Raw genomic sequence first — 71,719 nt, forward strand, 5'->3', positions numbered from 1 at the left:
AAAAGTTGTTTATACAATGGAGTCTCCTAGAGGAAGGTCATTCTGAAAGACCAATTTTATTCTAAATGGAATAACCTAGAGTATATAACCTGACCTTAACAGAAACCACTCTACATGTTATCTCTGACTTTCCCAGAGCCTACCTTCCAATGGGCTATTTATTGTAGTAAATAAGGGAATGGATTCTTGTCACTCGGGGACAGATCTGAGTACTTAGTACTAGTGCTCTGGGAAGCGCAGATAGAAGGGACAAGAATCCTGCCTTCTTACACAATTCATAGAATTAGCTGTGACCTGTATCCCTCCAGCAAAGCCGAATCACAGCCTTGTTCCCCAGCAGTGACTGGCACCTCAGTCCCTGGACCTGCCTCTGCAGCTCCTCCAAGGTCCTCCTTGAAGTGGGGCTGCCCAGTGCCTTGCAGCGCCTGTCTGCCAGGAACTCTCGCCTGGTCTGCTTTCTCCTTGGTGTCCCCAGTCTGCAGACACTGCATGCCGCAGGGACAAATTTGTATTCAGTGTTTTGGAAGCAGGCAATTTACTTCTGCAACCTCAGTTTACTGAGGTACAGTTAATAATACTTGATTACTAAAGACTTACAATGGTTACAAAAGTAATTACTTATTAAAAATAAAAATACAGTTAGGCATGGCACATGCCTTTAATCTCAGGACTTGCAAGTGAGTTCAAGGCCAGCCTAATCTGCACACAGAGTTCCAGGACAGCCAGGACTCAGGACTATGTAGAGACTTTGCCTCAAAAAACAAGACAAAAACAACAACAAAAAATCCATAGCTTTCTTGTATATTTAAAAAAAAAAAAGCCTCCAGAAATCTGCCATGAATTAGAAAAGCCTTGAGGAACCTGCCTTTGGTTTCTATGGTTTCCCAAATATTTGCTTAATATATTTAAATATATGTTACTGAGGAAAAAAAAGAACACACAGGTACCCAGCACGGTTGGTAAAGGGTTTATTAAGTGGCTGGGGAGGTCTTCCCACTCTGACAACTGAAAAGCGCTTTCCACACCTTACCCTCCCCAGTTTTTGCCACTCTGCCTCATGGCTGCAATCTCATACTGTAAACACCTTCCTTTCAGAGTTCAGTACAGGGGCATCTCTTCCCCTAGAAATAAAACTTTCAGTCTCAACTCAAAAGGGAACAGAGGCATATATCTCGGTTTCTGCAACATTTGGTACAAGTTTGCAACAAAAACCATATATAGCAGCATGCTGCCTACCGGAGAGGAGAAGGGGCTAGCCTGGGCAAGCCTTGCGGGAATGCTTTAGCATCTGTGTTATCACTGCAGTTTTCACATATGGCAGGTGGAGCTGCACCACAGCGCAGGAGTCTCATTGCTCCAGTTCCAGACACTGGACTCTCCAGCACAGGAAATGTCTCTTGGAAGTTAGTAAATATACAAGTACAAAAAAAATTGCCTTAAGAAAATTTTCACAAATGACTAACCATCTGAAATGTTTTTTTTAAATCACAGCTTTTATATATTATAAAGCTCCTCCCACCCCCATGGAGTCTTTGATGAAATAAACCTAGTCGCTATCATCTGATCCATGTTCTGAGCCTCGGTCTGAGGCCTCATTGTTTGAGCCCTCTGGTTCTGATTCATTTCCAGAGCCCTGGCCAGAACCCTCGTTGTCAGAGCCCTGCTCTGATTCATGGTCCGACTCTGCACTTGGAGACACCGGGCGAGAATCATTCTCATTCTCGGAACCTGCAGAGGGGCTCCTCCCAGACTGCACAGACTCATTGTCCGACTGCTCAGAGCCGGAGCGCCTTCTCTTTCTGGACGGCTGGTCACTGTCAGAGTCCTCATCCGACTCCTGTCTACCGGACCTCTGAGGGCTGCCCGCCTCGCTGCCAGACTTGTTCTGGTTGTCATCTGAGTCGCTCTCCGATGAGGCACGTCTGTTAGGCCTCTCGTCATCGTCAGAATCACTGTTGCTATTCCTGGGGTGTCTGGAGGAGAAAGGTGTGGGTGAGACTCTAGGACAGCCAACAGCACTTTCTGGTCTGGGTCATGCTTTTGAGCACCTGCGATACTTGTTTTGTGTCCTATTCTGTAATGTGGACCCTTCACTGTAAACTGAGATCAACAATGAGGGAGCACTCAGTGAGCACAGCGAACAGAAGGATGACTCATACCTACCATGTTAGGTTCTGTTTAACAGGCATCTTTCAATTTTAAACTCAAAAGGGCAAAGAGTGGAAAATTTTCAGTTGACATTATAACAAATCCTAGGCACAAAGGTAAAATGTGGACCCTCTGATGGTGGCTGAGACTCAGAAGTCTTAAGACTGACAGTAGGAAACTTCCTGTCCTAAAACACCCATGTCAACTGACACCTGAAGAGTAACCTCAGTGTTGTTCTGAGGTTTGCGGAGGCACCAGGACTTCACAAGGATGAGGTCATCAACAGGATGACAGGGCTAAGCAAGGGGCCTTCAGCTTATTAACGTTTCTTCCCAGGATCCATCACTGTTGCTGACATATGTCAGGGAAAGGGAGGCGGCAGCAGCCAGGGGTAATGGCCTCCGCTTCAATAGGTTAGAACCACACCTTAACCACAGAGAGGCTACCTCAGCTCCGCAGCTTTGGTTTCCATGATACATTCCTACAGAACTCAGCCTGGGAAGGATCCGGGAAAAGGGAAAGCAGCCCTACATACTAAAGAAAGGCACCTTGTGTCTAGGTCTGGAAGAAGGTACCATACAAGCATTACCTAGCACAGGCCATTAAGAACATGGAGATGTGACCAAGGGGACGATGACAGGAACATGAGCTGTGCTGACCCATTCAAAATCAGTACCACTTCATTCTATTGCTCAGACATATCATGGTGACTGGGACAAAGTTTAATTGATACAAATGGTACACATAATCTTGGCTGTGGCTATAGGCCGCAGCTCAGTCTCGCAGATGCGTTCTTTGAAGAACTGCATCTCTTCCCCTAGCCCTGCAGACTGCTACCAACAGCCTGAGGGGCACTGTGAGGACAAGGGCAAAGCAGCCCTTCAGCGAAAGCAATCCAGATTTGTATCAGGCAGTATCTTCAGAGCAAAAGAAAATGACACCTCCCCAGATGGTTCTGTTGGGCTAGGCAAGGGCTTCACCAGAGCCACAGCTATTGTGAGCAGCCCGGAATCTCCCTCCTACTGCACTTAAGAACCCCTTCTCTTACCAAAAACAGAGCTACCATCACCAATTCTAGGGTGCTGCTCACTAGAGCAGCAAATGGGAAAGTGAAGTAGACATGTTCAGCCCACTGCAGGGTGGTTTGGGTCTGAGGTATCCACATCACCTGCCAGTCTCTCAGGAGGAACATAAATGTTGGCTGACTGAAGAATGGTCACGGGAAGGCGTGTGGTACAGAAAGCTATGTTCCAGGAGTCTAGGGGTGGGCGGGCATGTGACCACCAGAGGCAAGCACAGTCAGGAGTCACTGCATCAAGGCTATGAGCTCAGGGTGGGTGAGCTAAGTCCACCAGGAAGGCAGAGGTGTGCCTCCAGCCCAGCAGAGGAAGAGTGGACACTAAATCCCTCATCTCCACAAGGCCAGGGCCAGGCCACTCCTAGTACCTGCTGGCCAGTCAGCGTTGGGCAGCAGAATGACACTCGCTTAGGGATGACTAGGACATCAGCTAAGCTTCTCAAGGGCATGTCTGTTGTGGTTTCTTCTAGTTATAAGACACAGAGTCTTATAACTAGGCATGGAGTACAAGTCTGAGGCAGGAGGGTCACCGAGAGTACAAGACCAGCCTGGAGCTGGTGAGAGGACGGCACACTGACCACTCCCAGCTATCTCGTCTCCAATTTTGTTTTCCCTCTAAGGACAAAGATGCACAAGATGTCTAGATGGCTGGCCAGCTGCCACTGTGGCTTCCCACAGTTAGAATATACCCTGGGATTCCTGCCTCCTATCAAACTGGGACTTACCAACCATCAGAATTTACCAAGGGGAGTTCTTACCCTTCATCAGCAATTTTCAGTTTATCCTCATCTGAAGAATCATCACTTGATGATATAATGGCTTTGGATTTTATTTTTCCCTTCATTGAAGGAGGCAGGCGTTCTGGCTTGGGCTAGAGAATGTCAAGCAGAACCCGTTAGTTGGGGATATCATATTGTTGACATCTTATTAGACTAGGTTTTATTATAGTAACAATCAACAGCCACCAATGAAAGCAAGCATTCGTGCTGGAAGAAGCTACAGAAGAGTGGACTGTGGCACTCTGCCAAACAGGTAGGCAGGCAGGCAGGCAGACACAGACACACAGACACAGACAGACAGACAGACAGACAGACAGACAGACACACACACACACACACACACACACACACGGCAGGAAGACAGCTCTAGAACTCACAGCCTTCTTCTTCTCTGCTCTTGGACGGCGCTTCTTTGGTTTGGGGCCATTTTCTGTTTCATCATCATCAGATCCTTCTTCTCCCTTTGGAGGTCTTGAATAGTGAACACCAAGAGGTTGTCAGGAGGTTTGTAGCTGCCAGGCCTAAGGCTACACTGCCATCACAGTGGTACCATTCTGTATGGATACTGACTCAGCTCTACTGTGCACTCAAGGGCACAGGGTCTACAGTCTTCGGGTCTGCAGGACAGTGGCCATCACCCCGTCACCTATCACCATCACGTGTGGCTCCTCCTTCATCTACACTGCCATCTGCATATGGAGCAGTGCCTGAGCGAGGAGCCAATGGTTTGGATCTCCCAATCTTTCCCTGTTTTCCCTCCTCTCAGCTGTTACAAAGATCCTCCCTGCAGCCACACAGTGACGGTCTGATGGCTCAGCAGGCTCGTTCTCAAGGACAGGAAGCACAGGAAGGATGAGTCTCAGAAAACAGCTGAAAGGAGAGTCCCAGGCAGGAAAGCGTGGGGCATCCTGGGTCTTAGGACAGACAGCACTGGGTGGTTAAAGAGAAGTTTCACAACCATTCATTCACATTCCAGAGAGGAATAGCTCACTGCCAGCCAGTACTGCACATGCACAGTCAACAAAGCTGCCACCCTGGCTGCTTACTTCACATCTGTGTCCACAATACGCTACAAGAAAAGAAAACTGGGAATGGTGGTGCTCATCAATGACCTTAGTGCTCTGGAGGCAGAGACAAGCAGATCTCTGAGAGTTTAAGGTCAACCTGGGATACGCAGAAAATTCAAGGCTAGTATGGAATACATAAACCCTATTTCAAGAAACAAATGGACAACGGTGAATGTCAGTTGTTCCATGGAATAAGCTAGAGAGACATGCAAATCAAACGCTCGAGATTCTGAGACTAGCTAAAGCAGGGCGGCGGCAGTTTGGGAAGACGAAATGTTTATAACAAGGAAAGGTCTCTCGCCTTTAGACTCTCAAACAGTAATGAGGACACTACCTTCTCCTCCTCTTCTTCTTCCTCTCTCCACCTTCCTCTTCTTCACCTTCCTGCTCACTGCCACTGCCCTTCCTTCTCTTCTTCTTCTTGGATATAGGGAGGTCGTCATCAGTGTCATCGTTGACGAACTCATCAAACTCGCCTCCTTTCTTGGCACGCTATGATCCAAGAAGACCACGATCAGTCACTTCCAGGCACTGAGAGCACAGCTCGGCGCAGGAGGCCAGAGCGCCCTTGTGGGCCTCTGACAAGTGAAGAGCTAGTGTTTACTAAGTCACGCGGGAGAGGGGCTTGGCTGGGTCCACACTTTCTACACTCGTCATGAGATGGCATCGACTTCCTGAGAAGTCAACACAAGGCAAGCACACCTTCAATTAAAAAGGCATCTACCCCACCTTAGCTCTGAGAAGGCTGGAAGGCGTTGGTTGTTAACCCCATGGCCATGTAGCTGACTGGGAGGTACGGTCTCTGCAGCTACCCAGCATCACCTACCAAACGTCATACCAGATCCTTCAGCTTGGGAGAAGACCAAGATTCAAAGTACAGTTCTTCCGAATGCTCATTTTAGACCCTTGAGTCAGACTCCCACGGGAGCAGGGACTACGGGCCTGGCTGAGGTCGGCGGCCACTGCCCACAGCAGACACTGCAATCTGGGTCGGACTATGCCTTCGTAGAGGATGTCAAGGCTAAGAAGTGAGGACAGAGCCAACTAAACTAAGCTCTTTGTTTTTTTTTTAGAAAGCCCCAAGGTGCTAGGTGGTGGTGGCGCACGCACTTAGGAGGCAGAGGCAGGTGGATTTCTGAGTTCAAGGCCAGCCTGGACTACAGAGTGAGTTCCAGGACAGCCAGGGCTACACAGAGAAACCCTGTCTCAAAAAAAAAAAAAAAAAAAAAAAACCAACAGAAAAAACCAACCCAAATCAAAAAAAATAAAAAATAAAAAAAAGAAAGAAAGCCCCAAGGCAGCCTCTGAGGTGGCTGCAGACTGCAGGCCGGATCTTACCCGCCCTCCACCTCCACCTCTTTTCTTCTCCTTTGTAGCTTCAGTCTCGCCAGTGAACATGAGGATATTTTTGGTTTTTTCCACATACTGGGCTCGCTGTTCCAAAAGTTTCTTTTGCTCTTCCTTTTCTCTGAGACGTTTCTCTTCCTAGTGGAGGGAGGGGGTATATAGGAATTGATCAAAATGTTCTTATAATGAACAAAACCATCGTGGAGTAGGCAGAGGACTAGCTCCTAACACACAGCGTGTACACGCCACTCCTCAGCTCTAGTGTACACGCACCTGCTCTTTGAGAAGCTTCTGCCGTAAGAGCTCCTTCTCCTGCTCCTGCTTGGCCCGCAACTCCCGTTCCTCCTCATCCTGCTTGCGTGCTCGGGCCACGTGGTACTGGGCCTGGCTCAATAAGTCGGAGCACTGCCTAATATTTCAGATGCAAAGACACATCACAGTTAAGAGCACCTGTTTTCCTTAAACTCGTTGTGCTAAGTTTCCCAACTCCGAATCCCTGTCTTGCTTCACTGACATAATGTGAGAAAAGCAGACAAGTATTTCTTAGCTGGGAGTGGTGGTCCAGGCCTGTACTTCTAGCATGAGAAGAGGATCCTGAGTTCTAGCCTAGCTTCACAGCAAGACCATGCCTCGCAAAGACAACAGAAAGAGGGCTTTCCAACAACCTAAGTATACTACATCAATTTCCTGAAAGTACGAAAAGGTGTTGTGGGTGAGGGACTCTAAGGAGAAGGAAGAAGTGGCCCTGAGAAGCCAGGAACCACTTTGTTATGGTGCCATGCTCCTAATTTACACTGATGCTCCTACTCCCCCCAAAAGGCATTACCTCGCTTCAGAAGCAGCAAGAGCCAAATCAAATCTCATTTTATCTCCAACTTTACTCAAGTAACTGAAGTATCTAAATGGAAGGAGAAGATAAAAGATATTTCACTCAATCCTCATATTAAGGCCCTGTTTAATAAGAAAGGCAAAATATAGTTAATAATGTCAGTAAACTAAAAAATAACCATGACAACAGGTAGTAAACATTAAATTTACTAACTAACCGTGTCAGCATGGTGGGTGGGGTAGAAGTCATGAGCACTTACACGTCATGAGATGAGGCAAGAAACATTAACAGAGATGAACATAAGCACAGTGGATCACCAGAGATGGGAGCTGTCATCTTACCACACTGAACTGCTAAGTCCTATAAGGTTAAACACAGCTGAACTGAGCTGAACAAATCTGTTGAACAGTAAGTGATAAGATCTTTAATCCTAGCTTGATGAAAATCAACATCCCATAAAGACACACTGGAACAGAACACGAAACCGACACAGTGGAGACAAAACAGCTCACAAGAGTGAACCACTGGCTCAGACTGCTGAGCCCACAGCCAGCCAGCCAGCCAGCCAGCCAGCCCGCCTGCAGGATCAGGCTCCGAGAGCCCAGGACTCTGCCTGGAGTATGGCGCCACCACATGGCAACTGTGTGCTTTGACCTTACACTAAACTGCTGGACCTCTAATGCTTTCTTTCCCCTGAGGATTATTAGTATTATTATTTTTTTGAGGTAAGTAAAAAAATTTTTTTTTAATCTTCTGAGACAGTTTTAAGGAAACAAGCCATTGTAAAGCCCTTTTCTTCAAAGTTCATACCTGTGTGCAAGTTCCAGCTCCTTCACAGCATTAAGGACTTCCTTCAGATTACTTTTCTCATCTTTCAGGACAGAGGTAGCTAATCTTTGCAAGACCAAGGCCACATTAAACATCAGAACAGTGTCACTGGGTGCCACGTGTCTGGCCTGTAAACAGAAAGCAATGCACGTAGCTTATGACTGAATGCCACCAAAGGCTTTTAACAGGTAAACGCCAGGTAAACGCCAGGCAGCCGCTGAGGAGTGGTGGGCGGACGAAGTCCTGTTACCTTCAGTAGCGTCTGCTTGCACTCCTGCAACTTGCCACACTTGAAGAGGGCACGGGCCAGGTAGAGCACAACTTCAGTGTTTTGGTGCTTATAGAACTTTCGGAGGCAGTTCTCATACTACAAAAAGGAAATGCTAGTTAGAAACACAGCAGAGCTGGGAAGTGGTGGGCTTCCCTTAATCCCAGCCTGCTCTCCAGACCGAGTTCTAGGACAGCCAGAGGAGTTACACAGAGAAACTCTGTCTCAAAAATAAACAACACAACATAGCAGGGAGATATTCTCATGCTGTGTCAGGATCTCAAACAAATTTTAAAGCTCTGAAAAGACACTCCATTCTCGCTAATTCCAGAGACTAATCTGGAGTTGACTTCTGACATTAGTGAGTTTACATATTTACAATATAAAAATCTGATCACAGAAAAACTAGGCTAAAATATTTTTTCACTTGGAATTTGGCCCAGTGCTGACTGGAAGGTAAAGAGAGTTAGGTCTGCCAGCCTGCCTGGCTGCCTCAACCTTAGCTTGGAAAGCCCTTTCTCCTATCTTTAGGACACTATCCAGAATCAATTCACCATGGCCACCATGACAAGTCACACTCTTGGATCCTAAGGGTGACACACTCTTAACATGTTCCCCTGGGTTCTGTGGAGACTATTGTCAATGAACATACAAGTCTCACACTTTAGCTAATGTGTTAGTCAGACTAACTGATCTGAGGTAATTTTACTCTAGTGTGTGTGATGTGTATCTTACGTGTGTGTGTGAAGGGAGAGGTGGATACAGGGGCCAGAAGATGATGTCAGGTTTCTTGGTGTCTTGATCTGTCCTTTGCTGTCTTATCCCATGGACAGGATTTCTCAGCCAGAGCTTGCCACCCCTCTACCCTCACCCTTTTAGCTATCCCAGTGAAACTCCTGTCTCCATTGACAGTACTGAGAAAATACATACATTTTTCATGGGTACTAGGAATCTGAACTTAGTTCTCATGACTATGCAGCAAGCACTTCTACACAGAGTCATCTCCCTAGCCCCCCCAGAGTTAATTTTTATACAAACATTTTTTGACAAGCATATACACATCCTGTTAAAGGTAACTGACAAGGTGGTTTCCTGGACTAGCTCTCATGGCTAATTTGCATTTCTCGAAGGCAGTGCATCTGTTCTGCAGATTGGGATGGCTCATCTACAAGAACACAACCTCTGGGTTGTGCACTCAACCTGAGTTCTGTAAATCCCTCTGATCACTTTAGCTCCCGAAGCCTGGACTAACTACTCTTACCTCTTTGTTCAGAAGCCTCTTTTTTTCTGACCATACTCTACCCACAGACACTAAGAGCTTTGTTATTTTAGTGTCCTGAAAACAGTGAGTTTCCTTACACTAAAGCACTCAGCAAAAATGAGAAACTAACAAAATCTATAGGTACAAGCCTTGTTTCCATTTTTGTCTCCCCACCTCATTTTGTATTTCTTTTGTCTTAAAAGATAAACAGTGGGACAGGATAGATAGCTCAGTGATGAAGAATACTTCCTGCTCTTAAAGGCCTTAAGCTTGGCTCCCAGCACCCGTGGTCAGGTGACTCACAACTGCCTGAACTCTAGCTCCAGGAGAGTCAAGCCTTCTTTGGCCTCCTGAGGCAGCCTAATCCACAAGGCATGCTTTCACACAACACAGACACACATGTAAGGAAACATACAACTTTAAGATATGCATTTAAAGTAAGGGCTGCCATGTGACTGCAATCCCAGCTACTTGGGAGGCGGATGTGGGAGGACATGATAACACAGGGCAACACAGAGAGACGCAACATGTACAACTTCATCACCTAACATTACTGACACATGTTTCACTTCAGACACTAAACCTTCCATTTAGTGGATACTTGTCCTACAGGTTAGTGTCCAGTTCTTTTCATACTGGATCCTCTCAAAATTCTGTGAGATTAAGAGACCTCCACTCTTTATAGACAGCGAAATAAGTCAGAGGATCTCTGCATGTGGCATGAATTTGTGGAACTGGGACTCATATCTACCTGGCCTTTTCATTACAGAGATGACATGAAAGTCTATTATGGGAGCAATGGCTCCACACGACATGCAAATATCTGGAGAAGCAAAGATGTTACCATCTGAACGGCACTGATATACTGCTTCTGCTCCACGTAGATGTGTGCTAGGTTCAGCCACACATCACTGATATCTGCTGTTGCTTCTCTCACTTGGGCGAATACATCTCGAGCTTCACGGAAGTATCCTTTGTGGGCCAAGACAGCTCCTAAAGTTATACAAAGGCTGACAGTAAGAAAGGTCTGACTGTTGCTCTAACAACCGAAAGTCCAATGCTAAACGTGGCACTGTACAGGAAACCACATCCACTAACATCCCCAAAAGTCTTAACTTCACTAACTGTTAGGGACCCAAGGCTTCTAGTCACCTATGCCATTGGCAGCATACAGGTTCTTGGCATCATTTCTGAGGACTTGTTTGTAGATGGCCAGGGCACGGTCTTGATGGCGCTTTTCCTATAGGAAAGAAGAATTACTGAAAAATTCAGCAAGGATACGGACACCGATCTTGCTGAAGGAGACAGGAGATTACCTTTTCTCGGTCTCGGGTTGGCTGATGCAAAGTCTGGAGCCACACATTGCCAAGGGCCAGCATAGAGTAGGTGTCACTCTGTGTGGCTGGCTGTTTCAGTATCCTCTCAAACTTCTTCTGACCTGGGCCCCATTCTTGTTTGGCCAGATGGAGGTTACCAATCAAAGACCAGGCATCCGGATGATCCTATGTGCATATGAAGAAGTAAATTTTGCACTCTGGGATCTGAGAAAATCAGTCCTCTTCCCCAAAATGGCTAATAGCTGAAGAGGTTTACAGCTCCAACACTATGGTGGTTTTCAGACCGAGAGCTGAGACCTGCTAGTGAGCTGCAATCAATGCGGTGTCTGTGTCAGCATACACAGTGCAAAAGAAGGGAACGGACTAATAGCGGTGTACTGCCCACCAGAAGAGTAACTAACGACTTGTGAACCCATCTTTCCATGTGCAGTCTTCTCTCTGTGAGCCACAATCAGAAGCTCAGATGACCTACAGATGCTAAGACACTGACTCTGGAAGCTGTTCTCGGCAGGCTACAGAGCTGGGTATAGGGGATGGGAGGCAAACAAGGAAGAGGAAAATAGAAAGGAAACAGTTTTATATATTTAAAACAATTCTGATTATGAGAATGACTAGTCAAACAAACTATTATACTCTTTAAAGTCTCTAACAAGTGAGCTAAAGATAAAACAAGGCACTAAACTCAGAGGTGCCACGGTTACGGGAGACATCACAGCCATTAAACCGACAGACTGATTTTGAAAGGAAAAAGGAGATTTCCAAAACTAAGTCAGTAACACTAACCTGATTGATCTGAAGGGCTTCCTTAAACCAATCTGAAGCTTCATAGAAGTTTCCTTTATCTCTGGCCATGGCTCCTAGGCGCAGATAGCCTGAAAGTGCACATTGAATTCATCTTCACAATCTCACGTCTAAAGGGTCCTAACGGTTAAGTCTGACATTTGGACCAGCTGTGTTTTGTTAATACTTTCATATAGAAGAGAAAAGCCTCACACATAGAGACGCATCACTCTAGCTAGGAAAAAGAGAAACTGAATCACTAGGTCTTTTTTTTTTCCTTTTTCTGTTTTGAGACTGGGTCTCACTATGTTTGAGCTTTGGCTGGAGTGTAATTCATTACATAGACCAGGATGGCCTAGAACTCAGAACCCCCCCCCCCCTTTTGCCTCTGGGGTGCTGGGATTACAGATCCATGGCTGTAAAATACAGTAAGGGTCACTGCACACAAATACTGATAGCCTATAGTTAAGCTGCTCTCTGAAATGACTGCTCAGTCACGGACAGTCCTGGGAGAACCCACGTCCTGGGTTGGGGGAGTAGGGAAGCATGAGGACTCATCACCACACACGGGACGGTTCACAATTTGAACTTTAGGAATTACGTATAGAATTTTTCATATAATATTTTGAGAGTGGAGATGAGTGTAGGCAAACGAAACTACGGAGAGTAAAACCCTGGAAGAGAAGTAATTGCTACAGAGCATATAGGTTAATTTTAAAATGCCAATTATTTACAATGCCTTGGTTGTAAAAACGCAAACTAGGTCATTTTAGTAATAATTGTTTCAAGAAAAAACCCCTAGTCAGGGAAGAGCACTTCCAGACTACACCACTAGCACGGCTTGCCAGGGAGCGGCTCAGCAGCTGGCTCTGCTGCCGAGCATGACTCGTGTGACTTGTGCTGATCCTTGTATTTTCCAGCATAAGTAAATAAAACTGCGATGCTAGTTTTATTTACTTTCTTTAAATGTGTATTGGTGTTTTGCCTACATGTATGTATGTCCGTGTGCGTGTGTCAGGTAGGTCCCTTGGAACTGGAGTTACAGACAGTTGTGAGCCACTATGTGGGTGCTGGGAATTGAACCTGGATCTTCTGGAAGAACAGCTGGCCTTGAATTCCTGACCCGTTCTGCCTCTACCTCTCTAGTACTGGGATTACAGAAGCGTGCTACCACTCCAGGCTGCATCTTTAAGAAAAACTTTCTTTCCTAAATAAGTTTTTGCTGTTATTATGGAAATTAGGATCTCTCTCTCTCTCTCTCTCACACGCCCAAAATTCTTACAATCTACGTAGTTAGGGTGCTCTCGTAAGATGTTTTTGTACAGTTTTTCTGCTTCGTGAAATTCGCACATGGCCTCATAGAGCCTGGCTAAGTTGTAGGATGTGGTGACAGAGATGGCATTGTAATAGTGCTCATCGTGCTCTGCCTCTGCCTTTGCGCGGTCCAGGGAGGCCAGGAAGTATTTCTGTGAGGAAGAGAAGGCACTGTTATTGAATTCAGCTGAGCATGTGCCTGCCGCTTGGTGGAGCATACAGAAAAGGAAGGTTTGTTTCCTCACCTTTGCTTCACCTAGGTTTCCAAGTCTAAAATGGAGGGCCCCAACATTATTCAAAATCTCAGGAGGGACATCGGCCTGCACCTTCTCCTGCAGGATGCGTGTGGCTGTTCCATAGGCTGAAAGGGCACCCTGCATTTTCACAGTGGACACAGTAAGACTTACAGACCACAGAGAGATGCAGTACACCTGCTTGTTAACACACGCCGTCTAGGACATAGGAGCAGATATTCGTACCTGTATGTCCGTCTGTTCTAAGATCTGAGCCAGCTCAATCCAAGCTTCCACGTCATCAGGATACTGTTCTGTGACCTTCTTCAAATGGCCCTGGAATAAATGAGATCATTAAAATATCACTGTCAAAGTAGACAATGACAATGATAAACATGGCCACCATAACCTGCTTAAGAAGCCAAAGATCTGGCACTCAGCTAAGCATCCACAGCAGGAGTATCAGGGTCCCTAGGATTTAGAACACACCTTGGCTATGTCCCGTTTCTCCTGATCTTCTGAAGCGGCATACAGAGAGCCAAGGATTTTCATAGTTTCATAATTGTTCGGATAAGCTTTCAAAACTTTCTCGAAGCACTGAGATGCATTCTCTTTGTCACCTCGATAAATATACATTTGCCCCAAACCAAAAAATGGTAGGACAAAGGAAGATGAAGCAAACTGTGTGGCTTGATAGTAGTACTGAAAGGCTTGGTCATAATCTTCCTGGGAAACGAGAACAAAACAAGACCAACGATACGTCAGAGTGGTCAGAAGCCTGAAGGCAAGCCTCTAAGCCAAAGGACGACTCAGGACGTGATAATGGCCTCACCTGAACATGGAAGGACCGAGCCAGCTGGTAGCAGCTTTCTGCTTGCATTGCTTCCACCTCTGTGTTGTGGAATGCGTGGAGAGCCAGGTGCTGCACTTTACTATAATCCTGAATTCCATACCAGAGAAAAGTTGAGTGATGTCAGAAGGTTGCTTGAATAGTAACTCACTTTAATTGGTAACATTTCATTTAGCTGTAAGGTGTATTTTCATCTTCTCCCTAAATAGCTGAACTTCAGCATTGTAACAGTTATAACCTTAAATGAATAATCACTATGTAATAATCATAACTGCAACAAGTAAAGCAGCAATCAAGAATGATGCAGCATCAAGCTCTAAGCCAGTAACTCTGCCTCAATTTACTCATCAAGAAAATGGGCACTCAGCAAGAAAAAGGCTGGAAAGACAGCTCCGTTGGAAAGAGCTATGCAGTCATGAGGACTTGTGTGCAGATCTGCAGCACTGACACAGAGTGGCCATGCCTCTGTAAGCTTAGCGCTGGGAGGTGGAGAGAGGGAGAGCTCAGGGCCACCCAGTTTAACTGGATCAATAAGCTCTAGAGTCTGTGAGATGCCAGCTCAAAAAATCAGGTGAGAGGGATTAAAGAGGTGACACAGCAGTCAAGAGCTGCTGCTTCTGCAGAAGACCCAGGTTCGGTTCTCAGCACCTACACGGTGACTCACAATCTTCTCTAACTCCAGTTCCTGGGGATCCAATGCCCTCTTCAGATCTCCTGGGGCACAGACACCATCTGGTGCACATTCAGGCAACACGCATAAACACAAAAAAAATAAAAGTAAAGCCTTCTTTCAAAAAAGGTAAAGGGTGGCTGAGGAAGATACCTGACACCGACCTCTTGCCTCACACAACTGTGTATTCATATGCGCGCGCGCGCGCACACACACACACACACACACACACACACACACACACACACGAAAGGAAAGAAGGAACAGCCTCCTTACCTCCCAGGTTAGATATGAGCATAACGAGGGGAGCCCTGCGCATGCCCTTTTAACAGTGCTTAGGACTTAGCACTGAGCACACGAGCAGCTCATGTCCTTTTAACAGTGCTTAGGACTTAGCACTGAGCACACGAGCAGCTCATGCCCTTTTAACAGTGCTTAGGACTTAGCACTGAGCACACGAGCAGCTCATGTCCTTTTAACAGTGCTTAGGACTTAGCACTGAGCACACGAGCAGCTCATGTCCTTTTAACAGTGCTTAGGACTTAGCACTGAGCACACGAGCAGCTCATGTCCTTTTAACAGTGCTTAGGACTTAGCACTGAGCACACGAGCAGCTCATATTAGTAAGGCTGTCCACCCTGTCAACTTTTACCTAAACTGTTACTCAGGTATTTTAAAGTTTATAGTACCATTTAGTCCCTGGCTCCAAGACAGCAAGTTGAACTTTCCTGCTTACTGTATAAAGACTGCTATTGGTGGTAAGCCGCCCATAAGCTCATACACAACCCCACACTCAGGATGCCGCAAGCACTCCAAATTAGACCCATTGGGTCACCAAATAAGATAAAAAGCACCTTCTCTCCCACCGAGGCCTGACCAGCAGTTCAGGTAGGGGAAGGGAATCCAATGGCAGGTAACAGAGTCAGAGATAGATTGGGATGTAAAGTGTATAAACAAATAAACTAGTGAAAAAAGACAAAAAAGCAGAGGGACTAATTGGAAATAGGAAAGGATCAGCAGGAGGGTGGGGTGAGAGGAAAATGGAGGGATATGATCAATCAAGGTATACAACAGGGTTTCTCTGTGTAGCCTTGGCTGTCCTGGAACTTACTCTGTAGACCAGGCTGGCCTCAAACTCAGAAATCCACCTGCCTCTGCCTCCCAAGTGCTGGGATTAAAGGCGTGCGCCACCACTGCCTGGCAGTATACAATATTTTTATTAAAATGTCACAGTGAAGCCGGGCAGTGGTGGCGCACGCCTGTCATCTCAGCACTCTGGGAGGCAGAGGCAGGCGGATTTCTGAGTTCAAGGCCAGCCAGTTCCAAGGTCTACAGAGTGAGTTCCAGGACAGCCAGGGCTACACAGAGAAACCCTGTCTCGAAAAAAAAAAAAATGTCATAGTGAAACTCATTATATATGACTAATATATGCTAGTAAAAACTTTAAAAATGAAAAACTTTATCAATGGTACCTTGGATTTGGTATGTTAAGAAATCTAAAATATGGTTCCACAAAAATGGTGGAATTAACGGGGAAGATCAACGTGTGAGAATAAAGAGAAGCACCACTGACTGATACCTGTACCTACAGTCAAATTCTATGAAGCAAGTGCTTCCCACCTGGGCCTAACACAGCCTGCTGAAGTCTACTGCATGCTATGTCCTGACTTCTCCAAAGGCAGGGCTTCCTCCAGCCAGGCCTGGCCTCTTCCAACTACCTAGTGACACCGAGTTTAACACAGGTTTAACGGCTTCTGCACTGTGCTGACATCCCCTCACCACTCGTCACTTGCTCATTTCTCTGCGTGCACAAAGGCCTTGGCTTGAGTGCAGACAGCAGTCTTACTCAGCTTCCATCGCAGGCTGCACACAGTGCCAATGCATATCAAGTTAGTGAATGAATGAATGTGCTCATTCTCAGGCAACTAATACAAGCTCTGATTTGGGAATAAAACAAAAACATGACATTTTCAAACTTCTTCCCAAGTTAAACAAAAATCACGTACTGATTATATTCAGAAAAAAACAAATTTCAAAATAAATAAATAAAAACATTTTTTTACCTTTTTGAAGAAAAAGTGGTTTGCCAGATGGTTCAGTACCATAGGGTTGCTAGGATCAATGGTATAGGCTCTGGAAAGAAGCTGCACACCATTTTTGATGGAATCAGCCTAAAAGAAAACAATGTAACACAATGGAGTGAAAAACACCTTCTAATTAGCACTGTCCAGAAGGTCCTTTATCTATAGTTCAACACCATAAGACAGGATGCTATTCTTCATAAACGATGCAAAGTACCAAATAAGGAAATACCAAATTGTTACAATGTAACTTTCTTTTTTTCTTTCTTTCTTTTTTTTCTTTCTTTCTTTTTTTTTTTTCTTTCGACTTTTTGGTTTTTTCGAGACAGGGTTTCTCTATATAGCCCTGGCTGTCCTGGAACTCACTCCGTAGACCAGGCTGGCCTCGAACTCAGATATCCACCTGCTTCTGCCTCCCAGAGTGCTGGGATTATAGGTGTGCGCCACCACCGCCCGGCACAATATAGCTTTCTTAACAAAAGTATACTTGGTACCAGTCTTAATAACTTATGCTGACTCTGAGAACAGACTAAAGAACATTTCTAAGACTTATCTGTATTGATATGTATGAGCATTTTGCCTGTACACATGTATACCATGTGTGTACAGTGACCGTGGAGACCAGAAGAAAGCATCAGATTCTATGGAGCTGCAGTTACAGACAGCTGTGAGATACAATGTGGGTGTGATTTTTTAATATTAATTTGTAATGAAATCCCAGTTTTTGATTTTGTGTGTGTCATGGTTTGAATATGCTTAGCCCAGGGAGTGGCACTATTTGGAGGTGTGGCCTTGTTGGAGTAGGTGTGTTACTGTGGGTGTGGGCTTTAATACCCTCATCCTAGCAGCAAGGAAGTTAAGTATTCTGCTAGCAGCCTTCAGATGAAGATATAGAATTCTTAGCTCCAGCAGTACCATGCCTGCCTGGATGTCACCATGTTCCTGCCTTGATGATACTGGACTGAACCTCTGAACCTATCAGCCAGCCCCAATTAAATATTGTTCTTTTAAGAGTCGCCTTGCTGTTCACAGCAGTAAAACCCTACTAGTCCTGCCTCAGCTGCCTTCTTGGTGTGGAAGCCATTTTACCTTGCTAAAGGATCACAGCTTCCTTCCTTTTGTTCTTTTTTTTTTTGATTTTGGTTTTGTCGAGACAGGGTTTCTCTGTGTAGCCCTGGCTGTCCTGGAACTCACTCTGTAGACCAGGCTGGCCTCGAACTCAGATATCCACCTGCCTCTGCCTCCCAGAGTGCTGGGATTACAGGCGTGCGCCACCACCACCCGGCCTTTTGTTCTTTCTTTATAACACATGGTCTTACCATGTGTACTGGCCTGGAGCCCTCTATGTAGACCAAAACTGGCCTCAGACTCACAGATCTGCCTACATTTGTCTCCTGCGTGGGAAGAGACAACCATGCTCCATGCCTGGCCTCAGATCAGATTTTTATAGTCTATGAGACATTTCGATTTCTGCAAGTTCTCTTCCTTTTCTCCAATCCCAAGTGACAAATCATGATTGAGTAACTAGTCAAGATAATCTATTCTCTTCCTCTAGAGATTGGCCTAAGGAAGAAATTCTCACTGGGGACAATGTCAGGTTTTGTCATTACTACTATGGTGATGGTACTGGCATTTAATGGTAAAGGCCAGAGAGGCTGGAAAACACTCAGTAAAGAGAACAGTTACTCAAAAGACTCAACTGTCAACAATGTTGACAGAGAAACCCTGGCAACCTTTTGGATAATTAAATATAGAAGCAGAACAGGAACTACCTTTACATTATTAGCTGGAACTTCTGAGGGAAATCCCTACAGAAAGCCTCTTGCTTCCTTCCTTTCTGTAAGACTAATGGAACAAGCAGTAACCATCTAATGGCTGTAGATACAGGGGAAAGTCACGCATTAAGGAGAGGTTAACATAAAGTTATTGCAAATCACTGTATCTGATAACATTGTGGTGTCATGTGTAAGATCTGAGATACTTTGTTTAGTGAATTATAAAAATGTTATTGTTTAAGTCAGTGGAGCATGGATTTGTTACTTTGTCAGATACCTGTTAGATAGATCTATGGGCCTACAATCTCTCATCTGAGATTCTAAACTTCAGAAAGTTTTAAAGCCATTTTTGAGGGGTGTGTGTAGTATGTGCTAGTCTTAAAACAGATGGAAGGGACATCTTACCTAAGCTGTGAGGCTATCTTCATATGGCTATACTACAGAAATGTTTACTTTTGGGATGGTGCCAGCAGCCCAGGCACCACATTTCCTATCTATAGTCTAGAATCTAGATCTCTAATGCATAACTTATTCTAGGAGCCCTAGATAAGGGACAGCAGGCCTGACAAACCTGAAGCTAGAGGTCGTCTTTCTTCTCATACCTCTTTATTGTTGAGTTCTAGAACAGCCAGTCCAACCAGTGCTCCCACACACTTAGAATTGAGTTCCAGGGCTCTGCTGAATGCTAGTCGAGCTTTTTCCAGTTTGTTAAGTTTGACAAAGCAATGGCCCATTCCTAAACGAACTTCAGCTAAAAAATAAATAAAATTAAGTCATTTGTCCTGCCAATCTAAGATACTTTAAGAGTCCAATTTCCAGTGTCTGGACTCTTTTAAGACCTGTTGGCCTACCACAAACTTGATTTCATTAGTAGTTAAACCATATCATTCTAATTCTTCCCCTTCTTATGGGCACCTCTCTCACTATACAAAAGAATATCTATAATAATGGCATTTTTCTTATTCTATAGCACCCACTGCAGTAAACTACCACCACTGGCTCCATTTCTACTTAAAAATTATTATGTATATGTGTGTGTACATATATGAATGTGAGTGCATACACTCTGCTACATGCATGAATAACCTTACTATTTAAAATAGAGAATAAACCCCTCATCAAGACCTTCAGTCCATGTCTGAGTATACAAAGCTGGTGTCATTCATCTCTGAGCTATGCTCATACAATCTACCTCATTTCAAGGTCATAGCAGAACACAAGCATGCCCTTCCTAAGGCTATGCTCCAGTGGTCATAGGATCCTCTCTCATCTATTTGAAGACACCATGACAGTACTGTTTCTCATTTTTCCTGCACTGTAATATTTTCTTCTCTGGACCATTCTCAGCCATATTCAAACATTCTACCATCTTACAGAAAAGTCTCTTGATTCCATTTCCTTTCTGGCTGCCAGTCCATTGCTGTTCTTCTAGACAACTGATAAAACAAGTGCTGCCTCTAATTCCTTTCTTCTGTTTCCTCTAGTGAGATGTCATGCTTACTACTCCAATAAAATTATCTAATCAAGGTCACTAGTGATCTGCATTCTGCTCATCAATCCTGCCCATTTCACTGGCTTAACCACACAATGAGACAGTCTATAACCCTTGCAAAATGTTTCACGTTTGGCTTCAAGGACATTACTTTGAGGTTTTTTGCTTTCCCCCCTTATCTTTGGCCACTCCTTAGGCTGTTTTTTCCGAATCTTCCATTTCCCTAACCTTTATACTTTAGAGCAGCTGTTCTCAACCTGTGGGCTCTGACCCCAAAGGGGTTAGACAACCTTTCATAGGGGTCACTGAAGACTATCAGAAAACACAAATATTTATATTACAATTCATAACAGTAGCAAAATTAGTTACGAAGTAGCAACAAAAATAGCATTATGGTTGGGGTCATCACAGCATGAGGAGCTGTATTAAAGGGCAGCAGTGTCAGGCAGGCTGAGGGCCACTGCTCTGGAGTGTCCCCGGGAATTTCCCTGGCTGCACTTCCTTCCCTCCTGGCTTCACACACTCCTGGCTTTTGTACTATCAATACATTGGTTTTCAAGTTAATCTGTTCATCACAGACTTCTTTCATGAACTCTTGCTAGTGCCTTTTGTTAGACAGGTATTCAATCTTTTCATGTCTAACCAAGTTTCTCTTGGACTGTTTTCCAAATGTAGTAAAATGTAGCTCCACTCTTAAAACCTGTTTGGCTTTTGATTCTTGCTCTTTTTGCTTCACATGTCACATCGGCTCTCCTTCTAAAATGGGAGACTGTGACCACACGTACCACCCACCGTTATCTCCTCGGTTGTGAACTTTAATCGGCTGTGACCTGCACGCTTGCAAGAACCTTCTCCAGGGTTCACGTGCCTGTGCCCTGACCTCCTATTCTAGACTCATGGTACTTTTTTCTTAAAACATTATGTGCACTAATGTTTTTTCTGCATGTATGTCTGTGTGAGGAAGTCAGGCCCCCTGAACTGGACTTACAGACAGTTTTCAGCTGCCATTTGGGTGTAGGGAATTTAGTTCTCTGCAAGAGCAGTCAGTGTTCCTAACCTCTGAACCCTTTTCCAGCCCCTCAATAGTACTCCTAAGCACAAGTCGGATGCCACATTCTTCTGCCCAAAGCCCTCCAAGGGTTCCCATTTTTGTCAAAAGCTTGAAGTATCTAATATATAAACTCAGATATGCAACATGAAAAGCATTGGGCAGTATCTTCAATCTCATTTCTTATGACTTTCCATCCATTTCCATTCTGGACACACTGGCCTCCATGGTATTTCGCAATTTGCCAAGCAGTTTTCTGAGGACCTTTGTACCTGCTGTGCTTTTTCCAGGATGATACTCTCCCATATGTCTGCATGACCCTTGGCTATTCTAGCACTTTATATCCCTGGGAAATTTCCCTGGCCACCCTTTGTATAGACCTACTTTGTTTCATGTTCTCACCCTTTCATGGTCTATGTTTTTCTTATTTAACTCACTGGAAGGTGAATTACATGAGCAGGCAGGAACTTTTATCTTTTGGTTCATTGCTGCAGTCTCAGAACAGTGCCTAGCACATAGTTGATACACCAAAAAATATACTAAATGAAAAATATTTGGGAAGAAAAGTAGCACAGGTCAAAATATAATATGATCTGCCATTCAGTTTTAAATAAAATAAACACCAAGAAAAAATAATCTTGGGGGTGGGGGGCAAGGATGATATTGGGTGTCTTCCTCCTCCTTTCTCCACCTTATTTATCTAAGCAGAGTCTCTCAACCAAACCAGAGCTCATTAGTTCTGGTGAGTGTGTAGCTAGCTGGCTTCTGCCAGCATCCCAGCTCTGCCTTCTGAGTGTTGGGATTTCAGATGGTCACCACACTTGCCTGACTCTGCAGCAAGAGCAGGGGATCCAATCCAAATCCCAGGCCTTACTCTGGGCAGCAAGCACTTTACACTGAACCATTTCCCCAACCCCAGAACAAAATAACTTTGATCCTTTCATTTCATTACTCCTAAAGTATCTTTTTATAATCAATTTTCAATCAAGTTGATCATAAACAGCTTAGAATTAAAAGTCCTCCTACCTGGACATCCTGGGTTAGTGCGCAATGCTTTTTTATAGTAAGCAAGAGCTCCTCTGTAATCCTTCTTGTTGAATGAAATACAAGCTTTCCCTGTCATTATTTAAAGAAACAATATTGTTGATTAAAGAACATAAATTTATTATGTTTTACACTAATTTATATCTCAGTAAGAAATACTTGAAAATAGTGAATTATCATATTAAAAATGTGTTTTCCATAGGTAGTGCAATATTTTAGTCCTAAAAGTCTTTATGTAAAATAACATTAAAACTACCTCATAGTTATTCTATGAAGAGATTATTTGTTGACTCTTCAGAAGCAAACAATAACTTAGTCTACTTTGCTTCTGATTGCTGTGATAAATACCAGGACAATAACAACTTAGCGAGTAAAGGACATATTTTAACTTACAGTTCAGTCTGTCACGAAGGCAAGTCAGGGCAAGAACTCAAGCAGAGACTGAAGCAGAGGCCACGGAGGAGTGCTGCTTCCTGGCTCGCTCCTTCTCCCTTGCTCAGCCTGCTTTTTTTTATACCACCCAAAACTAGCTTATTATATTTATATATATTCTAATATATACTTATGCACTACACACATATACACAAAAGATATTCTCTCTCTCTCTTCCTCTCTCTCTGTCTTCCTCCCCCCTCCCTCTCTCTTACATATAGAAGCTCCCAGGCAATGCTGATCAACTAGAACCTAAGGTCCTGCTGAAGACCACTCACCAAGAAGGGCTGGAATATTGTTTGGAGACTGGTTAAGTACAAAATGAAACTGTGCGTCAGCTTGATCCATTTTGTCACCCTCGAGCAGGCAGAAGCAGGCTCTTCCCAACAAATGGTTCTGTAATGGACAGACTTTATTAAGACTAGAGACCATTTACCAACCACAGAGGGTAGAAGCTTGGCATTCCTCTGTAAGTGACCAGAGTAGCTGGCTACCAGTAAGAATCTCTAAGTATGAATGATCAGCTTACCCTGAAATGCAAATCTAGGCCTAAGACAGCAACAAGACAAAGGTCACAATCCTAAAACCTGCTTGAAATTCACTGGGAATATGGACTCAACATGTACATATACACTAAATTTGCCAAAATAACAGTTTAAGGACTAATGCAATTCTAATTTCAATAAGTTATTCTTTTTTGACTGTATCAACAATTATTTTAGTAAAAACTTTCACAAAGAATATACTATACACATATTTTGCTTTCATGTGGTATTCTATACTCTCGTGAATTGAAACAAATTTGATTTACCTGATCATACATAATAATTTTATCAGCCATTGTATACAACAAAGTTGCCTGTGTAATAAGGTCCTTCTTATTGTCTTTGTTCTTTTCTTTCCGAGCCTGCTGTACATAGTAGGCAGCCAGTGTATCCAGGCAAGTCATCTGGTCTTTCTCGTGGTCTCGATAGTCCAAATTGCCATCTATCCGCGCTGCCTCCAGCAGCTTCACAAACTCTTCTGTTTTTCCTTGTTTGTAGTACTCCAGCTTTAGGCAAAGGGTGAAATTAAAATCACTAAACATGTGTCCACACACAAAACTACGCAAATGTTTATAGAACCTTTATTTGTAATAGAAAAATGAGAAGCCAATTAAACAAGTAAATCAATAGAACAGCTGTGGTATATTTCTGTGAAGCAAAGATTTGAACTATTGACAGCAATTACAAAATAAATAAATCTCAAATTAATTATGCTAAAAGAAGCCTGTCTACCAACAGAATACATACCGTGTGACTCCACTTTTCTAAGACTTAGAAAATACTTAACAGCAAAAATGCAAGTAGTGCAGATCAGTGCTGGTTGGAAACAGAAGGGCTGAGAAAGAACATGGAAGGAACTTTGGGGCATTGGATAATCACTGACCACATGTGACTGTGGTGGCAGCTCCACAGGAACACCCAAACTCAATACCAAATGGTACAATTCACACATAAGCAGTTTATCAAAGTCAATTAAACTTGGATACAGCTATTAAAACTAGAATCACCACTTGGGAGACAGAGGCAGGCAGATTTCTGAGCCAAGGTCAGCCTGGTCTACAGAGTGAGTTCCAGGACAGCCAGGGTTATACAGAGAAACCCTGGGGGTTGGGGGCGGAAGGGTTCACAAAAGATATGTGTATTTCTCATCTAGTAATAGTTTAACCCCAGTACTGACTGAGGAAATGAGAGAGAGGGAGAGAGAGAGAGAGAGAGAGAGAGAGCGAGAGCGAGCGCATGCACGAGCGAGCATGAACCTGGGTGCTTGCTGGCCAGACACTCTAATAAGGGGACAGATGGATCTCTATGAGTTTGAGGCTAGCCTGGTCTACATACTAAGTTCCAGGCCAGACAGAGCTACACCCTGTCTCCAAGAAAAATAATAATATTGGTCTTTTGCCTCCACATGTATACACAAGGGCAACATACAAACAGATGCCTATATACTAACCCCCACCCCCAGTAAACACTAAGCAGAAGAGACTCTGTCTCAAAAACAACAAAACTCACTCAGGCTTTGGTTTTGCCTCTTCCAAAAATTATCAGTGACTTTGGGACAGATTATTAACTTCTCTAGGCATATGCTACATAGATACTATGTATCTATTTTATATCAACTACTGTCTATAGGTCACACAGCATGCCAGGAGCTACACACATTTCCTTCAATCCTTACAACTACCTAATAAAGTGAGTACTAACATCGTCAAAGTTTTGAGCAAAGAGCCTCAGAAATTAGAATATTGTTTAAGGACAAACAGCAGTCATGCTGGAATTTGAACAAAGTCTTCTTTAAACCCAAGACTACAGTTTCCCCAAAGGAACCCAATCTACAAAGCTTTATCAGTTTATTCTACCACTAATACCAAGTCTACAATAACAGGATCCACGACTTGATCTCCAGGGAATAGGAGAAGTTGATTGTTCTAGCAAAAATGGCAAAGTCTGTTAGAAGAAATACTTTTTGTATATACATATGTTGATGGAAGACATTTTGTTGTTATTGCTTTGGTTTGTTTTTGGCAACAGTTTCAATATGGAACCTAGACTAGCTTCAAACTTGCAATCCCCTTGACTCAGACTCTAAAATGCTGGCTTTTAGAAGTATGCCACTTTACCCAGCTGGGAAGATTCTCTTAGAATAGACATTTTAGAAAACAGAAGCAAAAATAGACACACAGAACTACAATGAACTAAGTGCAGAGCAAACGAACAACAGAATGAAGGAGATGGCTTACAGAGGGGGGAAATCTTCACCTATTCATCTAACAGAGAATCTGTCTAGAATACATGAAGAACTCAGAAACTAGCCATCCAAAATTCAAACAATAAAACAAGTAAGCCGATCAACAAACAGGCCAATGACATGACAGATGCTTCCCAAAAGGCTAAGTACAAACTACTAAGTCCATGAAAAATGTTCAGCATCTTTAGTCATTAGGCAAGTATGTATGCAAAGTACACTGTGTGCTCGGCATGGAGGCAAAAATCTTCCAGCACTTGGGAGGTGAAGGCAGGAAGATCAAGAGTTCAAGGCCAGCCTCAGACAAATAGCTGGTTTGAGGCCAGCCTGGGCTGCATGAAATTCTGCTGTAAACAACAACAACAATATCACCCCAAACAACAATAAATAAAACAGATAGCAAGATGGCTCAGCAGTTAAGAGCAGCAAGGATGGGGGTTTGGTTCCCAGCACCTGAATGGCATCAGACAACTAGGGGTCCAATACTCTCTTTGGTCTCTGAAGGCATCAGACATACACGTGATATACAAGAATATACACAGGCAAAGCACTCATGTAAAATATGAATAAATCTTTAAGAACAAAACAGAAACTCCAAAAAATAAAACAAAATTTAAAAAAGCTGAGATTCTACCTTGTCCCAGTAAAAATGGCTATTACCAATAATAACAACAATAACAAATGTTGACAAGGATGAGGAAATCAGTAGGGAAGTTCCTCATGGTCTAAAAGTAGGCCAACTATATGACCCTCCTCTACCACTCCCAGTCTTATATCCAAAGGAAAGAGTCAGCACATATAAACACTACCGGCACGTCCACATTTAGTGTGTCTGTTCACAAAAGCCAGGCTATGGAATCAGTGTAGGTGCCCATTAGGTGACTAGTAAATATACTATACATGTAAGAGAGTTTTAGCTAGCCATACAGAATGATCCATGTCAGTTTCAGGAAAATGGATGGAACTAGAGGACATACACAAAACTCTAAGCATGGTCTAGATTTTTTTAAATATGTGCGCTGGAATTGACAAACAAAAAAAGAACAAAGCCTCAAAGTAGATGGATTACAGCAGGGTATGGGGGTGAGGGGGGTTACGAGGATGAATATGACCAACACACAATATATGCATATAGAGAAATGTCTCAGAGAAATCCATTAATATGTACAATGTGCAATAACAATTACATATATTTTTAAGATGAATACCTGGGAGGCTGAGCAGGAAGACTAACGGTCAAGGCCAGCCTGGGGAACGTAGTGAGACTCTGCTCATAATAAAAGGTAAAAACAAGGCTGGGGACACAGGTTAGTAGATGAGTGATTGCCCAGTATCTTCAAGGACCTAGATTCAATCCATAGCATAATTGAGCAGAAAATGTGCCCAATTCCAAACCTACTTTTCTGACCATCAAGGTAATATTAGGAACTTCTTATGTATCTTTATATGAACACCACTTGTAGCATACCAGTTTAGGAAGAGTGAGTATAGTTTATTTTACTATTTCTCATAAGAGGAAACATGACACCAGGGAGTAGAGTATCTAAAGTTATAGGCTCCCAGACTGGATTTGCTGAGAGTTCCTAGTAGTATTCATATCATGGAGGCAGGAACAAATATGACAAAACGTGATGCAGAGATAAATTTCACCGCAAAAGAGCCTCTTTATACATTAGCTTGGAGCCTAATCACCTTCCAGAATCTTTTAAAAGAAATGTTATTGAAAGCAATGTTTATTCCATCTATCTATACATAAGCTAAGCTTCATTGAATTACCAATAAGTAATTAAAACCTCAATATAGAGAACTATTTACCTCAAATGAATCTTGCACCTTTATCAACAGACATTAATTTACCAGTAGAGTTGTAGTTAGGAAACTGCCCTTATTGTTCCATAAATTATAATATAACCATTGTTCATGCGTGCGTGCACAGCCCTCACTATCCTGGAAGTAGACCAGGCTGACCTCAGAGATCAACCTGCCTCTGCTGCTACCGTGTCTGGCACAACTAATTTTCAAACAGATGATTTAATCATGTACAACTGATTTAATCATGTGGGCTATTACTGTACTTTGAAATCAAAATCACATGCTTTTTCCAGTCAACAGAAAAAAAAATCTGCTATAGAAATACTGACCGCCAAAGCAATCCATATGTGCAGTTGTGTGTGCTCCTGCTTCAGAATACTGATAACTTCATCTCCCTCCGGCAACTGATCGAAGTCAAGTTCAATGACCTAAAACACAGAATAAACGTTTCCTTTTTAAATTTACAATTTCTCTCGTCTTCGTGTTTTGAATACTCATCAATGGGCATACACAAAGGCTATGTACTCAATAGGTTATAGTCTCGTTTGGTCAAAGCATAGCAAAGCAGATGACTCCTTTTAGCGATGTGAACATCGCTAAAACTATAAAATTCCCAACGACTTGCTTACTCAAAACCAAAATGAAACCTTGTATAACCTATAAGCCAATGAAACACTGATAGGTTTGAGATCTTGAGAAACACGATCCCAGAGGACAGGCAAAATTGAATACCAACGTACACTTAAATCACGGAGGTAGTATAGTGTGTCACCTACATGCTTAAAATGTGGGCACCAAAAATTAGAAGAAAAATATTCTGGAATATACCCAAGACCACCATATTTTAGAAATGAATTCTACCTCTATCAAAAATAAAAGTGGGAAAAATGCAGTCAGACGGAAGCAAAGCTGTTATTCAGGCAAACCGCACGCCATGGATGAAAGTGGGTCGTTGCTACCAGCACACAGGAGCGGCTAAATCTCGGGCCCCTTATCTCCGCCGAGAGAGCTGTGTTAACAGTGTGCCTTGACAGACTTTTCTTCCAAGGCATTAAGAACCATCTCTCAGATTCCCAGGGAGATTAAAAAAAAAAAGTCGCAAATCGGAGCTGCAGGTAGCCCGGGGGCATTGAGTCCCCTCTGTAATCGGTGAGGCTTACTCGGCGCTCACACCCCTGCGCCCCGGAAGACAGCCGACTGTCAACAAGGAGCAGGCTGCAGGCGAACTTTCCCGAAGTCCTTGCAACCAGAAAGGTGACCAGCAGAGTGGTGCCTGGGCCGAGAAGCTGGACTGCGGCTCTCCCCTCAAAAAACCTAGGGGAGCAAAGTCGGCGCTGGGATCGGCCAAGTTCACAGCCCTCCCCCGCTCCACACTCGGCACCTACCTCGTCAGTATCCCGGAGGGGAATCTCGATGGAACCCCGCGACATGGTGAGCTCTGAAAGCAGGCGCTTCTCACCCCGCCGCTCGGCAGCTCGAAGTCCCGGCTTCCAGCCTTGCAGAGGTTACCACACCTCACACCCAGCGGAGCTGCCTGAGTACCAGCTTCTCCTTCCCTGTCGGCCGCTGAAACAACGAGCTTCAGACCCCGACCGGCCACTTCCGGAGGCCCCGCCCCCTGTCCCGGAAGCACTACCAGGAGGGCGTGTCCCACGCTAGCTCCACCCGGCGGCTCTGGTGCATCTTTCTTTGGAAAGGCTGATAGTTTCAAGGTTGTCGTTGTGTCAGCCGTCAGCCGTAGGTAACCAAGCGTCTTCGGGAACGCGGCATCTGCCGCAAAGTAGTCCAAACTGAGTTCCTCAAAGTTCTGCGCCGGGGCGAGGAGTGGTGTTGGCGAGGCGAAACCACGCCTCTGTGGGTGGGACCTCTGGTGACGAAGTCTATGGGAGGTGCCTCTTTGGCCACCAAAGCTTCGGGGATAACTCGCTGTTTTATCGGCTTTGCAGTCGTTTTGTATTCTCCCAGCCAGTTTGTGCAAGTCACATTGATGATATCTTTGTGACTAGTTTAGATAGACATAATCAGTGAATTCTGAAGTTATGGTAGTAATGCACGGACTTATTTTATTTGTTGCATTATCTATTTGTAGATGGATACACGCGAGCGATGGTATGGCGAATGGAGGTTAGGGGACATCTTGTGGGAATCAGTTTTCTCCTACTCTGAAGGTCATAGGGATCGAACTCAGATAGTCAGCGTTGGAGCCAGGCAACTTTACCTGCTGAATCTTCTTGGCGGCCCTATTTCATTTTTTGAGATATTCTGTGCCCAAGGTTGACCTGAAACTCTCGACCTCAGCCTTCTGACTGTTGTGGTTATGGGCATAAGCTTGGGCACCTGGCTTTTATATATTTCTTTATGTACTTATATTTCTTTGGGAGCACAATGAAAAGGAACCGCTAAATTTGATTTAAATAAAGTCAGAAGAATTAGATTAAATCTAAATAATGAAATTATAGAATTTAAAAACATTTTCGCTGATGATTTCATTATAGAAGAGTATTAAATCGTTTTTTTTTTTGTGTTCGGAATAAAAAAGGGAAGGATCTTAATAAATAAGAAAATAAAAAGAACGAGTTTAGCTGAGCATGGTAGTACATGCCGTTTTAAATCTCAACTCTCAGGAGGAGAAGCAGGTGGATCTCTCTGGATTTTAGGCCACCCTGCTCTATACATGGACCTCCAGGCTAATTTGGGGTTGCAGAATAGAGAGATCCTGTCTCAAAACAGAGCCCCCCTCGACCCCTACTAGCAAGTGTTTTTGGAGATATTCCCTGCTCTTGCTCCCCATTTCTTCTGCTGAGGCAAAGCTACTATTATCCCTTTGCCATCTTTACTTGATTCTTCATCTTCTCAGTTCCAGGCTCCACCCTAGTTTCAGATATATTACACACTGAGGCACAAAAAAGTACCAGTTCATTTATGTTTTTCCTCTTAACTCCCTTAAAACTCTTAAGGAGAAACTGAATTAAATTTATGTTTTGACTCAATGGTTGTATAACTATTTAAATGTTTGGATCAATGCTTGCCAATATAAACAGAGTGATAACTACATATGTAATCTTAAAAACCATTGTTTTAGACAAGGGCTCACTATGTAGATTAGGTTGGTCTTGAACTCAGAGATCTGCCTGGCAATGCTGGGTGGGCCACCATACCTGTTATAACTTAAAAAATGTCAGCAGCCACATTAAAATATAAAAGCCAGATTAAGTTAATTTTAGTAATATATTTTATTTAACTTACTAAATCCAGGATACTATAATTTCAACTAATGGTCAATGTTAAAGTTGAGTTATAAGTTACATTTTTCATATTAGGTCTTAGAAATCCAGCATGTATTCTAAATATATATACTTAATTTGGTTAATTAACTTTATTCGAGTCAATATTTAGATTTTCTAATATTTACAGTTGGAAAATTAGTCACATACCTCAGTTTTTCCATAATTTCAATTAATTACAATTAAAGTCTACCTTTCACTTGGATAAACCATATTTCAAATGTCCTCACATGCAGTTAGTGAATATTGTTCTGGGAAGTACACTGTGCTCTACTTAAAGCATGACAGACTTAGAAAGAATCACATACATACACATGCTGTGGTAGTTGGCGGTGCTTATTCTACATGCCCCAAAGCCTCCCTGGTATGAAAGTCCTTGTCAGACATTTGGTCTTTTGTTTACTGGTAACCAAAGATAATCCTGATAATGTAGAACTCGATGTTCGGTTAATAGGGAAACGATTTAGATTGGGATTTGGAAGAAGTGAGAATTAATGGGATATTTAGTGTGATTTGGGTGGGTGTGAACTAGAAAGAGGAGCTTCATGGATCCCGAAGGAAGGCATGAGACTGGAAGGGAAAGCATGCCTGCAGAGAGTGGGGGACTTGAAGATTCCAACTTCAAGCATGCTGACATCAACCTTGTAGAACGAAAGCTCATGGTGTCGGTCAGCGCTGGTGTCCCAAGGCGCAGCAGGAAACTCAGAGTACTTTGTGCTTTGAATAAACCAGTATAGGACAATGTTTAACTACCTACAGTCTCTGAAGAGGAAAATACTTAACATTTCTCAAATGACACTGATTCTCTGACAGAACGATTTAATTGCAGACTTATTTTTTTGGTTTTTCGAGACAGGGTTTCTCTGTGCAGCCCTGGCTGTCCTGGAACTCACTCTGTAGACCAGGCTGGCCTTGAACTCAGAAATTCACCTGCCTCTGCCTCCCAAGTGCTGGGATTAAAGGCTTGTGCCACCACTGCCCAACTTAATTGCAGACTTTAAATGTGAAAGTTTGGAGATATGAGATCATTTGGAATCATGTGAGAAAATAGCCCCCTTTTCACCATTAACTGGCCAATTATAAAACTGGAAACTCTGGTGTGTTTCTGCATTTGATGAACTAGTCCTTTTAAGTATGAACTCACTTAAAAACTCTTCCAAGTGTTTTATTTTTAACTTAAAAATTGTATTTATTATTTGCTATTGTGTGTGTGTAGGACAGAAGACACCATTGGGGTGTCTCTTCTTGTTTCCATCAAGGGTTCCAGTGATCCACCTCAGATGTCAGGCAGGCACATCAAGGGCTTTTACCCATGGAGCCATCTCTCTAGTCCACAGATGTTACTGTAAGTGAGTGATTGCTCTAACAACAGCTCTGCTTTGGTGCCCCTCCCCCTCCCCTTCCTCCTTCAGAATTAGTTTTACTTAAGCGTGTGTGTGTGTGTGTGTGTGTGTGTGTGTGTGTGTGTGTATGTGGTGTGTGTGGTGTGTGTGTGTGTGTGGTGTGTGGTGTGTGTGTGTGTATGTGGTGTGTGTGGTGTGTGTGTGTGTGTGTCTGTGGTGTGTGTGTGTGTGTTTTGTGTCACATGTCTTCAGGTGCCTGTGGAGACTAGAGGAAGGTGTTGGATACCCTGGACAAGGAGTTACAGACAGTTGCAATTGTGAGTTGTTCAATGTGTGTGCTGGGAGCCAAACTTGGTTGTCTGGAAGCTCAGAACACACTTGTAACCACTGAACCATCTCTAGCCCTCCCAAGCCCACTCCCTGGGTTTGGGTTTTTGTTTTAGGTGCATTACAGCTGAAAAGTTTTAAAAGATATGTATGGTGAGATTGGGAATGAGAAAACGTTCTCTGTAGCTTTAGAAGATTGTCCTGTGTGCTTGCAAATGGACTGGAAGGTGAAAAAATGTGGTTAGACTGCTTTGGAGACTCCTGTCCCAGTGTCATGCTGCATCCCGGAGGTAGTGGAGGAGGAGTGAGTGGTTTAATGTCTGTCTGTCTAGCCACTGATCCATCAGCTGATATGTCTGAGACAGCCAAAGACAGTCATCAGGTAAGCAGCTGGATATGAAGACCTGAAGGACGACGGCTCCAGGCTTGGAGAAGTAAGCCTGAGAGCTACTGGCATATAGATAAAGTTTAAAACAATATATGGGACTGAGGGTGGGGGCAGGAGTTAGAGAGTGGCGGCTGTGGCAGCAGATCTGAGTTTGAGGCCATCCTGGAGTATAGAGTGAGTTCCCGGACAGTCCAGGCTAAACAGAGCAACCCTGTCTTAAAAAGGCGGAAACAAAACAAAATGAAAACAGACAAAACAAAACAAACAATAGGATTGGCTGAGATACTCTTAAGAGAGAAATTAGAACAGGAGAAGAGAAGGGTCCAGGCCCTGAGGCACTTGGGCACAGGAGGCACAAAGACAGGTAGTCAGCAGGGGATCTCAGAGAGGAATGGTAGGCAGAGGACCTCCTGCTGCAGTCCTGGCCTGGTGCAGCCAGCCTTTTGTTTTTCCCTGACTGTAGCAGACACTGATTAGATCAGATACTTTGAAGCTGTGGCTCCAGTTTCAGAGTGCTTTCAGTTCAGTTAGCATGATTGCGCAATGTCTGGTCACACAATGCTGAGCTCCCCGGGCAAGGTGGCGCATGCCTTGAATTCTGGAGGCAGAGGCAAGTGGATCTCTGTGAGTTTGGCAACTAGCCTGGTCTACATAGTTCCAGATCAGCCATGGCTAGTGAGACCTCATTCAAAACAACAAATAAACAACAGAGACAATTCTGAGCTTCATGCTGCGTCTCTGGACTCCTGGTTAGGGTGAAGCCCTTGGAACATGCAAAGCGCACCCTAGAACAGCTGTGAGGCTGTTGTTCTCTGTTGTTGACATTGTAGTCGGTGGCCGTGTTAGACACACAGTGAGCCAACTTGGAAAGCAGGCCACTTCGTATGTTGATACAATAAATCACCGTTAAAAATCCCAAAGGAATATTTCATCTTAACAAAGAGTATGCTAGTTCTTCAGTTAGATATCTTTTGAGAAGCAGTACACAAAAGGAAATATTTTAGGCAGTTTGTACACATTGTCAAGAAGGTTTGAGAAACTGTACATAGTTTGCTATGGCTTAGGTAATAAATACCTCAGTCTGGATGACTTAACAGAAATTCATTTTCTCTCAGCTCTGAAGCTGAGAGTTAGAGATCAGGATGTTGGCTCAACTGTTTATTTTTTCTTGCTTGAGGCGTCTTTTCTTGGCTTGTGAGGGCTTGTTTTCTCCCTGTTTGAGAGTCACTCCCTCTGTGTGTCTTAGTTCTTCCTGCCTCTGCTTATAAGGACATCACTTGTGTTGATGAGGAGCACCTTAAAGACCCCATTTTAATGTAATTGTGTTGTCAGTGCTTCTGTGTTTAAATACTTTCTAAGTACTGGAACTCAAGACTTTAACATGGGAAGTTTGTTTCAGGAGATTACAATAACCTGACATCTTCCCTGCTAAAAATGCCTAGAATTGCTGAATTAAGAAAAGAATGTCCATCCTCCAAAAAGCACTTGACTGAGCCACCTGAGGATTTGGTGTTTAAGACTTCAGCAGGGCTCCCATAGCCTGTGTGAGCGGCAGTGTGAGCAAGGCGTTGGCCCTATATTCCGGCGTCTTGTGTTTTGGTATTGTAAGGACACAGGCTTGGAGCCTCGGACGTTCCTTAAAAGAAAAAGAAAAGGGAAAGGCTGAAAAAAAAAATCCCACCAATACAGGCGACGGTTTAGCTTGAAGGCATAAAAGTTAGGTATAGGGGCTGGAGATAGGCTCCAAGGTAAAAGCATTCGCTGCTGTTGCAGAGGACCTGAGCACTCCAGCTCCAGGGGATCACCACACAGTGGGTGATGGGAGAGATAGATAGATAGATAGATAGATAGATAGATAGATAGATAGATAGAGTGGGTTTTTTTTTTTTTTTTGGGTTTTTTTGGATTTGTTTTTTTTTTTTTTTTTTTTTGGTTTTTTTGGATTTGTTTTTTTTTTTTTTCGAGATAGGGTTTCTCTGTATAACCCCGGCTGTCCTGGAACTCACTCTGTAGACCAGGATGGCCTCAAACTCAGAAATCCACCTGCCTCTGCCTCCCAGAGTGCTGGGATTACAGGCGTGCGCCACCATTGTCCGGCGAGATTGAGATTTTAAAAATGAAAAAAATCTTTTAAAAAAGCTATAGTGTCGTGTTTGCACAGGTCTGTGCCTCAGGTTCACTTGCATGGTCTGAGACTCCTCAGGCCAAGGGGTAAATGTAGAAATGGTCCTAAGTGTGTGTGTGCTATCCTCTGAATGCCTGGGAAGGTTACTTAAGCTCTTCAGTTAATCCTTATTTCTTCTGGCAATAATTGAATAATAGTAACTAGCAGGCTATGAATGTTACCAGAACATTCATTCTGAAGGTCATTTATTTTTTCAGCACAAGCCCTGGCATGTGCTGTGGTCAGTGGTCCAGGCAGTGGGAGGTAGGTAGCATCACATCTGTCTCCCGCAGTTGATGGGAAAATGAGATGAAAGGGACTGTGTTTGGTTGAAATTGTTTGTCTATTGCCCACCATCCATCTCTGGGCCCCTTGTGTTTTCTCTCACTTGAAGTGGGAAAGGTTTCTTAGTTCCTCTCTCCCTGTTTTCCAGACCCTCAAAAAGCCACCAGATACCCCTCTTCTCCTTTTAAAGACTTTACTACTGATAGTTTTAGAAGTAATTAAGTTAAATTATGCTTTAATAGATTTCAAGCAGATTAGAATCTTGATAACAATCTGCTTTCTGGCTATGACATGTGAGACCATGACCCTACTAAAACGGAAAGGCTTTGGCATCTGCTCTGTTCTATGTGTTCTTGGCAGCCTTCTGTTAAAGTTCTGCTAAAATGGCTCAAAAGTGTGGTTTTTAGTGTAGTGGGCACAGCACGGCTGCTCCACAACCATTTGTAATTCCAGATTCAGGGTCTCTGATGCCCTCTTCTGGTCTCTGATGCCCTCTTCTGGTCTCTGTGGGCACCAGGCATGCATGCAGTGTATATATAGCAAACTCCCAAACACAAACACAAACACAAAAACAAAAACAAAAGACAGACCACTGAGTTCTGGAACAGAGAGAAACAGCAAAATAAGACAAAACAAAACAAACCAACTTGTTCTTTAGGGGAGACTCTTTTGCTTATCTCTCACGTGATTTTTATGCCGAAAGAATGATATAATGATTGAAGAAATTCTTTCCCAACTATTATACCTGTTTATCCCCTCAATTATATGGAAAGTCAACTTGACTATGGCGTTGTGGCTAGTGAAATCAATGGCTCCAGCAGAGTAGTAAATGTTGCCAAGTTTGTCAGTGAGTTTTGGCCAAAGAGAGTTCAAGTCCAGGTCATACTGACATGCCTTTGCCACAGGGCAGGCTGCTCTTGTGTAGCAGACCTGTTTACAGAGATAATTGAAAAAGGCATTGGAATTAAAATGTCAGCACTATTTTTATTTCAAGTCTTTTTTGCTTTTTTGTTTGGAAAGATTCTCTTCCAACATTAATAGCATTTTAAAATAGCTTTCTGTAATGATGAGATGGAAGGAGAGCTCTTAGCTTTTTGAAACGGGCTTTTTCTATGTAGCCCTGGCTATCCTGGTACTTACTGTGTAGACCAGGCTGGCCTTGAAATCACAGAGATCCACCTGCCTTTGTTTCCCCAGTGCTGGGATTAAAGGCATACACCACTGGCTGGTCTAGAAAGAGAGCTTTTTAAGGTTTGGAGAGATTTTTTCTGTATTTCAGATACAAGCCTGCCCAAGAGCTCTGCTGCCCAAGCTTGTCAGTGAAACAGAGTTACACTCAGACTTCTGATTCTGAGGAATGGATAGCATTCACTTTTACTGAGTCTCCAGCTGATACTGGTGCTGCTGGTTGACCATACTTTGAGAACCCAGGGCTGGAGGGTTGTTGAGACAGACAGTAGAAAGATGAGTTATCAGTTCCTGAACTCTGGTGGTGTGGCAGGCCCTCCACGCACAGTGCAAGAACCCCACAAGTGCAAGTGTGCCCTGCTTCAGGCGAAGGGCCCGGAGCTTACGAAGCTCACTGAATTGTCCAAGAGCACACAGTAACAGAGAGGATTTTTCTGTTTTCAGATCCAAGCTCTATCCATTAAAATAACTTTATTTATCTAGCTGAAACTTTCTTTAGTTCTCCCTGCATTCAGAGATACTCGTTTGTTTGTTTTAGTTTTTCTTTTATTTCTTTTGTCTGCCCACCTCCAGACAAGGTTTCTCTGCATAGCCTTGGCTGTCCTGAAACTCACAGAGATCTGCCTCTGCTTCCAGAGTGCTGGAATTAAAGGTGTGAACCACAATATCCAGTTGTTTTTGTTTCTTGAGGGAAAGTTTTTCACAGATTAGACTGGTCTCAGCTTTGCTATGTAGCCCAGGCTGCCTCCAAGTTCAGCTCCTCCCCTCTCAGCCTCCTAAGAGTTGGATTACAGACATGATCGGCCACAGCTGCACAGCTGAAGATGACCTTAAATTTCAGATCCTTCCTCCTCCAAAAGGTGCTGGGGTCACTGCTGCGTACTGTGTCTTTATCTTTTCCTATTTACAACTCAACACAGACACTTCCGGTTGCTAACATGTATATGAGGTGTTTTCCGTGTGTTAGTGAATTCTCCAGAAGTCCCAAACTGGAGGTCCTGTAATTCGACTCAGTTTGCCCACTGTCTACTGGGGATAGAGTCACAGCCCGAAGATTAAGTAAGGCTGATTACCTAGAGACTGTCACCTCTTTCTGTGGCAGATCTCAAGCTCTAAGTTGTAAACTAGCACTTCCGACTTCAGCTATGAACTGGGGTCCAGTGATGCAGTCCTCCAGGTTTATTAACTTGAGAGAGAAGCTCGAAGACTAAGAGCAGCACTGGATGACAGGCTGATTGTAGTTGAAAAGCAATTGAAAAGGATGGACAGCCAGAAAAGGAACCACAGGACAGGTTTGGTAGAGAAGGGGTGTTGGGCCTCTCACCCCTCCCAAGGCACCCTACCCTCCTGTTTCCAGGCATCGCAGAGGTATCTGAATGGTCAGTCCAGGGACTTTTATGGAGTATCACCATGAAGGTAGGACCAGTTACCAACTCAGTGGCCAGCTTTTCTCTTTCAGCTAGCCTGGCACCCAGAGCACCTCCACAATTCTCCTGCCTCTGCCTGACTCGGTGCTGGCATCACTGGCATTGGCAGGGCCACACCTGGTTGTTGTGTGGATGCTGGGATCTAAGCTGTGGTCCTCACAGCTGTCAGGCAAGTGCACTTACCAGCTGAGCCAGTCTTTCAGGCCCTAATTTGTGTCCTTTGGATTTTGCTCTCATAAAAATTCTGTCAAGAAGAAGAATTCTCTGCGTACACAAGGGTAATATCTACATATATCTACATGAATATGTAAGTATAATAAAACGTACTGAAACTATTTGCTAGACGAATGGGCATAAACCTTTTAAATTTTGATATAGATTCTAAAATGAAACTGCACTTTGATGTATCCAGGCTACGGATGGAGCTCAGTGGTGGAGCATGCCACTTGGCATGCACAGGTCCCTGGGTTCAATCCCCAGGAAGGAGAAAAAGAACGCATGCCCTTACTCTGCCTGTGCCCTTCAGTGAGAGCGGGCACTTCCTATCCATACCACAGAGGCTTTTGGTCTTTTGTTTTCCCAGTTTGCTAACTGGAAACACACCATGTTAATTCCTTCAGCTATACCATAGGAGAACATCTTCCCATATGTTCAGGGTCTTGTCCATCTATCTCTCTATAAATATTTCTATACTTGGCATGGCTTTCTATTGGCTTCTTTTTTTTTTTTTTAAATACGCATTTATACCAGTTCTGTTTATTTAAGGAAAGAACTCTTTGACAAGTGTGTCCTAAGATATATTTTCTCTGGTTTGGAAGTTAGTCTTTTGAGTGAACTTCTCTTTTTAGACCCAAATAATATTGCTATTTGTGCAGATTTATTGGCTTCTCTCTTTAAGGCCTCTGGGTTTTATAGTCATCTCAGAAGAGCCTTTGTTTTTCTTGGATTAGCAATAAAATAATTTGCATTTTAAGCGACTTTATGAGTTAGTGTTTACATCTGAACATTCTTTTATCTGGAGTGACTGTGGGGCTAACGAGTGAGACAAGAACACATGTAGCCTCAAAAGTGGCAGGCAGCGGCCTCATCTCTTGGTTCTGAACAGCAGAGGTTGCTCAGGGCTGGGCTGGGCTTTGGCACTAGCACCTCAACCCTCCTTAGCTCTGTTTGACATGTTCCCTGTACAGGGCAATACATCACCTGCTATTTGAGTTGATTTCTGATTTTTCTTTGGCTTCAGTACTTTTTTCCTGTAAATTGCTTATTGGTTGGAACTTCAAAATCCATCTTGATGTGGGAAGACAGTTGGTATATGGGAGACAGAGGCGGTCTTGTTAACCAGATGAATAAGATGCAATCAGCTTCATAAAGAGCAGACAGGAATGTCCTGGGTAAAGGATGTGGCATGTCTTGAGAGAAGGCAGGAAACAGTTCCAGTTTCTGTTTGAAGGAACTATAAAAGACCTGTGTCGTGAGCATGGTAAACAGGGAATAAAGGATGAGATGGTTTGGAAAGATGGCTGTATTAAAACACATTTTTAGGCTTATTTATTTTATTTTATGTTCTTTGCATGTATGTTTTTGCATTCCTTGAAACTGGATGATTGTGAGTTGTGTGGATGCTGCGATCCAAACCCAGGTCCTTAAAAGGAGCTACAGTGCTCTTAGTAGCTGAGCTTTCTTGCAAGGTGGGCTAGACTTGGTAAAACCTCTAGATTTGAAGTTCGGTGGCTGGGAGTGTGTGATAAGATCCAGCTTCCCAGAGATTGGGAATGACCTTCTGGCTGTCATGTGGAGGGCGGTAGAAGGACCCAGCTGCACCAGGAGACCGGTTCAGAGAAAGGGGCTGGGATCCTGCTGGGCTGGGTTTATATTTAAAGAGCTCAGCATACCATAGAGACATTTGCACATCCAGACTTATTCTGCTATAGCTAGGGAATGAAGCCAGCCTAGACGCCATGAACAGATTCACGGAAAAGGAAATGTACAAAATAAAATTATGACATTTTCAGGAAAGTAGATGGAACTAGAGACCATTATGTTAAGCAAAATTAGCCAGAGAAAGACAAGTACTATATATTTTCACTTGATACAAAATCTAGATAAAATTTTTTTTGGTGTGTGTATGTATGGTGTGTGTGTGTGTGTGTGTGTGTGTGTGTGTGTGTGACATGAAAGGAGAAATGAGACCAAGAGGGGAGAGGATGGGGGGTGGAAGAGGATCATGGAATATAGTGTCATGCAAACAGAATGGGGACCGTGTGGGAAGGAAAGGGACCAGGGAATGGGGCTTTGTGCGTGGGGAGGGGCCGTGTATGTGAGGCAGAGAAACAAGGAATGATGGCGTGTGTATGAACGCATCACAGTGCTGTTCTTCTCTGTGTACTAACCAAAACGTTAAAATAAAGAGGGTGGGAGTAGAGGGGAGGAGATCAACATTAAAGTCAGAGGGCAGGGTGGAGATGTTAAGGGCGGGTGACACCCACATGCAGGCAGAAAAGTGTTTATTTCATCTGCAATCTGCAGAGAGGTCTATACAGAGACACCAGCCCACATACAGATGTTTAGAGTCACAGCAATGGGGCAAGAGAGCGTAGACAGAAAAGAGCAGGAAACAGATCCTGAAGGATGCAGGTTCCCAGAGTCTGGAGGCGGCCACCAGGGGCGGGGGCAGAAAGAGGGCCGGGCACCTTCTCCCAGTCTGGCTTTGCCACCCTCAGTGTCTGGCCCTGTGTGCTTCTGGCTTCATCTCTCCCGACTCCTTGCTTCTCCCTGTCCAGTGCCCCCTTACCCTCCCATTCCACATTGTTTGTTTTTTAATTTTCAGCCTGACTCACTGCTGTGTTGATTCTGGGCAAGAAGCGCCAGGAATTGTTACTTTTTTGTTTCTTTCCTTTCCTTAGTTCTGACATAGTATCTAGCAAATAGCAGGCACACAGTAAGTTTGATTCAGAAATGAATACTCTCTTTTAACCCGGCTGTGATTCTGTAACAGTAACCTTAACCTCTTTCCACCTTTTTGTTTTTTAAGAAACAAATCGAGGACAGGATCCTTGGAATGAGAAGGTTTTTACAGGTCTCAGCATAGTGAGTAGTGATGGGTGGGGGTGAGGCATTGTCCAGCCTGTTTTAGGGTGGATGAATGGGCAGTTGCTGGCATCCAGAGGCTGTGTAGTCCAGCAGGGGGCAGCAGAGGGCCGTGCAAAGCAGGAACTCCAGGCCATTTGCCTGGGCTTCTCTAGGTCTCTGCTGAACCTGGTGCTTAAGGCAGAGAGTGTGTTGAGATCTGCTGATATAGCACTGGGTACCAGTGTTTCCTGTGGGTCCCTGGAAAAAGAAAAAAATAAGGTGGGAAGACGGGTGGAGGTGGACCTGACGACGGGGCTGCCTCTCACCCAGGTGAAATAGTGACTCCAAATGGGATTTGGGGCCCTTTTTGCTTCAGCCAGGCAGGGATGAAAGTGTTGGTCCCAGGACATACATGGCCAGAAATAACTTCATTTCTTTTGTTCTCTAAACTAGTTTTCCTTCTGTCGGTTTTTTTGTTTGTTTGTTTGTTTTTTGGTAAGAGGTTTTTGTGCTTGTTTTAAATGTGCAACTTATCATGGGTGCAGCTGGAGAAAGGAATTTTGCAGGAGGTCATTGGGAGCCATCAAGGTCACAGCAGCAGTGACCAGAATACAAGGTCTTGCATCGAAACTGATTGGTCCAGGATTTTGATTTCTCAACTCATACACTTTGCATAAATGCAAGCCACAACATAATCCACAAACCACATGCATGCACTTATGTGCACACATCTCCCATGTAACATTCACTCATGTGCTCAAAGGCATACATGCTACTCTCGACCCATCATGCACACATACTGATATACAGTTTAACATGCTGGGGGGGGGGGGGCTCTGCAGTGGGTTTTATGGATGCATTCCAGGTTCCTCCTCCTCACCTCCACGTCCCTGTGCAGGGAGTGCAACAGTGTGACTTAAGTCTAGGCTAAGCCAACTCTCAGTCCCTTCCACCTAATGGCACCAAGACAACCCCAGGCCCTCGACATCACCGTGCTGACTGCAACTGTTTAAAGAGTGAATGAAGGAGCGAGTAGCTGTGGCAGCGTTGGATGTTATTCTGTTACCCCAAGAAAAGGCCAAGTCAGAAAAAGCAGATGGGACTGTGCAGATGAGAGGCTCACAGACAGAGCTGGCAAAGGTTTCCCCACCCCCGATATTTGGAGCCGGTGCCACTTCCAGACTTTGGGTTCTGATATTACAGTGCCGTGGGTTTTTCATTTGTTCATGTTGGGCTTTTCTGTTTGTTATTTCCAGGCTTCTCAATGAGGAGCAACTCCTGTAGAACTCTTGACAGAAGGGTGGGAATAGGCCCAGGCTCTGCTTCTCCTCCTTTCCTCTTTTCGGCCTTTCGATCCTCAGCGTGACCACAAAGCACTGTGTGCAGTTCTTGGAACTACAGAGAAGATGTTTGTGCTTAAACCAGGATAGATGGCAGCCTCTCTTTCTTCTAAACAAAGTGACACAATTCAAGCCCAGAGAAAATGGCTCTCTACATGGGTCTTAATATTTTGTAGCGGCTGGGATGAGACTCAGGCCAGTGCCTTTGAACTAGGAGGGCAGAAATCCCTCCAATCTCCCTAACCACTCTGAGAGTGAGCATTGCTTATCCTACTTTGAAGATGGATTATGAAGATGAATCTCAGAGGATGCCTTCTGCTCAACACAGAGTGGAACTCAAGCCTTCCGTCTAGGATTCTTTGGCTCAAAAGTTTGTGCGTGCCTCTCCAGGAGGGAATGGCCCTGACTGAACTCACACTGCTCACGTGATCTGCTTCGGGTAGGCTCTTTGGAGGAGAAAAGAGTATGAAGAACTAAGACCTTGAATGTTCTTGTATATTTATGTGACTGTCACCAGAGCAGTGGAGGAAGCAGGGAAGAGGGCCTTACAGTAGGTTCTCATTGTGGTAGGTAGGATAGTCAAGGTGGACCTTAGAAAGTCAGTTCTGGGCTGGGGCCATGGCTCGGCTGATAAAGTGCTCGAAGCACGAGGACCTAAGGCTGGTCTGCAGCACCATGGCTAATAAAAAAGAGCTGAATGCACATGTACAAGCCATGCTCTGGGACACCGGGACAGGCCTAGGCCACCAGACCAGCCCGAGGGCACAGTGAAAGACCTAGTTTTCAAATTTATAACAGAGGGCTGGAGAATTGGCTTAGTGCCTCAGAGGATCTGGGTTTGATTCCCAGGACCCATACAGCAGCTCACAGCTACCTGTAACTTCAGTTCCAGGAGATTCAGCACCCTCTTCTTTCTGTCTTATGTACTGTAAACACCTAGTATATTTACAGACATGCAGGAAAAACACTCATACACATAAGATACAAATGAGCAAACCTTAAAAACACACACACACACACACACACAAAAACCCTGATAGTCCTGCCTATGATGACACCTGAGATTGTACTTTGACCTCCACATTCATGTGCACACACATGTGCACTCACATGAATCCACACTTAATATGACCACTTACCCATGCACATGAACACACTCCTACATGAACACACACACACACACACAAACACACACATGCATGAACACATACACATGAACATAACACAGAAACACATACATGAGCATACATATGAATACCTACCTACATAAACACCCAGCCCATACATGAACATAACACAGGAACACCCATCACATGAACACATATACACTCATGAACACACACATATGCAAAAGGAAAGAGAGAAGAAAACAGCTCCTTTGGGGTGTGGTCCTGCAGCCCAGAAACTGGGCACATAGATTTGGACCCAACTATGGCTTGAAGTTCTAGGACTATGATGTATTTGCTCTAGGACGTCAGAGTACAGCAAACTGTGAAGTTTTGAGTTTCAGGTCTAAACATGAGAGCTACCTCCTTCAGTCTTGGTGTAGGTCCAACCAAAATCTGCAAGTAAAGCACTTAACTCAAGACTCCCGAAGAGCAGTGGTTCCCACGCTGCATTAAGGCACACAGTGCTTAGCAGGTTTGTAGGCACCCTGGAGTCTTTTCTCATAAAAAAATTGCCATGTTTGGTGTGGGAGGGGGTAGGGAGGCAGTGCACGGCAATTCTTCCCTTTTCTTTTTTTTCCCCTTGGGAGCAGTGGGTGGGGGCAGTGGGTGGGCAATGGAGCAGGCTGAGCCTCTCCATTGCCTCTGGTACTGAGGCGGGGAAGCAGGAGGAGTTCCTCAGCGCATGAGTAGAGGGCTATGGAGGATCAAGACATGGCTGAAGGAGTCTGAGTCCAGTGATCCTGCTGTTAATCGTTACTGTCAACTCGACTGGATTTAGAGTCATCTGGAAGATGTACCTCTGGGGTGTCTGGTGTTTCCAGAGAGGTTTAACTGAGGAGGGTCATCCTCTGGCTGGTTCTTTCACCAGCATGATGAACCTCTCAAACCATGAGCCAAAACAAGACCTCCCTTCCTTAAGCTGCTTTTGTCAGAATCTCTGTTGCAGCAGTAGGACCAGTAACTAATGTGCCTGGCAGAAAAGAGGTTGGGTCCTCAGAGTCTGACCCCTCTCACATCTGGCCTGGGAATCAGACTGGGTGTGTCAGGAGGCCTGGCTGCCGTGACTGGCCAGAACCCTCAGGGATAGCAGGATTCTGGTAGTAGTGCATGTTAGGTCTACTCTTGGGGCAAATGGGAGAGCAAGGAGTGGGAGGGGTATACAGGGCACGCATTTAGGGAGACACTGCTTTTCTTGGCACCCTGCTCTCACATGAACCTGACGGGGGTATCTCCCGTAACGTAAAACCTGAGGCACCTTCCTTGCCTCCCTTTCACCTTGTCCCCACATAGGGAAGCCAGCTTCCCATCACCACCCCTGTTACAGAGCAAGGGAGATGGCGTCTGCTAAGTGATGTGTATGTGTGTGTGTGTGTGTGTGTATGTGTGTGTGTGTGTGTAAAGGATGCATTGAGATGTGCCTGGAGAGAGGTGCACAGAAATGTAGCTAGAGGCAGGAGGTCCCTGGATGGTGCTAGGCTAGGTGCACCTTTTCAGGACTCCAGCCTCATGTTTTCCACAAAGATTGTGCATATGATTGGTGTCTTCCTCCCTCCCTCCCTCCCTCCCTCCCTCCCTCCCTCCCTCCCTCCCTCCCTTCCTTCCTTCCTTCCTTCCTTCCTTTCTTTCATGGGGTGGGACACTGAATCCAAAGGAGTACCTGAGTTTCATGTAGAGTGTAGTACAGGGACAGAAGTGGGGCCTCGGGTTTGCGATGGGGTTTTACTGTTTATCTGCCATCTTGTCATTGCTGTTTGTTTTCCAGACAGGGCTTTACATACTCTGTAGAGCTGAGGCTGGTCTTGAATTTCTGATCCTTCTGCTTCCACATCTCCAGTGCTGGGTTTATTGTTAGGTACCACCATACCCTACTTCTACCTCTGATGTCAGCATCGCAGACCCAGCACCATCACATACATACATACATACACACACACACACACACACACACACACACACACAGCTTCCAACATTCTTCCAAGCTGCCACCCCCACAGTCACTTGGTAAACATTTGTAGTTTAAGAGAGGGCAAGCTGGAGTGCATAGACACTGGATCTCGGGAGCCTTGCTGGGCTCAGCTTGGCTTGTTGGCATCTCTGAGGATGGACATGCTCAGGATGAGGCAGCATGGAGGGAGACACTACAAGCATGTACTGTTGGCTGAGATCATGGTTAAATGAATTCTAAATCCAGACACTGAGGGTGGTTTAGCCGCACAGCCCATGAACTGTAGAGCACTTTAGGTGCTCAGCCTGTAGCCAGACTGGTGTAGAAAGATGGGGTTGAGTTTTGAAAAGCAACTGTGTCTTCTAACCTCTAAAACAATCCAAATTTTATTTTGCCAAGTAAATCAACAATCAACATAGTATTTAGGACTCAATAGTCTTCTTTTCTTTTTTCTTTTTTTCTTTTTTCTTTTGGTTGTTTTTTGGATTTGGTTTTTTCTTTTCTTTTTTTTTTTTGTTTGTTTGTTTTTGTTTGTTTTTTCGAGACAGGGTTTCTCTGTATAGCCCTGACTGTCCTGGAACTCACTTTGTAGACCAGGCTGGCCTCAAACTCAGAAATCTGCCTGCTTCTGCCTCCCAAGTGCTGGGCTTAAAGGCGTGCACCACCACCGCCCAGTGTAGGACTTAATAGTCTTAAACAACAAACAAATCACCTTCATGAAGATATGATTTTTTTTTAGATTTTTAAAATTTTTATGTGTATGAATGTTTGGTCTCCATGTATGTCCACCTGACAGGTGTCCCTGGGGCCTGCAGAAGCAAGAAGAAGGCAGCAGATCCCTCGGAACTGGGGTTACACAGACAATTGTTAACTGCCACAAAAATGCTGGGAACCAACCGCAGATCCTCTGTAAGAACTGCAAATGCTCTTAAGTGAGCCACCTCTCCAGCCCATCATGTGACATTTTAAGCTGTAGGTGGTAGATATGTATGCAGATGTACGTAGGTACGTGCACCCATACATGCATCGTAGAAGCCAGAGGTCAGACTGGGTGTCTCCCTCTATCGCTGCCCACCTTCATAGGCCTTCCACGGAAGCTGGAGCCCACGGCTTTGGGTGGACCAGCAGGCCAGCAATCCCTGAAGACCTTCTTGTTTCTTCTTCCTAGGTCGGGGTTACAGACACACACTACCACACCTGGCCTTATGTGGATGCTAGGGATTCAAAGCCATAGTCTCACGCTTGTGTATCAAGCACTTACTAGACTGAGCAGGCTCCTCAGCTCAGGATTTTTAAGTCTTTGACCGATGAATATTCATTGTACAAAGTCATGGCTTCATAACATTTTGTTCAAAATATCATGAACTGTGACCACATCCACCCTCTCCTGTCCTTATCCTGCTTCCTTTTCCCCAGCTCTTGTTATGTCTTATGTGTATACATGTATGTACACATATGTACCCAGGGAGCCTAGGTTCTATGTATTAGAGAGACATGTGACATTGTCCTTCTGGATCTTGTTATTCAACACAGTATGATTTCCAATTCCATCCATTTTCCTACAAGTAACACTTTTTTCTTCTCCTCTTCAGCTGAATAATCCTGTGTGCATACATGTACCACATTTTCATTACCCATTCATCTTTTGATGGACAGCTAGATTGATTCCATTTCCTTGCTGTTGTGGATAGAGCAGTAATAAATATGGATGTGCAAAGATCTGTACAGTAGGACCTAGAGTCCTCTAGTGTGGGAACAGGATGGAGGATGCAGGGTAAGAGGTGATGGAGTCATGTGATGAATCTGGGGAAATCAGGTTCCAGAGACCAGCATCAGGGAACAGATCTGAGTTTATTGTGCAGCACATAAGCTTATATACAGCGTCTGTGCCAATCCCAAGCCCCTAAATCCTTGTCACACCATCACCATGCTCTAATGAAAGCCCTGTCTGATGAGGTTACTCAGGAGTCGGGGGAGCACTGTCACTTGTTAGGACATCTGTGAGGACGGGGAAGCAGCCACCACCCTGGCCTTCATTCCTTTTAGCTCTCTCACTGGTGCTCCTGGAGCCATCTTGGATCTAATCCCATGTGTGGCATATCAGGACTCTTTGAGGAGGGAGTCTCAGGAGCCTGTGGAGCCTCGCTCTCCATTCCACCTTTTCCTTCACAAGGTTGACTTCCATATCCCCACGCTTTGGATATTTGCCTAGGAGTTATCTGGGTCATATGATAATCCTATTTTTTAATTTTCTGAGGAACTTCCATACTGATTTCAAGAATGGCTATAGCTAGAGGCTACCTTAGAGTCTCAACATCATGTTCCCGGGAGCCATTACTAACCAGAGTTAGATATCCAACGTGTCATTTTCTAATGTTTCTCTTCTCTGCTATGGGCTTGGCTTAAAATGAGATTCATAAATTTTACCTTTTCCTAGAAAATTTATTTTTCATGTTTTACTTGTATGTTAGGCTATTTAACACTTGAAATGTTTACTCATGCCCATCCAAAGCAGGCACATACACTGGAGAAAATGTCAGTGTGTTGGCAAGATGGATGAGCAGAGCCCAGAGGAAGAATATGTTCAGAACCATCAACTTCCTGCAGGCTGACCTTGGCCCTGTCTAGTGAGCCCATATCTGAGCCCTCAGACTCTCAGGGAAGCAATTGTGGCCAGCTGATAGCAGCTAGAACCCACCCCACCCCCAGGAAGTGGCTGGGGCATATCCTCTGGACTTGTCAGCGGTCTCTCTGGTCTGGAATCAGAAGAAAAATGAAGGGGTTGTGTTTTGGCAAGACAATTACACTTGAACTAAGGGTGCGTGAATGAAAGCTTCTTATGTGACTTTTGGGGATCACTGGGCACAGGCATCCTCCTTTTTTCTTTTTTCTTTTGTAAAGGGAGTTATTTCCCTTTCGACTACACTTTATTCCCACCCAACTAAGCTCCAAGAAGGCCAGCCGCTGAGACTAGTTACTTCTGAGCTGAGGTATCATCTTCCTTGAAGGATGTTCCTCACATGACCTTCTGACCAGCCCTAAAACCATCCTCTCCTTGAATTTCAGCTTTTCTGCCCTCCTGAGTCCCAGATGCTCCATTTCTGCACCCACTCTAACCCCTCACTGCATTATGCTCCATTCTACCCAGCTGCTGATGTGTTTTCTGCCCACCTTGGATCCTTTTTACCCCCATCTTTTAAAACGCTTCTCACCCTGGATTCTTATGGCCTTCTTCTTGTACCCAGCTCCCTCCATACAGCTTAGACCTAGCCTACCAGGCCCCCGAACGCTGGTTTACTGTTAGCAGCTAAGTAAGACAGGCAACCTGGTTGGGAGGGAGGCAAACTTCCTATATTAACTCATCTTCAAAGCGTCCTTTCTTTTGGCTGCAGCTGAAATCTTTCTGGAACACCGCAAGGACATTCCCTAGCCCTAATTTGTGCTTTTCATTCAGCAGACAGCCCTCAGAAGTGCCCCAGCCACCAACAGCAGGCCCAGCACCAAGGTGACTGTTACCTTTCTGACATAAGGTAAAATGTCAGAAATGTCAGCTAAAAATACCCGGGTGTGTTCCTATCTCCCGTTTTCCTTTTTGCTTTATGACCTTGAACTGAGCACATATCTTAAACATGCTCAAGAATGTGCCAAACTCTATAGTACCCCACATAAATATTTGTAGGTTCAGATAAAAATTTCCAAGCCTCCTTTATTTAAGGGTGGGGCATCATTTCACATGCTTTTCCTAGCCCGCCCCATCTGTGCAGGTAACACGCTCTAGCCACTCCTTCCTATCCTTTACTATTCTTCCCCCCTTTTCTCCCAAGTATGCTTACTCTGGTTTTGATCTCGCATTGTCTGCCTGGCCTCCACTGCCGTTCCTTACTGACCTGCTGGCCGCCTCAGCTCCTAGAGCTGTGCATTTTCATCAGCATGAGCAGGAAGCCTGCTGTGTCGACAGCAACAGTACTTAAGCAATCCCACGTGGAGGCTGTGGTGTGCATGTGCGTGTGTGTGCCTGTGCACATGTGAGTGCAGTTGGTCTCAGATCTGGAGCTAGACTGAAGCTGTGAGCTTTAAGGCATGTGAGATCACTTCCACAATAGCCGTGTGTGACACAGAGCGAAGAACAGGGTTGCAGAGATGGGCAGCAGAGTTCAGAAATGGATGATTCAGCAGCCTTTACCTCGGATGCTTCTTAACCTTTCAGAAGAACTTTGGAGTCCTCATTTGGACAAGCAGAATAAATAAAAGTACCCAATTCTTTGAGTGAATGTAAAGATAAAAATAAAGATAACTAACATCAATAAGTCTGATTTACAGAGAGAAAAAACTGTAATGTAGCACTAATTTGCTAAGATTACTATAACAAATTGCCACAGGCTGACTGGCTTAGACAGCAGAAATTCATTTTCTCATGGCTCTAATGGCTGCAATGAAAGCATTCTGGGGTTGGATCCTTCTGAGGGAAGGCTCCGATTCAGACAGCTTCACTTTCTGTCTTTCTTTGAGGTGCTGCACTCCCTGTGAGGGACTCTCAGTGCCCAAATATCCTTTTCTTTTTTAAACTAATAGTCATATTGGACTAGGGCCTACTCTAATGATCTCATCTTAACTAATTACATCTGCAACTACATCAACCGTATTCCCAAATAAGGTCACGTTCTGAGGTGCTGGGGGCTAGGACTTACACATGTGAATTTTGGGGTAGCAGCACAACTCATAACTGTAAGTGACACTCTCAGAAGTTCTACTAAAGCCTTGGTTACTGAAGGGTTTCGTGGAGCCTCCCGAGGAGCCCTTCTGTTGAGCTGCGCATTAGTCACACCCTAGGAGGAGCAGCTCATGTGTGGAGCTAAGTCTGGAAAGGGGCTTTTGTTCTGTTCTGTTTTCTCCTGGCCCAAACAGTGGCAGCAGAGAAGGTGAGAAAGATGAAGTAGCATCCAAGAGTCATGCAGGCCACAAGTGAGCCAGGGGTCCGTGTTGGACCTCTGGGCCAGCAGGCCACCATGCTGAGCTTCTGCTGTGTTGAGTATTAAACCAGAACTCCATGCATGCTAGACGAACACTCTACTCCCCCCCCCCCCATACACCCTGGTGGCCCTCAGTCTGTCTCTGTGCCATGAACTGGAGCCTAATGTCATGGTTGCTCTCCAAGGGAAATCACATTTGGGGAAGCTCCACTCTAAGAGGCAGGGATGAGAGAGGGAGACGTGGGAAGAGCAGGCAGGGCAGATAGGAAGCCAGGCACTTCAGGCATTCAGATGAACAGCTACGGAGGGATTTAAGGTCTATTCTGTAAGCAACATGGATGGCATTTGGAAAGGAATTTAGTTCATATGGACAGTCTGATCCACACTGTCACTGTTTTAGGGGGCTGGAGAGATGGCACAGTGGTTAGGAGTATGTACCCCTCTTGCAGAAGACCCAGGTTTGATTTCCAGCACCCATATCTGGCCTACCCAAAACTGCCTGTATGGCCAGGCAGTGGTGGTGCATGTCTGAAATCCCAGCACTTGTGAGGCAGAGGCAGGAGGATTTCTGAGTTCAAGGCCAGCCTGGTCTACAGAGTGAGTTCCAGGACAGCCAGGGCTACACAGAGAAATCCTGTCTCGAGAGAAGAACCTACCTGTATGTAACTTTAGCTTTAGAGGGATCTGATGCCTGATGTGCTCTCTCCTTTGGCACCTGCACTCACCACATATACATAAATAAAATAAAATAAAATAAAATAAAATAAAATAAAATAAAATAAAATAAAATAAATGCTGTGCAAGCATAAGGAATGCCGATGCCCACCAGGCATGGCCACATATGGTTATAGCCCCAGCACTGGGTGGGAGGGTAGAGGTAAAAGGATCACTGAGACTTGCAGGCCAGACATATGAACTGGGCAAAAAGAAGTCAAGCTTCAGGTTCAGTGGAAGACTCTGTCTTAGGTAAGGTGGAAAGTGATAGGTCAGGATACCTGGGGTACACACTCACACACAGACACACTCTCACAAATGCACATGCAGACCCCTGAACACTCACAGATTTGTACACACATACACTCATAGTCACATACATGTGTACACATACAAAACATACTCAGATATATACAACACACACAACTCTCACACACAATAATTGTCTAGTTTTCTGTGCAATGACTGGGTTAATGTGATAGAGCTAGAGGCAGGAAGTGGAGGTTGTTGCGATGGCCCAGACAGCAGTCAGACAGGGACGGCCAGTTGCTCCCCAGCCCTAGACTGTTGTCAGAGTTGTCAGTCAGCTAGGACACCTGCCAGACTTGAACACCCTCTCTATGTGGTCTGCGAACCTCTGAGAATCCTCCATTGCAGAATTTTTATTCTTATTTTAGGAAGGAAGTATTCTTATCCCTGCTTTCCTATTTAGAACAGTCTTCTGCAAGTAATTACGTGTGGTGTTTATTTTTTTTTTTTGAGAGAAATTAGAGGCATTTGGGGGATTCTTTCATCTTACGGGAGCTCCTAGTAGGCATGACTTCCGTCTTTCACAACTGGGACTGTCCTTGGATTTCAGTGGCTTGTTTCTCGAAAGCTTGCTCGTGATGACAGGCTTCCATGTCATCTTCCAGCCTCCGTCTGAAGTAGAATCCCAGCATGACACCCAGAGTGTCTATCACAGGAGGCACACGTGGCACACACTCATTGCTGTAGAAGACCTCGGGTCTTTAAGCCTGACATGACAGATGGGGGAGGGTAGAGCATAGGTGTTGCTCAAGGCAAACCAAATGTGATAGGAATGTTAGAGCGTCAAGAGAAATTTGTTGTTGTTGTTTATAGCTCGGTGAGGAAGAAACACCCTCCCACCCCCTTTACCTTGTCTTCCTTGTCTGCTCAGAGGCAATAGTGACAGCGTATTTGTCAAATGCCAGGTGCTGGGCTGCCTAAGGTTTTCACCAGTCTGAGCTGATAAAGGACCTGGGTACTGTGTGCCTCAGTGTTTTAAAGATCTGGAGTTGGTCTTTGCTTAATAGCTTCGCTTCCTGCAGGCATGGGGTCCTCTTCTGTGAACAAGGCCAAGTCAGGGTTACGCCACTTACTCTGGGCTCTGCTTCTGGGGATTTGTTTTTTTGTTTTTGTTTTTTTTGGTTTTTTTTTTATTTGTTTTTTTTTTGAGACATGGTTTCTCTGTATAGCCCTGGCTGTCCTGGAACTCACTCTGTAGACCAGGCTGGCCTCGAACTCAGAAATTCGCCTGCCTCTGCTCCTAGAGTGCTGGGATTACAGGTGTGCGCCACCACCGCCCAGCTGCTTTTGGGGATTTACTCCTTCCTCCTCTTTTTTGGTCATGCTGGAGGCCTAGCATACACGTGTGTGTGTGTGTGTGTGTGTGTGTGTGTGTGTGTATCTGCAGGGGAGTGTAGCCCGACGTGGCCTCACAGGGGAGGTGGCTATTTTTGACCAGTGAGGAAAGAGCATGCAGTCAGAAGTGCTATAGTAGACCCCAGTTGTGCGAGGGTCACTGAGCCTCCCTCTGAGATTCCAACTGCTCCTTTCAGCCATCTGTATTCAGTTCTGTCCTAATTGAACATAGTATCTCAATAGGGGCTAGAACATATATAGGCTGGGGGAAGTTACTTGAGGAGAGGGAGAGGGCTTCCTTTATGCTGCTTTGGGAGAGGCCATTATCCATATAGAATGACGACTTTCTGGTGTGGCTGCTTTGAGGGCCCCCATTCCTGCCAGTAGCCCCTCACCTTATTCTGTAAGAAAGACAAATTCATCATTTGGCATAATTGTGATTTTTTGTTTTGTTTTGTTTTGTTTGAGACAGGGTTTCTTTGTATAGCCCAGGCTGTCCTGGAACTCTGTAGACCAGGCTGGCCTTGTACTCAGAAATCCGCCTGCCTCTGGCTCCCAAGTGTTGGGATTACAGGCGTGCGCCACCACTGTTCGGCTTGTGATTTGGTTTGTTACTGGACCTTCTTATGCTCCAGAGCATCGTTGTGCACTGAAGCCGGGGCTGGGCAGCTGCTGGTGGTTTCTTTTGTGTTCCTGTGAGCCAGGGTCTCACTCACTCTATAGCTGTAGGTTAGCCTAGAACTTACTGTGGCAACCAGGCCGGCTTGGAACGCAGAGGTTCACCTGCCTCTGCTGCCCAAGCGCTGGGGTTAGATAGCAACTCTGTACAGAGCTGCTGTGGGAATGTGAGCAGCAAGTAATAAGTGTGCTAGGAAGAGAAATTTATCAAAGTAAGATGTGCAATATCTGGCAAGCTTTCAGTTTTATTTCCTTTTGTCTTAGTGTATATAAAAAACCACATGAGCTGTATGGAAACAATAATATGAAGATCTTGAATAGAACAGATTTAGGGGTAAATTATTATTATTATTATTATTATTATTATTATTATTATTATTATTATTATATACATCTCTCACATTTCCTTCTTGTTTTGTGTGCTTAGCATATAAACACCGAGACTAGGAAAGTCCCATGCTGTACCGCTAGGCCTGGCTTTTTGTTGTTGTTTTGTTTGTTTGTTTTGTTGGATTTGTTTTTTAGAGCGAGTGTTTGGATTTTCAGGGGTCAGGATGGAGATGGGGATCTCCCAACCCCATGGAGAAGGCTCCCAACTTTGCAGCAGCAGAGGAAGGCTTTAGGAAGGAAACAAAGATGTGCCTGGGGGAAATGCAAAGGGTGGAGCCTTTCCGAGGCTGGTGCCCGGGCCCCTCTCAGGTGGCATGAAAGCCTGGCATGTACCAGGGTGAATGAACTAAATGAATGAACAAAAGAATGAATACTGAGTTGTAGATATTATTATTACACTATGGTTTTGGATCCCACCAATTCTCTAAGAACAGTGGCAAGTATTTAGGCTTCTGGAGGAGCAAAACCATCTTGTGCCCAGATCTTGGATCCCCACTCTTCTGACACAGCATCTCTAGGCTAGGCTGGCTTCTCCCTGTGAGTCCTAAGAGTACAGGCACGTGCCGCTACATCTGGTTCATTCTGTGCTGGGACCCAACCCAGGGCTTCTTGCGTGCTAGATAAGGACGCCACCAACTGAACTCTATACACAGCCCCTCCTGTCCTGTCTGTCTGTGTTCCCTGGTGCATGTGAAACTCCATCAGCAGCTGAAGTAAGTCCTGTTCTGTGTTCAGGTGAAAGACACTTCTCCGAGATCTCTTGTACTTTGCACAGCCTCTCACAGACTCTCTGGTTTATATTATTTTTAGCCCAATATCACCAACACCCCTTAAGCCCACATCTAAACTCAGAGAACAGGTGGGTACTCTCTGGGCTAGAGGATGGCAGCTCACATGCAGAGCCATGGTACTACTGAGGGCCATGCACCTTTAAGAGACTGGGCTGGCTAGTTTTTTGTCAACTTGACACAAACTAGGGTCACCTTGGAGGAGAGAACCTCAACTGAGGAAATGGCCTCGATCAGATTTGCTTGTGGGTAAGTTGGGGGACTGTCTTGATTAGTGATTGGTGTGGAAGGGCCCAGCTCACTCTGGAAGGTGGCACGCCTGGGCAGGTGACCCTGGGAACAGGCTGGTCAGTATCATCCCCCATGGTCTCTGCTTGGGTCCTGCCTTTAGGTTCTTGCCCTAACGTCCTTCAGTGGTGGACTGTGATGTGAAGTGTAACCCAAACAAGCCCTTTTCTCTCCAAGTTGTTCTTTTTCTGTTGTCATAGCAACAGAAAGCAGACTTGGATGGGGTGGACCACTCTGTTGAGGCCTTCGCTATTCCTGTGGACTCATGACCCAAGTGCCTGTCTCAGGGTCTCATGTTGTAGTGTTTCAAAGCCAAGATGCGTGCAGCAACCAGGAGAGCACACAGGGCACTAGTTCAACCCAGGAGACACGAGCGAAGTCCTAACTCCCCTTAACACTGTCACCAGGAGGCTCCAATCCAGGCCCTACAGCTCTAAAATGCTTGCCTTTAATCCAGAGAGAGGAAGGAAGATCACAAAGGAAGGCTCAGATCCAAATTGAATTCTTTTGTCTAGGACATGGTTTATTTTAAATGTGAAAGTTCAAGTTTAGGAAAACAAACGGTTTGTGTGGTGCGTTTGTGAGTTCTGAGGCAAAGATATTTCTCCATGTTTGGAGGATATGCTCAGATAATTGTGTGATTTCTTGGTCATTGTTGAAATAAAAGAGGTGCTGAGACTACAGAACATTGCATCCCAAGCAGTGATCCTGGCTGATACTGTCTCCGTGCAACTCAGAAGGGCCAGCATTCGTAGAAACCATGCTGTTAGAGTTTAAACTTGAACTGCCCCTCACATTTATGTTTTGGATACTTGCTCTCCAAATGCTGGTGCTATTTGGGGACTATGGTGCCTTTAGAAGACAGTGCTTGGCTGATATACTTAGTCACTGAGACTGTCTTTCGAAGGTTATAGCCAATGCTCTCTGATCTATCTCTGTGGTGATCTGAACAATCCTTTGCCATGGGCTCCTGCAGCCAGCACCTTTGCCCTGGCTCCCTCTGGAAATAAGCCTTCCCTTTCTTAAATTGTCTTAGGTATTATAGTCACACTAACATGAAAATAAATAGCAGACAGCTGGCTCAATAGAGTAAACTGGGCCAGCAAGCTGTGGCCAAGAGCAGAGGACGTCACCGCCTTCTTCCACCCTGGCCCACCTGACTTTGCTATAATCCCCTTTATTAACTTGCATTTAGGTGGCATTGACTCCAGCAGGCATCTTTTTAAAAATCGATTTCCTGGGGACTGAGGTGGGCACTTCAGCCACGGGGTACAAGCCTTCCTTTTCTTCGAAGGAGAGAACACAGACCTTGGGATGTTTAGGCTTAGTTCTGCTAGGAAGAAGACAAGACTCTGCAAACAGTGTTTCAGTTTTAGCCTCTTAGCTGGAAGAAGTGGGCAGAACATCTTTAGGGGTACATTCTCAGGATAGTGGGTTTAGTCTGTGAGGGGTCTTTCCTCCTTGGGGGTTTGCTGACCCCTCTCCTCTGCACCCTTCCCATCCCCCTTCCAACACTTCCAGTTCCCTTCCTTGGGTCTGGGTTCACATCTCAGCTTTCAACACCTAAGAAATCTTTTGACTTTAGATGACTCATATAAAATGTGAGTTAGAATGCCATAGCGCTTAGTAGGTTTTCTGTCCATTCATCCATTCATCCTGGAAGTTAAATATCTCCCGAGTGTGCACTTCACTCAGCCTTCTCTCTCTCAGTGAGTGGCCAGTCCACCCTCCAAGTTACTCAAGCACAAAATGTAAACATCCTCCGGGCTGGAGGTCCCGGGATCTGACAGAAGACTAACAAACTAAGTTTATACCATTTAGTAGTGACAAGTGCAAAAAGGCAATGGAAGAGCAGATGCAGAGCTACAAGGTAGAAGAGATGCTTATAGAAGAGATGTAAGCTGTGAGGGAATGGTCAGCAGATGACGGCTGGGGAGGGTCCAGTACAGAGCAATGGTGAACACGGGCCAGGCGTGAAATCAGTGTCAGTCAGGGTTCTCTAGAGTAACAACTTATAGAATGAATCTCTCTCTATTATATTTATATCTATATCTATATCTATATCTATATCGATATCTATATCGATATCGATATCGATATTTATATTTATACTTGTATTTGTATTTGTATTTATTTATATTTATATCTATCTATCTATCTATCTATCTATCTATCTATCTATCTATCTATCTATCTATCTAATCCAGATCATTTGAGCTGGGAAAACCCATCTCTAATTTGGGCCACACCTTCTGCTGGAAGCCTATAAAAAGGCTTATATTTTTATGTAAATAAATAAAGGGGATTTATTAGAATGAAAGTTTGCAGTCCAGCTAATTGAACCATGGCTGGCTGTGAATGGAAAGCCCAAGAATCCAGTAGTTTCTTAGCCCACATCTTCAGTATCTGTTGGAATCCTGAAGAACTAGGCTCCAGTGCCAGCGAAGGAATGGATGTGCTAGCAAGGAGAGGGCAAGCAGGCGAAGAGCAAAAGCTTCCCCCTTCCATGTCCTTAGACAGGCTCCATCAGAAGGTGTGCCCGATTAGAGGTGGGTTTTCCCAGATCAAACGATCTGGGTTAAAGTTGTGTCTTCCCCTCTTAAGATCTGAATTAGTTTTCCCAGCTCAAAAGACCTGGATTAAAAACATGTCTTCTTGCCTCAAAGATCTGAGTTAAAAGATATTCCCAGTTCAAATTAAGCAAAAATCTCTTATAAGTGCCCTCTGGTTTTGGGTTTTAGTTCATTCCAGATGTAGTACAACCAAGAGTAGCCATCTCAGTCAGCTAAATGGCGGTAAGGTCTAAGAGAGGAGGATCTCACTGTATTGGATCTTTCAGGCTGTGGAAAGACTTCTTCACTGTCCCCCCAGCTCCTCCTGCACTCCCTCAAATCTATGACATCTCTTATAATCATTATTGCTACATGTGTGTATGTGTGTGTGTGTGTGTCTGTCTGTCTGTGTATTTATATAGAGCCTACTGAGTCCATTTAGTGTACCTTACATATACATGTGTTTGGGGCTAGTTACTTGGAGTTAGATACCAGGTAGCTCTTCCCTGGAGAAATTGCCATTAGTTCTTTATTTAGAGATGGGACCTTGTGTTATTTCCCCATCCTTGTTGGCCTGTCTGTGTAAATGGAGCTTAATTAACTCTATTAGTTACTAATATGACCCAGCCAGCCCCCAATAATCAAGATAGAGTCCTGTGGATTTAAAAAAATCCTAGCTCTAGCACAATTCCTGGGAGATTATCCCTAATATATGTCTCTACTTGCTAGACTGTCTGCTTCCCAGCTGCACTACTTAAGTACATGCTGTTCAAATCTTGCCGGGGTTACTTCTGTTCCATCAGCATGTCCTTAGGGCCCATTTCCTTGGGGCACGTACGTGTGGTCCGTCTCATCTAACGGAGCTCTCCTGTTCTTTCCATCTTCCTCCTCCTTCGCTCACTCTCCTCTTCTCCTCATGGGTCCTTCCTGTGAGCCCAAGTCCAGTAACTGAAACTCTGCCTCTTCCATTCTCCCCAGTAATTAGCTGTAGCCACCTTCATGTAACCAATAGTTTTAAATTGTGGAGCAAGGTTTACACAGCATCACTTGTTGTATGTGAGGATCTGCTTGTGGGAGGCAACCAGACTTGGGGGCCAGGATTTAATACACAGCAGCACCAGGCCAGCCTCCAACATGTTGTGACTGGTGGCGTCCTGATGCAGGTCCTGTTTAGACAACCATATTGTCGAGGTTTTATGGTGCAGCCTCTCTGTTACTGCTGAAAGACAGTCTCACGGCAGGCATCAAGGTCCTGTGGCTCCTACAACACTTCCAGCCTGTCTCAGAGTGGATGTTCCCCAAGCCTTAGGTGCAGGGTTGCATCATAGATGTACCAATTATGGCTGGGCACCCTGTGCTTATTTATTCTCTGCATTTTGACCAGTTGTGGATCTTTGCAATAGCTCCCACTGGTGGCAACTTTCATGATTTTTTTTCTCCTTTTGAAGTGAAGTTTCACTATGTAGTCGAGGCTGGTCTGTAACTCACACTCCCCCTGCTTTGGTCTCCTGAGCACTGGGGTTACAGGCATGCACTGTTACCATGGCCCCAAATTAGCTTTTTATGCTGAATGCACAGGAATCCGTTGGAGTGTTATGTGCAGAGAGCAGGGTCTAACCTAACTGCATAGCATCACTCTTCCTGCACTGTGGGGGAAGGAAACAGCTAGAGGGTGACTGACTGGGTAATCACAGTATAGGGAAGTATGGTGGTTTAGGGTGGGGTGAGGGAGGTGGTCACAATTTGGACACATGTAGATAAAGCTGGAAGAATTTTTGGATGGGTTTCCCAGGGGGCATGTGGTGAGCAAGGCAGGTGTAATGCACAGTGTTCACATTTTATACTTGAGAAACTTGGAGGATGGGTTGTTCCCTCACTGAGAGGGAGCAAAGAGCAGGGACTCGGGTTGGATGTGTTAATTTGGAGAGGTCCATGAGACACCCAAGAAGAGGTGTTGAGTGGCAGTTGGATGTGTGACTCAGGGCCTGAAGGACAGGTTCAGGCTGGCTATAAATGTAAATGTTTCAGAGTGTTCAGAGTGTGGTGGCTAGGGAGACAGCTCAGTTGGTAAAGTGCTTGCTGTGTAAGCAGAAGGACCTAAGCCCTATACCCAGGACTGACCGGAAAAGCTGGGCATGGTGACAAGCACTGATAATCCTAGCTCTGAGGACGTGACAGGTAGACCCCTGGAGCTCACTGGCCAGCCAGCCTAGCCAGGTCTTCGAGGCAAACCAGTGAGAGACCATGTCTTAAAAACACAGCAGACGGACTGGAGAGATGGCTCATGGTTGGGAGGCCAGAGGACCCACATGGCAGCTCACAACTGTCTGTTATGCCAGTTCCAGGGGATCCAGCACCCTCACACAGACATACACAATGTACGTAAGATAAAAATAAGTACATTATTTTGAAAACACGGTGAACATCTCCTGAGGAACCAGACCTGTGCTTGATTTCTGGCACTCACTCACACACATGTGAGTCTACATGCACTTGCACACACATGCACAGACACATAGATTTTCGTGATAGGGAAAATGGCCTTCAATGAGCAGATGGTGTTTAGAATCTCGAGCTTGGGTGAGGTCGTCTCAGTGATGATGAGCATATTCAGAAGAGAACCTAGGTCTGAGGACCGAGCCTGAGGCAGGCAGTTCAGCAGGTTGCACATGAGGAGAGATGGGAAGGACAAGGAGGTCCCCTCAATTCCTCTTCCTTCACTAGTTATCATTATGAAAAACAACTACTTTCTCTAATTCAGTTAGCCTTCGCTTGAAGAATCGTGCTTCCAAAACAGCTCTGGGGTTTGCTCTTAAAAAGTGTGCTCTTTGCAACTTCAAAGGCTTTCCAAAAGAGCTCTGTACCCCAGGCTGGGGAGGAAGGCCTCTTGGTGCAGGCAGTGACCCGGGAGGCCAGCCGCAGCAGCCTTTTCAGCCTTTTTGGGATTAGTGAAATTAGGCTCTTGTTAGCATTCATCTCAGTGGAATGTCAGCTCCAAAACCTCAAACATCTTCTGCTTCACATCTCTTTCACTTTTCCATCCAACAGGAAAACCATGTGAGGCCAGAAGGGAGAATCTGAGAAAGGTTGGATTGTTCCTTCGAGGAGATAAGCAATCTGTTGTGTCACGGGACCTAGTTAGATGTTCTCCTCCAGGATCCGAGTGGGGTGGGGTGGTGAAACACTGGTAACTGGGGGTGCTGTAGAGAGGCTTGAGGTGGCACCAGAGGTGCTTCAGGTGCGGCTGTATACTCCAAGTTCACTATGATGTGTGGGGTTACCTAGCAACGGAGTCTGTAGTTTTTGTCAGAGTTCCTGAGGTCTGAGGCTCCAAAAGTAGGGACTGTCTTGCCATGGCAAGCACACTGAGGCTGTAGGGCCACTGTGGCCTTCTTACTCTAAGTCCTATGGCTCATCACTGGCTCTGGCAAAGTGAGTCCCCAGGCAGAGTGTTCCTGAAAAAAGAATGTGAACTCTGTACTCGGGCAAGCTTCGACTTATATTCCCATTGGCTGCCCTGAGAGCCTAGGGGAGCCCTGACCTTCCCTGAAGCTAAATTTCTCTATTTGTAAAACAGGAATACTAAAATGTACCTCACTGTGCCACCAGGGAATGTGGCTTTAGGTCACCCAGCAAATATTTGGCACATGGTGAGAGTGTGGTGGCCGTGAGTCTCATTTGTTTACAGTGACATCCGTGATTGCTTTGCAGCCTAGTAAAGCGCCTATACGTGGCTCCAGCTATCACGGGAGCTGTTAGGGTTAGTGGCCCCCAAGGCAGCTCCTGGTGTCTGAGACCCAAGTAAGCACACACTGGTGGGTCAGGTTTCTCCTATCAGTTTGAAAGAAGGGCTAAACAAGCCTGGAGCTGTGAGGTTGTTCTGGGCCATAGCCAATGAGTGTGCAGCTAAAGAAGGGACAGATCGAGAAGGGAGGAAGACATCAGCAGCCTGGCTTCTGACACTCTCTGCCCCCCTGAGGCCGGTGTGCACTTCCTCTCCTATCCTTAGGCCCGAGTCTGAATTATCCTCAGCACAAGCTCCTTTTCCTCTTGAACTAGCTGGTTTCTGATACTTGTAACTCCCAGAGGCCTCCATGGTGATGGTCTGGCCATTAGGTTGTGCATGGTCTTCTCACTCAGCTGGCCCACCTGCAGAGCCCCCACAGGCCAAGCCCTGGAGCTCTCTCTTTTCTCTGGGCTTCTGAGGCATATCATGGAGGAAATACTTGGAGACTATGTAATTGTCTGTGAGTCATAAACTTGAAAACATTCATTAGTGTCTCCTCCCCACCAATAAATAACACTACCAAATCATGATGGTCTAGTTTAACAGTCTACAATCATCAATGATTTTGTTCTGCCGCACGGTAGAACTTTCCTTTCTCCTGGGTTTGGTTTTATCAGCACGAACTCATAATTTTTATTTTAGTCAATGGACCATAACTCTTTTTTGGCTTTTGTTTGTTTGTTTTTTGTTTATTTGTTTTTTCCGATACAGGGTTTCTCTGTGTAGCCCTGGGTGTCCTGGAACTTACTCTGTAGACCAAGCTGGCTTCAAACTCAGAAATCTGCCTCTGCCCCCCAAGTGCTGGGATTAAAGGCATGCCCACCACTGCCCGGCTGGACTATAACTCCTTACTAGCATTAGTTATTTGGATGGCCCATTGTCTTAGCTTTCTATTGCTGTGATAAAACACCATGACCAAAAGCAACTTAAAGAGGAAAGGGTTTATTTCAGCTTATTTTCCATATCACAGTCCATCATTGAAGTCAGGTGTAAAAAGAATTAAGTTCTAGCTAGCTCCTATAAAAGACACACAATCCAGGTATTTTATTTACAAGCTGTCAGCCTAGACTGGGCAGGCTTGGAGCTGTTCTAACTTCTTTCCCGGCCATGTGTCCCTTGTTACTTGCTGTTTCTTCTGGCTATGTGCTCATGCTCCATCTCCTCTCTTGGTGGCCTCCTCCTCTCCCCGTGTGTGTTGTCCCCTCTTCCTTTCTCTCTCTGCCTGTAACCCCCAGCTGGGTAACTGAAAACCCCCCTCCCTCTAGCTACTGCCCAGTCATAGGCTTTGGCCTTTTATTGACTAACTTGGGGAGCAAGGTTCCATAGTATTATTTGGTACACAAGAGGATCTCCTCATCCCCAAGGATCTCCTCATGGGCAAGGGGCAACCAGATCGGGAGGCCAGTGTTTAGCATTTGAGTACAAGTAGCATCAGACCAATCTCCTACTGTCAGGGCAGGAACTGATGCAGAGGCTGTCTATGGAGGGATGCTGCTTACCAACTTGCTTCTCATGAAGGGAAATGGAGGAGGAGTGGATCTAGGGGAGAGGGGAGATGTACTGGGAAGTGTGGAAGTAGCGGAAACTACAGTTGGGGTGTAACATATGTAAAGAATAAAACAACACAAAGAAAAACAAAACCAAAGCAAATAAACAAAGAAGAAGAACCATAGGCTTGTGCACAGGCCAGTCTGGTGGGAGCATTTCTCAGTTAAGCTTCTGTCTTCCCAAATGACTCTGGCTTATGCCAAGCTGACATAACACTAGCCAGCGCACTCACATTATCTCAGATGTGACCAGCTGGAGCCTGCATCCTACATGGGGAGGCAGAGACGGTAGTACCCCAGGGCTTGCCAGCAGCCAGTGGAGCCAACTCACTGAATTCCATGTTCAGTAGGAGACTGTCTCAAAAAGTAAGGCAGACGGTGACTAAGGAAGACACTTGTCCTCAACCTCTACCCTGCACAAGTACATGCACATGCACACACACATGCCCCTCGTCACATGTACAACACACACACACACACATACACACACACATACACACAAGGAAAAGAGGGAGGGAGGGAAAGAGAGGGAGAGAGAGAAAAAAAGAAAGAAAAGAAAGAAAGACAACGGTTCCTTTTTATTGGAGAATGGTATTGACAACCAAAAATTGAGTGTAAAATACGCTGATGGCTCCTGGAGCATCCTTATTGCAGGTCTCCTCGGTGGCCAGAGCTAGAAAACAGATGAAGATTTCTGCACACACATATGTATATATGTATATATGTACATATGTATATATCCTCATATCTCTCTCTCTCCATATATATAAGTCAAGGGCACCTATATATATTTACATATATATATATATATATATATATATATATATATATATATATATATATGGAGAGAGAGACAGAGAGAGAGACAGAGACAGAGACAGAGAGAGACAGAGACAGAGACAGAGACAGTGCCTGGATTATAATGGTTTAGCTCAGTGATTTTTCAGTATTACAAGTTGTTGAGTAGAAATAAAATTTTGAATTGAAAAGTTCCTAGAAATACACACTCTTCTATATGCTGGGTGGCGGCAGTGAATGGCAGGTCCTACTCAGCAACATAAACCCACCGGAAACAACTGAGATTCTAAACCAAATCATTTCTAGTTTTAGATACAGGTTATCAACACATTATCTCACATTTCTTATAAAATAGGCTACTCGCTAATGAGTGTGTATTCTGAGCAGAGTGCTTCAAATAGTCTAGGCTGTGTGATGATGTTGAGTGAGCTGTGTATATTAAATGAATTTCCAGCTAACATTATTGTTGGCTTACACTGAGTGTGTTGGAATGGGACTCCATCATAAGTCAAGGGCACCTATATATATTTACACCTACATATCTATTTATGCCTTTATTCACCAGCTATCCTCTTTCTGTGTCTCTCATCCACTTTGGGACAGTACACTATTCTGTTCTCTCTCCATAGTTAACAACAAAAAACTTGGCTCTCATTAGCCATTCTGTGCTTGCTAATTTGGTTCATGCTAAAGTGTATGCAAATCATTTTCTGACTTATAAACTCAAACATCTATGAAAAAGAAATATACTCAATAGCTAGTTCACTGTTCTCGCTCATGTTAGCCTAAGACCTCATCTAAGTCTTGTACAGAGGTTACCTGAATCCATTCTTTTCTGCCACTTCTGTGCAGAACTTTCTGTCTCCTCTTCTCCAGCAGTCTTATGCCTATCCTTGTCACACCTAAACTTCTCAGGAGTCTCAGAGCAGGATGAGTGACTTGACTGTAGAAACCCTTCTCTGTATGCGGTGAACTGCTCGGCCTCCGTCCCCTGATCTGTGAGGCACCAACCACTCCTCCACTGTTACTGTCCTGTAAGCCTCCGGAAATGTCCATTCGTGTTCCCTCCCTCCCAGGATCTTTGTGAATAAGATTTATTATTATCTTTTTCTCTCTTTTACCTTATTTACTCTTTCTATCTACCTATTTTTTTGAGGCAGCATCTTTCTACAAAGCTCAGGCTGCCTGGGCTCACTATGCTCCTGTCTCAGCCTCCCAAGCACTAGGATTAGGGTGGGTTCCGCTTCTAGCCTAATTACACATTCCTTTTAAAGGAGTCCCTGTTAGCATTTTATTGGGATGATAGGCGGCAAGGGATACTCTTATCTTGGCAGAGGGAGACAAAGATTGGGGTCTGTATTTGCAGTCTGTGGTTGGTCACTTGGGGACACTAGAGTCACAGAGATGGAGTGTGCACACGACAAGATGGTGGCAAGGTCCCTCAGCTCTTCACGGTGGAGTTTTCATTTAGGACGCAGGGGTGGGAAACTCCTCGATGTGTGTTCTGGGCAATGATGGCAGCATTAGACCTTGTATGCAAAGTGTCTGGCACAGTGCCTGTGATCCTAAGCTGAATGACACCTGCTGGCTGCCATGTCTGCTGAGTTGGCCTCTCATCATCCCTTCACTTAGGGCCTGCTAAGTGCTGAGCCTTTTGGGAGTCCCTAAGTTAACAGGGCAGGGAAGCCAGGCTCCCAGAGCAGCTGTCCAGCAATCAACCCCAGGGCTGGCTGCATTCTTGGCAGAAAGCCATGTCTCCTCCCTTGGCGTCCCTCTGTCCCAGGATGAGCTTTTGCTTTCCTGGGCCTTAAAACTTCTTCCCTGGCCAAGGGTCAGACGGCCAGTCAAGAGCCTCCCTGAGCTGCGGGCCAGTCTGCCTCTATTGGCCCATTGCTTTTGTGCTGAGGACACATGATGGTCGCTGATGGGATGAGTGATGAGCTGGAGGTTTTGGTAGAGTGAGGCCAGATCCCTGTGTGGCTCCAGGAACACGGATAAATATAGCCAGAGTAATTGCTTATGTTCTTTTAAGGATTAAAAGTCAGCTTTCGGGCAAGCTGTGAAGCTCCGTGACCAGGACAGCAAGGGACACAGTTCCTTTTTTAGAGCTGTGGTCAGCACTCCTTGTGCATTGCTGGATCCTAGGCCTCAGTGACGCTACTGTCACATGACTGTAGGGGTCACAGAGAGGGCACAGATAGACCACAGGTGTCCTTATCACATTCTGTTAGCCAGTCCTGGGTCAGCGTACCAGAGGTATTCAATCAGCACTTTTTAAGCTTTTGCTGCTGCTGTCGTTGCTCTTGGAGACTGGGCTTCCCTATATAAAAACCCTGGCTGTCCTGGAACTTGTATTGCAGACCAGGCTGTCCTGGAATTCACAGAGGTCAACCTACCTGTAAAAAAAAAAATAAAATTTTAAATTCATTTTTATTTTGTGAATGCATATGTGTGGGCATGTGCACGTGGAATTAAAGATGCATACCACCACTGCAGAACTTTAATTGTTATTTAATTATGTGCATTTGCATGTGTCTGTGCATGTGAGTGGGAGGGGGGCTCTCGGAGGTCAGAGGGGCTGTTGGATCTCCTGGAGTTACAGACTGCTGCGAGCTTGCTGGGACCTGAGTTGAAGTCCTCTGTCATAGCAGTGGATGCTCTTAACCACTGCTCCTTTTGTATCAATGAACATCTTGAGTGCACGAATGAAAAGATTATACTTTAATAATAACCATGGGATAAGAGCATCTAGTTAACAGAAACATCTCAATGTCATTTTCCTGTTTTGAAATATATGATATAAGCACCACCACTGAGAGAAGCTGATGAAGGAGGGTTTGGGGCTCTCTACTGGTTTTATAACTTCCCGTGTGCCTATAATTATTCCAAAATAAAAGTTAAAACACCCCCCCCTCCCCAAATAACCATTAGTTGGAAGCTTCCCAGCATTCCTGACACTTGGAGGAGATGGTGCTGGAAGACTAATTAATTCTCTGTCTAGAGCAATGCTTTTTTTGCCTTATTCCTTATTATTACTGTTATAATTGAATGTGAGCATGTGACCTTATTCCTGTGGCCCAAGACTTTAAATGCACAATCAGGACACAGTGGATACAGTGGTTTGTCCCCACCCACATGGTAGAGGATGTTCTTTCAGATCTCTTCCCACGTACCAATTCCTCTTAGAGCAGAGGTTTTCAACCTTCCTATTGTTGTGACCCTTCAGTACAGTTCTTTATGTTGTGGTGGCTTCCAACCATAAAATTATTTCGCTGCTACTTCATAACTGTAATTTTGCTACTGTTATGAATTGTAATGTAAATATATGACATGCAAGATGTCTGATAATGCAAACCCAGTGGGGTTGAGACCCATCGATTGAGAACCACTGTCTTCGTGGCTTTTCCCATCACCACAGCAAGAGCTCCGTCCTCTGTTATGGCTGCAGCCGGCTTCTTTTATGGCCCCCAATAGCGGACATTTATGCCATTCCTAGTCCCCTTGCTTTTATAAACAACGCTGCAATGAGTAATCATGCTCATCTGTCATTCCCCTAGTGTGGGCGTTGTTTATAAAATAAATTCCTAGAAGTAGAACTGGGTCAAAGGGCACGAGCCTTATAACCTTGTCAGTGATGTGTCCTCTATAGAGTTTGCTCCATCACAGTTACTAAGTGATGTTTTATAAAATGCTTGTAATTGAAGTGAGTTTTTTAAAAGTCACTTGGTGACTTTGAGAATCTGGTGAAAACTTTGGGCCACTACCAAGAGAAACACAACCAAGTGCTGGCTCAGAGACTCGCCAAGGCCATCCGTGAGCACTGGGTTTAGAGCCATGGTGGACAGGGTGGTAGGTGGTAAAGAGGAAGTAGTTGTAGATGGAACCACCTCAGCTCACATCTCTGAGGGCCCCGGCGCTCAGGCTGCAGAGCGTCTGAAGAGTTGATCTATTTCTTTGAGCCTCCATTTCCTTTTCAAAAGAAAGGTGCCATGATTCTGTTTGATAAGACACTTGTGAGATAGACACTTGCTTTCAGGAAAAGTATCGAATGCACTGTAGGAATATAGTGGGCATTTACTAAGAGGTACACACACATACACACACACACACACACACACACACACACACACACACGTAGTTGTGATCCCAGCCTTGGGCACTGTATCTGAGGGCGGTGAGGACCAAGCATGGGCAGGCTGTGGACTTCCAGAAGAAAGGCAGCCTTCCCACCTGAGTTGAGGTTATTCAGGGTTGGAAACTCTTCAGTATCTTTCTAGTACCTATGAGACCCTGACCCACAGTGTTCTGAGTTTTCACTATTGTCCCACTTCAGAGATGAATAGACTGAGGCTTGCCATGTTAAGGCTACAGGACTGTTAAGTGGAGGAGCTGGGATTGACCTGGGGCTGCTGCCAGGCCTGGACTTAGTTAATCCCCTTCACCATGCCCCTGTTCTCTCTGGCAATCCCAAGGGTTTAAGATGGGAGCAGCCTCCGCCTCCAAATCCCTGGGACAGGAAACATTCCCAGCTTCTCCTGGCACTGAGCCAGGATCTTATCTGGGCTCACATGCTCGCTGGACACTCTGGTGGGAGGCTGCTCTGCAGAGGTCCCCTTCACCCCCTCTGGCAAGGACAGAGTCCAGCGTCTTCAGCTGCCCCCCAACCCACGACCATTGGCTATGCGGGTGCCCCTGCAAAAGCCCCGGGGTTAGGGGCTACGATTCAAGCCAACCTTCCTTGAACTCTGAGACTGGCTGGGAGGCTGCTCCTGCTTTCAGCCCAGAGCCAGGCTGCAGGGGGCCCTGGTGGAACACTGGTTCCCAGTCCCAGCCCCTCATCCAGCCCCTCTCTGAGGAGGAGGCAGGCAGCGGGGCTCTGCAGCCAGAGCTCTTCAGCTCCGAGCTCTGGAGCCAGATGTAACATTGACCTTAAATGGTAAAAGCTCCCCAGAGTGAAGAGAGGCTGGCCGGGGAGGAAAGGGGAATAACTCAGTTTTAGGTAAGTCATCGCTATTGCCTAGAATAACCTGCCTCTTCAGCCCGAGGGAAGCAGAGAGGCGCCTTCTCCTCCTTAAAGGTACAGGGCGCTGGGATGGGGGCACTTAACTCTAAGTTGCAGGGGAGGTGGCCTGGTTGGGTGATATTTTAGCTGAGTCTTTTTATTGTTGCTGTCTTAAGTTTTAAATAAGACGTGAAACCCTCGATCCTCACTAAAGCCTGCCCCTTCTGCTTGCTGTTGGAAGCCCGTGCGCGGTTTGGGGTAAAGATGTGACTGCTCACTAAGCCCCTCACCCCTGGCTCTCCTGCAGGCTCCAGTGGCAGTAGGGAATGTGGAGCTGCGCCTGTGCGAGGCAGGCAGGGTGGCCTTTCTTCCCTGTTGCTTCCTGTGTCTCTTCTTTGTTTTCTCTCAAGTTTGTGTGTGTGAACCTGTTTGTCCGACCATCTTCATCTTTGATTGTTCATTTCTATGCTTGACCTTCCTGACCTGTGCTCTGGTCACAGCCTGTTTTCATCTCTGTCCTCATCTCCCTCTTTGTACCTGTCCTCCGTCCCGCCAAACTGTGTCCTCTTTCGCAGCACTTTCTCTCTCTCTCTCTCTCTCTCTCTCTCTCTCTCTCTCTGTGTGTGTGTGTGTGTGTGTGTGTGTGTGTCTTGCTGTGAGTGTGTGTGTGTGTGTGTATGTGCCTGCGTCCTAGCCTGCACCTCTCTCGAGGTCGTTGGGAGCTATTCCTCGAGGGAGCAGCACTCAGGCTGGCTTCCTCAAAGAGAAGGTAGCACAGCAGGCTCAGGAGAAGCCCAGCCCCGGCTGCCTCCTGCACAGTAAACAGTTGTAAAAGCTGGAGAGGCCTCGTCCGTCTGCATAAACAGCAGCATGGCCCCGGGCCCTGGCTGGCGCTCCTGCCTCCACAAGTGACAGCTGCTGCTCCGTAACACTCTTCAGACAGCTCTCGGGTGGCACAGAAGGCAGGCGGCCCTGCACTTGGCTGGGCTGCATTCTGCACGGAGGGGGGGAGAGCTGCCAGTGCTGCCAGGCCGGAGTAGGAGGAGGCAGGCCTTGGGAGGAAGGGCCCCTCCCGCAACAAGAGGTGACACACACTAGCTAGCGCTAATGGGGCATGTGCACTTCCTCCTCATTTGAGGACTTGCTTACGTCACACAAGAAGGGCCAGAGCTAGGATTTGAAAGCATGACTGCAAGGCCCACCTGACAACTGTGAGCGCCTCTGATAGTGGCCTCTGGTGTTCAGCTAAGGGATAATGCAGTTGTCACTGTTATATTTGGTTCATAATTCAGTGGCATGTGTTTTGGAGAAGGCTGTTTGTGCTCAAGCCCATGTCTCCTTCCATACGTGTGGTGGCGAGCCATTCCCATGTACCCTTTATGACCCTCTCGGAAGGAAGCGTGAACAAGACCTGGCCCATAAATGTGTTTGCTGAGCCCCAGAGAAGTCGCAGAGCTGGTTTGACCTCAGTTGGCCATCTCTAGGGGTTCTGCTCTTGACACCTCCCATCCCCCACACACCCACGCATGCCCCATTCACCTCTGCTGGGTCCTGTTTCTGAGAGGATAGTGGCAGGAGCACAGACCCTCATGCTACATCCGAGTCTGTCACATGAAGTGTCACATGACCCCACAGCACTGTAGGACAACTTTACAGGTGGGCACTTGGGCTAGACGGTGTTTAGCTCCACAGAGTGACCCAGTATCTTAGGTACATTGAGAGCCAGTGATTCCCAGTTGCTCAGTAGGCTCCTGGACTCTTAGTTTGGGGATAAAGCATTCTGGGAGTCCGTGGGAGGAAAGTGGATTGTTTATGTGATTAATGGGCTCCAGGCAGAAGACTGAGGTCTGTAAAAGCAGTTCACACTGTGCGTCTCATGCCCCAGATGACGCTGGGAGCCTACTGAGTGCTCAGATGAAATCATTTTTGGATGAATGAACAGATGTGATATGTCTAAGATTTGTCTTGGTTGAAAGGACTCAGGTTTGTTGAGCACTTGCTTCTGCTGGCCAGAATCTTGCTGTCAAGCTTAAAAGACCTGCATGGGGAGGTGCCGGCCACACCCCTCCCTACTATTTTCACCAAGTAGCCCCCGCAGGGCCACTGGACTAGACAGCCATTCAGTGTGGTTTGACAGTGTTTAATGCCCAGAGTCCAGGTAAAGAGATAATAACTGCCCTTGCACCTTGGGGAGCTGAGTCAGAGCAGGGAAGGAGATGGAGAACTGAGGAGAGAAAGTGCAGAGGAAAAGAGGAGAAAAGGACGTTAACTGAGTTGCTACTGTATGCTCAGACCTAGTTCCCAGTATGTTTGTTCTTCAAGTCAGTTGTTATGTTACAGCTCAGACTCAGGGGGCTGTAGCTTAGAGGTACACAGCTGCTGCTGCTAGTGGTGGGTTCCAGCTCAGACTGGTTCCCTCTAGGACTGGGCAAATTCTGCAGTAGGAGTCACCCAGCCTGTAACTAGTAACTCAAGTCCTGGGAGTAGTTACTTAGTGCTGCTATCCAAATGGGAAATCAAGGAGAGAGGAAAAGTAGCCATCACATCAGCACTGTGGATTTGGGCCTTCGGGTGAGAGTCCAGGTCTATCTCACATGATAAACCTTTGGACCTGGCACCCGAGTAGAGGTAACTCCTGCCTGTGACCTTGGACTGTGACCTTGAGCAAACCTTGCCTTCCCTGCCTCGAACTTCTCTAGGGGAAATAAAAAGCAAGTGGCAGAAAAGCTTCCCCAGCCAGTGACAAATGCAAAAAGGTATGTTAAGACTGGGCTTGGGCACAAGATTGGACCCTTCTACATTCCATCATGGATTAGGGAGGGACTCACGAAGCTCCACCCCTCCCTGCGGAGCTGTTGGCAGTTAATGGTAACCTGGTGACATTTTCTTCATTGGAGTAGACATTAAATTGCCTATACTCTATGAAGTAATCCTTACCCATGCTTACAGAGGCAACCTTAGTTAACTCAAGGAGTCAAAAAATAAAAACTGAAAACAGGCACAGAAGAAGAAGACTAATGGGGAAGAGGGGCACCTGGGGTGGGAATAAGAGAGAGTACTGAGGATGAATTTGATCACGATGCATTGTGTATGAAATCATCACAACAATGTTGAACTCAACCAAATGTCTTTTCAATAACAACATGATTAAATAATATAATTTAAGCTGTTACTATAAAAGGAACTGGTCTCCATCAGCACTGGTTGCTTTCTTATTATTTTTCCTTTGTTTATAATTTTAATTCAGTTATTTTCCTATAGTAAAAGTAGCCTTTTGCTCCTACTAAACTTTTTTGGGGAAATATAGAAATGAGTATAAAAATAAATCCAGAAATAATTATAAAGAGAAGAACCACTTTAGAATCTCATCAT

The 71,719-nt window shown here is 45.1% G+C and overlaps 2 protein-coding genes across 3 annotated transcripts in view; one reads left to right on the plus strand and one right to left on the minus strand.

The window, feature by feature from the left end:
• Window positions 1-951: 951 nt before the first annotated feature.
• On the minus strand, window positions 952-28,875 carry Ctr9 (CTR9 homolog, Paf1/RNA polymerase II complex component). Its single transcript, XM_052201189.1, has 25 exons — window positions 28,646-28,875; window positions 27,590-27,688; window positions 23,473-23,712; window positions 22,940-23,057; window positions 22,212-22,301; window positions 19,248-19,396; window positions 16,853-16,960; window positions 14,102-14,209; window positions 13,759-13,995; window positions 13,516-13,605; window positions 13,282-13,410; window positions 13,005-13,188; window positions 11,726-11,814; window positions 10,922-11,107; window positions 10,758-10,845; window positions 10,450-10,598; window positions 8,327-8,443; window positions 8,059-8,204; window positions 7,246-7,317; window positions 6,693-6,828; window positions 6,411-6,557; window positions 5,407-5,564; window positions 4,383-4,476; window positions 3,985-4,097; window positions 952-1,973 (listed from the first exon to the last, which is right to left on the minus strand). Exons 1-25 carry the CDS (start codon window positions 28,688-28,690, stop codon window positions 1,547-1,549), a joined length of 3,519 nt encoding a protein of 1,172 aa, XP_052057149.1. The 5' UTR covers window positions 28,691-28,875; the 3' UTR covers window positions 952-1,546.
• A 19,093-nt stretch (window positions 28,876-47,968) lies between these two features.
• Irag1 (inositol 1,4,5-triphosphate receptor associated 1) overlaps window positions 47,969-71,719 on the plus strand; it is a 133,774-nt gene continuing 110,023 nt past the window's right edge. The window contains exons 1-2 of one of the 2 annotated variants that reach the window (XM_052201216.1): window positions 47,969-48,007; window positions 48,647-48,719. The gene's annotated coding sequence lies outside the window, so the exon portion shown is untranslated. Of the gene's footprint in view, window positions 48,008-48,646; window positions 48,720-67,928; window positions 68,345-71,719 lie in introns of those variants that run through there. The other variant, XM_052201208.1, reaches the window with a different exon arrangement.

The sequence above is a fragment of the Apodemus sylvaticus genome, chromosome 1, assembly GCF_947179515.1.
Source record: "Apodemus sylvaticus chromosome 1, mApoSyl1.1, whole genome shotgun sequence".
Lineage (NCBI taxonomy): Eukaryota > Metazoa > Chordata > Mammalia > Rodentia > Muridae > Apodemus > Apodemus sylvaticus.

What these genes read in the sequence shown, in the direction of transcription:
- Ctr9 (XM_052201189.1), bottom strand. Translation starts at nt 28,690, where the DNA reads ATGTCGCGGGGTTCCATCGAGATTCCCCTCCGGGATACTGACGAG. An exon ending in TAGAACAGACGGACATACAG is followed by an intron (nt 13,411 to 13,515) that starts GTACGAATATCT and finishes GTGAAAATGCAG; the next exon opens with GGTGCCCTTTCAGCCTATGG. An exon ending in GTATGCTGCCAATGGCATAG is followed by an intron (nt 10,599 to 10,757) that starts GTGACTAGAAGC and finishes GTATAACTTTAG; the next exon opens with GAGCTGTCTTGGCCCACAAA.